Source organism: Paroedura picta, chromosome 5, assembly GCF_049243985.1.
Source record: "Paroedura picta isolate Pp20150507F chromosome 5, Ppicta_v3.0, whole genome shotgun sequence".
In the NCBI taxonomy this organism is placed as follows: Eukaryota; Metazoa; Chordata; class Lepidosauria; order Squamata; family Gekkonidae; genus Paroedura; species Paroedura picta.
The window spans coordinates 19,756,249-19,828,044 of NC_135373.1; the positions used below are offsets into that span (position 1 = coordinate 19,756,249).

At 44.4% G+C, this 71,796-nt stretch overlaps 2 protein-coding genes across 2 annotated transcripts; both read left to right on the top strand.

The window, feature by feature from the left end:
• Positions 1–28,736: 28,736 nt before the first annotated feature.
• Positions 28,737–44,424, top strand: LOC143837244 (phospholipase A2 inhibitor and Ly6/PLAUR domain-containing protein-like). Its single transcript, XM_077336853.1, has 6 exons — positions 28,737–28,817; positions 33,463–33,578; positions 35,481–35,597; positions 37,298–37,450; positions 39,870–40,010; positions 42,143–44,424. The coding sequence occupies exons 2-6, from the start codon at positions 33,524–33,526 to the stop codon at positions 42,352–42,354; spliced, it is 678 nt and encodes a 225-aa protein (XP_077192968.1). The 5' UTR covers positions 28,737–28,817; positions 33,463–33,523; the 3' UTR covers positions 42,355–44,424.
• A 3,450-nt stretch (positions 44,425–47,874) lies between these two features.
• Positions 47,875–57,879, top strand: LOC143837237 (phospholipase A2 inhibitor gamma subunit B-like). The gene is made up of 5 exons (XM_077336845.1): positions 47,875–48,031; positions 49,957–50,073; positions 54,400–54,549; positions 55,586–55,726; positions 56,445–57,879. The coding sequence occupies exons 1-5, from the start codon at positions 47,968–47,970 to the stop codon at positions 56,591–56,593; spliced, it is 621 nt and encodes a 206-aa protein (XP_077192960.1). The 5' UTR covers positions 47,875–47,967; the 3' UTR covers positions 56,594–57,879.
• The last annotated feature ends 13,917 nt before the right edge of the window (positions 57,880–71,796 follow it).

Consider the following 71,796-nt stretch of genomic DNA (forward strand, 5'->3'; position numbering starts at 1 on the left):
CTGCTTTTTGCAGGAAGAAGAGATCAGGGGTTTCTCCCCACGAAAAGTGGCAGGGAGCCCTGAGTTACTTAACCTCCTGCTTTCTTATCTTCAAATTGGTAGAAATTCATGACTGTTCTTCAGTTCATGAACCACAAACTGGCCAAAATTAATCATAAACATACATTTGGGAGCTGGTTTGTGCCCATCCTCAGTCTTTACAGTAGACACAAAGATGGACATTTGTTCTGATCTATGTTGAGGAGCGAATTATTTGTCATGAAAATCAAAATGGCTGTTTGATTTTATATTCTTATATATATGAGATTATATTCCAACTGAACAAGGAAGTCAACATGCTAACTTTTACTCAGCAATTCAGAGTGAACAGGAATGAAAGTTATCTTAAAAGAAGATCCTGGAACTATCGCAAGGTCTGGGCTGGAAGGTATTAATCCAATGTCCACACCAATCGGATTGGGCTTCTACAAAGAAAAGGTACCCGATGAATCACTACTAGACAAATACAACTCCATAGCTGTCATAGGCAAGTTCTTAGTGATACTTATTGATCACAGCTATTAATATATTATCCAGGTGGGTTAGCACACCTACCACAAAAACTTGGGCTGTGGTTAAAAGAGTGATGAGGTACTTAAAGGATACTGCACACTTTAAACTGAGACTGCCAGCAACTAAGAAGGCTGCACTGCTGAAATATGCAGATGCAGACTGGGCTGGAGAAAGATGAGACCTAAGATCCATTAGTGGCTATGTTGTGGTGCAGAGTGAGCCTCTTGTGGCGCAGAGTGGTAAGGCAGCCGTCTGAAAGCTTTGCCCATAAGGCTGGGAGTTCAATCCCAGCAGCCGGCTCAAGGTTGACTCAGCCTTCCATCCTTCCGAGGTCGGTAAAATGAGTACCCAGCTTGCTGGGGGGTAAACGGTCATGACTGGGGAAGGCACTGGCAAACCACCCCGTATTGAGTCTGCCATGAAAACGCTAGAGGGCGTCACCCCAAGGGTCAGACATGACTCGGTGCTTGCACAGGGGATACCTTTACCTTTACCTTTACCTGTGGTGCAGAGTGGTAAGGCAGCAGACATGCAGTCTGAAGCTTTGCCCATGAGGCTGGGAGTTCGATCCCAGCAGCTGGCTCAAGGGTGACTCAGCCTTCCATCCTTCTGAGGTCAGTAAAATGAGTACCCAGCTTGCTGGGGGGTAAATGGTAATGACTGGGGAAGGCACTGGCAAACCACCCCGTATTGAGTCTGCCATGAAAACGCTAGAGGGTGTCACCCCAAGGGTCAGACATGACCCGGTGCTTGCACAGGGGATACCTTTACCTTTACTTATTTTTCTTTGGGGTGGTGTTATAAACTGGGCAAATGGTAAACAAGTAATTGTTGCCTGCTCATCTATTGAAGGAGAATTTATATCTTCTTCTGAAGTTTGCAGAGAACTAGCATGCCTGATGTTACTAGGGGTATGCATTTGTCTAATCCAAAATAAGAAATACCTGAAAAAATACCTTATACGTATTTTTGGTTATTAATTCAGCAGGACAATTTTTGTTATTTTCATGGCTACCGAAATGGCTAAGCCTGAAAAATCCTGATTCATGATTTTTCAAGATTGTTGGATGGCTAATTTTAAGTCATTTAAAGTGACCAAGATCCCCTTAAATGCCTCGGGATTCAGGTCAACTCTATGGCTTGGAGTGTAGAAGGCATTTAAAAGGATCTCAATCCCTTTACATGCCTCATAGTCAGAGCTCGATCCAAGCAGTGAACTTACAGCTTAGAGTGAAGCATGGGGCATTTAAAGGGACTGAGATCATGGACAAAGTTCAAATCCTCACTCTAACATGGAAACTTGCCGGATGACCTTGGGTAAGTCACAGATTCTTAGTGTAATCCAGTGGTTCCCAAAATTATCTGGCCTACCGCCCCCTTTCCAGAAAAAATATTATTCAGCACCCCCTGGAAATTAATTTTTTTAAATCTTCTCTTCTTTCTTTTATGCTTTCACCGCCCCCTTCCAGTTATTCATCAGCCCCAAATGCACCTGTGGCCCATCACCGCCCCCCTGGATCACTGCAGCACCCACCAGGGGGCGGTAGCGCCCACTTTGGGAATCACTAATCGATTCACAGGGTTGTTGTGAAGACATACTGAAAGAAAAGGGAACAATGTAAGAAGAATGAGAAGAAGACTTGTTTTGTATATACCCCTTTTCCAGATCAGGTTGAAAGTTTTGGTTTCAAAGAAACTAGGAGGAAGGATTCAAGTTGTGGCACAATCCACACTGAAAAACTGGAGGGTGGTACCAAGCTGCCAAAGATCAGAGCAGTTAGCAGAAAGATCCTTTGCTCGGTTAGGAATGTAAATGTTGTCCATTTGGTTCTTATCTTTGCAGTAATTTTTTTCAAAGCGCTTGCTAATTGGATCCCAAGTTTTACAGGCAACTGCAGGATATGAGTAAGCTTCAGGGACACTAGAGGCCTGGGTACTTTTGATTCTAACTCTTTGGCCTATTTGTCTTTCGTAGCATTAATTGTGTTACATGCTGGGAGTTTCTGGGATGGCTACTTTCAGGATTTGGCATGCTACCTCTGCTTTGGCGTGACAGAAGGAAAGTGTGTTGACAGGGTGCCACACCTGTTCATCTACCGAAGGAGAATTTGCTTCCACTTCTGAAACATGCAGCTAATTAGACTGGCTTGGAATGTTACTAGGGGATTTTCATTGTGTGACAGAAGAGAAGCTGCAGCAGCCATTTTGTAATTGGCTCTGCCTCCTGCAGCAGCCATTTTGAGGCTGGGCTGGCCATACTATCTCAGTGTTGTGAAGGATCCTGCAGGCTCAAAAAGAATGAGGACCCTTGCCCTGGAGTCTAAACAGATCTTTCACACTACCACAAATGCCATATTTATCAGTGGAGGCAGATCACATGTTCAGTGCCTTCCCTTGAATGCTGATGAGATAGAGAAGGTTTTCACATTAGTGTTCTAAACTAGATGTTATTTGTTGCTGGCCCAATTTCGAGTAAAGTCATAGGGGGGGGGGTTTCATACAGAGAATTTCCTTCTATTAATGAGCTGTTTCTGAAGCATTACAGGTTTCAAATAGTGCTGCTTCTCCCTCCCCTTTTCATCAGTCTTCCCCAGAGTTTTCTTTAAAGTTGAGCTCTATAGTGTTAAACCAACATAGCACTTCAGCGCTATAGCAGCACCAATGAGATGCCTTGACTCCATTGACTCCACTAACAAAGGGGTAGAAAAGCGGGCCAACTATGTTTTGCTAACCCAAAGCAAGCGTGTTTCTAAAGTATCAAAAGTCAAAATACCTTTAATGGCATCCTAAAAACAAATTAAAGGGAGTGATTTCCAACAAGGCAAATACGATTAATCCATGTTATAAGAGTAAAAAGCTTTACATATCAAGTAAGCTACAGTGGCTAAATTTAGGCCGATTCTGCATGAGTGGAAAAGGCCCCGTTTCCTTTTTCGACATGGGGGACAACGGAGCTTGTCCAGCCACAGGTCCATGTGGATGTGGAAGAAAACTGGAGTGGACAGAAAATGCCCCACTCAGCTCCACAACGCTTCACGGCACTGTAGGACTGAATAGGGATTTATTAATTTTTTTTGCAGGAAGGTAGGATTGTGTTGTCACACAATCTCACCCCACCCCCTGACCCCCACAAACACAGCGGAATCTTTCCACCCCAGCTGCGTCTGTCAGAGTGAAGAAATCTGGGGCAGACTGGGTCCGTCATGCTAAAAGGTCCCCCATGGGGACAAGAAAGTGGTGGCGCATGCAGCTTTGCCACAATGCACCAGCGGCAGCCTGGAGTTGTGTCACTGGTGCAGAAAAGGCCTTTTAAAGTCTTTACCACCCAGCGAATAGCCAGTGAGAGTCTTATCAGAGTGCCAAGAATTTGTCTTTAGTAACAGAGTAAGATATTACTCACAAGCGACTGAGAGTTTAGAACAGCAGAGAAGGACATGAATTGTAGATTCGATTGAATTAGCTTGACAAGAGTAAAGTCGTTTGTTGTAAGGAGGGTGACTATGTCTACCTCTTAACCCGGCTGTTGGCGATAAATCCGTCCAAGGCAACATAAACCAGTCCTTCAAAGTTGGGTCAGTGAGTGTATAGAAAATGGAATAGTGTAGAATAATGGTGAACAAGGTCTTTGGACAGCCGCAAAGAAGTCTTGGAAATCCAGGACTCAAATGCGCATGTTCTGTATAAAGAAGTCAATAAATACTTCTAACAGCTGGCTACTAAAACAAGTCAATCTAAAATGACAGGGGAAAAAACGTTAGTAACCAGTTACTAAAACAGAATAAAAAGGAGGTTTGAAAATTACCAGAGTGAGGAACATGCAGGAGTGAATCATCAACTTCACTGTGTATGTATGTGGGGATCCACTTAGACCAATTTCACACGTGCAAGATGGAACTGGTCCTTGGGAAGGGTCACACATGTGTTTGTTGCTCGATTTCTTCACAGCACCACTGGTCACTTCATGAGAATCAGTGTGGTGTAGAAGAAGTCGAGTTGGTTCTTATATGCCGCTTGTCTCTACCCGAAGGAGTCTTAAAGTGGCTTACAGTCGCCTTCCCTTTTCTCTCCCCACAACAGACACTCAGTGAGGGAGGTGAGGTTCAGGGAGCCCTGATATCACTGAAGAAGAAGAGCTGGTTCTTATATGTTGCTTTTCTCTACCAGAAGGAGTCTCAATGTGGCTTACAGTTGCCTTCCCTTCCTCTCCTCACAATAGTCACCCTGTGAAATAGGTGTGGCTGGGAGAGTCCTGATATTACTGCTTGGTCAGAACAGCACTAATAGGATTATGATGAGCTCAAGGTCACCCAGCAGGCTACATGTGATGAAGTGGGGAATCAAACCCGGCTCATCAGATTAGATGTCCATGCTCCTAACCACCACACCAAGCTGGTGTAGTGGTTAACAGTGGTGGTTTCTAATCTGGCGATCCAGGTTTGATGCCCCACTCCTCCAAATGCAGCCAGCTGGGTGACTTTGAGCTCTTTATAATCCTGTTAGTGCTGTTCTGACTAAGCAGTCCTGTCAAGGCTCTCTCAGCCCCACCTACCTCACAGGGTGTCTGTTGTGGGGAGAGGAAGGGAAGGCAATTGTAAGCCGCTTTGAGACCCCTTTGAGCAATGAAAAGTGGGATATTAAAACCAAGTCTTCCTCTTCTTGATTGGGTGAGGAATGTATGAAGTGATTCCACTCTAAAGTTCTACATTTTTGAGGCAGACGGAGACAAAGCAAAATCTTTTGGGTGGTTATGCATGCAGGGATGTCAACTCTTGGTGTCAACATTATCCAGCGAGAGGATCCAGCTCAAAGGTTTGGCTCTACTTGCAATCAGTTACATGCCATCAACTGAGTTGTTGGCAGCCAAGGTGAATTTATGAGATGTTATGGGCAACACACTGAAGTCACAGCTAGTTCTAGTAATAAAATATCCCCAAGAAGGACTCTGTGACCTTGACAGTATCCTTATAGTCTCCAGAGATGGGGGTTCTCTCAAGGAAGGATGCTCTGGAAGGAGAGAATTTTACAAATCTCAGAATTGTCTCACCTCATATCTAATCTTCATAGATGCTCCATTAACATGGAGAATGTCAGCATTGTTTGGAGTTACATTCTTGGTGGGCCAGAGGTTATGGAAAATGCCCAGCCTTGCCACTTCCTGGAGCCGCCTTGCCATGTGTAATACAGTAGTTATGATGGCTGGTTAATGAAAAGCCATTATGACTTTCCCATTATGGCAAACGTTCCTAAATACAAACCTTCATAGGCTGTAGGACTGCCCTTTCAATATGTAGGAGAGAGTAGTCTCTATATAAAAGAGGAAAAGAGGTAATTTAGTGCCCTAGATAGCAGATACTCCTCTATCGACCAAGCAACAACAGAAGACCAAGGCAACAATACTTCTTTTTTCTTGGATAACACTCAAGCTAACTAGAGCAGAGGTAAGATATTATTTTTATTTTTTGTTATTTAGAAAGAACCACTAATGTAAAAAGGTGGCCAGCTGAGAGAAAAAACCTGCTTATGAAAAATTAATAATGGGTGATATAAAACACTTGTTAGGTAAAATTTACAAAATGTTATTGCAGTAGGACTCTGAAAGATAAAAAATTAAAGATTCTTTGATAAAATGGGCTCAAAATATTGGAGACAACACTGGCAGGGGCTCATGGGAATTGTTGTCCGTGGACATCTGGAGAGCCACAGTTTGGCCACCACTATAGGTCAGTGGGAGGGATTGTGGGTTAATAACTTGAAATTTACTGAAAGTCAGATGTTAAAAGAAAATTGTTATAAAATGTGTTAGATGGTATATTGCCCCCCCTCCCAAGATATTCCAAGAATCTCTAAGTTTTAAAATGGTAATTGTTGGAAATGTAAGAATATAAAGGCACCATTATATTTTATGTGGTGGACTTGCCAGAAGGCAAGGAAATACTGGATTATGATTCATGATGAAATACAAAAGTTATTGAGAGTTAAATTTATGCTGGATCCAAAATGCATGTTATTGAATATGGTACCATTATATTAAAATGTATAGTGAATTTTTAAAATATTAAAATGTATAGTGAATTTTTAAAATATATGGCAACAGCTGCTAGATTTGTCTATGCTTCAAGATGGAAAAAAGAAATTGAGACAAGAAAAAGCAAAAAGAAGAATAAAACTAAAAGATGGGCAAGCAGTATTAACAGGAGAGAAAAATATTCAAGAAAGTTTTGTACAATTTTTTTCAAATTTGTATAGGGATAAGAAAATAGATGAAAAAATAACTGAAGGCTATTTAAGTCAACACAATGTAATGTCTATTACAGATGACCAAAGAAGACTTTTAAATGGACCTGTTACAGTAAATGAGATTATAGAGAGTGTAAGAAGAAGTAAATTGAATAAAGTTCCTGGACCTGATCGGATCTCAAATATTTTTTTTATAAAACATGTTTAGATAGTTACTATGATAACTATGAATGACATATTGGAAGGAATGGAAGTCCCTGGTTCATGGAAACAGTCATATATAACTCTAATTCCCAAAGAGGTATTGGATGTTAAAAGCTACAGACCTATTGATTTGTTAAATAATGATTATCAAATCTTCTCAGACATATTAGCACAACGGTTGAAAAATGTTTTAAAAGACTATATTAAAAAAGAACAATCAGGTTTTCTTCCTAAAAGACAAATTAAAGATAATGTAAGAATTGTGATAAATGTGATAGAATATTTGAATTTACATATAGACAAACCAGCAGTCTTAATTTTCTTAGATATAGAATAGGCGTTTGACAACGCTAATTGGAAGTTCATGCAAAAATGCTTAGAAAAGATGGGATTAGGAGAGAGATTGATGAAAGGCATAAGAGTGATATATTCGGAACAAGTAACAAATATTAAGATTAATAGACAGTTTTCACAGATGTATCATATACAAAAAGGTACATGTCAGGGATGCCCTCTTTCACCATTGTTATTTATTTTGGTTTTGGAAATATTAATGAATAAAATAAGGGTAGATAATGAGGTTAAGGGGATAAACATTAAGGGAGAAGAATTTAAAATCGGGGCTTTTGCAGATGATATAGTTCTGTTATTAGAAGATCCAATATCATCTTCTCAAAAAGTTTTGTCAACATTTCAGAAGTTTAGCTTAGTATCAGGGCTTAAAATAAATAATCAGAAATCTAAAATTTTGCCACTTAATATGCAAAAGAAGGATCAAATGACTTTAGAGGCTAAACAAACTTTTAAATAAAGAAGCAAATTAGGTATCTAGGAGTAGTAATTTCTGGCAAAAATACATTGTTTGACAATAATTATAGGAAAACTTGGTGTGATATAAAACGAGATTTGGATAAATGGAGGAATTTACCACTGTCTCTGTTAGGTAGAATTGCAGCTATCAAAATGAATATTTTAGCCAGGTTGTTATTTTTATTTCAGGTAATTTCTATAATATCCTGTGAGAAACCATTTAGAGATTGGCAAAAGGAACTATCAAATTTTATTTGGCAGGGAAGGAAACCACAGATAAAGTTAATAAATTTGTTTGATAGTAAAGAAAGAAGGGGATTGAATTTGCCAAATTTAGAATTGTATTATCATGCTGCAAGTTTTATTTGGATCAAGGACTTGTTAACGTTAAGAAATGATTATATATTGAAGTTAGAAGGTCATGATTTAAAATTTGGTTGGCATGCATACCTTTGGTTTGGGAAAGCAGGAACACACACCAAACATTTAAAAATCATTGTATAAGGCAAGCACTGTTTAGAGTTTGGTCTAAATATAAGAATCGATTGTGGCCAAAACTTCGAAAGGTGTCACCACATGGTGTCGCTACCATTATATGGTAGGGAAAAATGACACTCAAAGGAATATCTAAAATATAAAGAATTGTTAGATTACTCTGAACAGCAAATAAAATTTAAACAGAGGGAAGATATAACAGGAGAAAGTGGTGCCTGCAATTGGTTTCTATATAGACAATTATATGACAAATTTAAAACTGATAGATTTATCAGTTTGAAAATTTAAAAAATGAGGCTGATCTGTGTATATATGAACAAGAAGAGAAATTAATTGCAAAGAACTACAATATGTTACTTAAAAAAGACACTGAGAAGGAAGTGATAAAAGAATCAATGATTCGCTGGGCACAAAATATAGGGCACACTATTAATCTTCAGCAATGGGAAATGGTATGGAAAAGAGATATAAAATTTACATTAGCAACTAATATAAGGGAAAATTATTATAAAAGGCTTTATAGATGCTATTTGACTCCAATATTACTGTCCAAAATATACAAAAATGGCTTAACAAAATGTTGGAAATATAAATTGGTTGATGGTACTTTTTACCATGTTTGGTGGACATGTCCAGAGGCAAAAAAATTTTGGGTACAGATCCATCAATGTACTCAGAAAATAACGAAGCTAGACTTGACACTTAAACCAGAATTATATTTATTAAATATTTTAGATCCTGAAATAGTAAAAGCAAGGAGAATATTATTACTTTACATGATCTCAGCAGTGAGAATAATTTATGCTCAGTACTGGAAAAATGAAAAAATACCAAGTGTAAATGAATGGTTGGATAAGGTTAAGGAGTATGCAGAATTAGATAAGTTAACAATATTAATGAGAAACCAAATGCTAGATAGTTCACAAATGGCTTCCCATTTATTATAAAACTATCTTAAAAATAATAAAGTAAATGAGAGTATTACTATTGGTTATGTTGAATAAATTAGTTAAGACAAGGATGAAATGTATTCTAAAGTGAAGATTTATTAGATGTAAATATGTATTTCATCATATTAGTATTTTAATTAAGGATATATATTTTAATTATGCATGGTTAATTAAAGATTTAATTGTGAAATTTTGATTTCAAATCATATTTTTGTGCATGTGATATTCGAGAACTAAAAAAACCTGATTTGTAGATGGTCGGAGGTCTTTCCTAAATGTTTGTTGTTGTATGTTTTGGTTATTGGGGGAGGTGTCTTTATTATTATTTGTTATTGGAGGTTATAGCAGTGGTGTTGGTGGTAGTATTTTATAGGTTTTGTGTCTTTTTTATGGTTGTGTAAAATTTTCAATAAAATAAAAAAAGATGGAAAAAAGAATCATTACCAGATATTATGGATTGATTAAATAAATTGATGGAATAATGGACAATGGAGAAACATACATTTAATACACAACAAATCATCAGAATTCAAAAGAAGGTGGATTCCAATACTAGGCCAAATTGAACAGATGAAAAGAAACAAGTGATCTCCAATCTGTATATGGTAACTATGGGGAAAATGCAGTTTGTGGTCTGTAACATTAATGTGAAATAAAAGAACAAGGTATGTATAGTTAAATGCAAACTCTGTATATCCTTTATCTAAATAGCATTGTATTATATAATATGTTTTTTTTTGTATCCCTCTAAATAAATAACTAAAAGAGATGTTTGGATAGGCACATATAAACAAAGAGATGGTTTTCTAATTTGCATCCCCTTGGTGTTGACTTCATGCTGATTCAGGCTATTATGCATGGATGTTTTCTGTTGCTTTCACTGTGTGTGTCTGTCATATTTTCTTTGTCAATCTGCATTGATTTCCCTCCCTTAAGCACACAGAGAGGATGCAAACAGCAGCATCCTCAGTGCAAAAAAGAAAAGAGGATTTCAGTGCTGCAGGCAAACAAAAGAAATGGGGTGATAGTCACCAGGGATGGGTGATTTGGCTGAGATATGCTGGTTTGAGGACTTGCAGCTTATTTGAGCCAAATCAACCACCCCATCAGTTTAACCTAGCCGAATCACAGAAGTCCAAATCAAATTGGACTTGATTCAGCTAGCTTGAAAATAGGGCATTGAAAAGGACCCACCAAACAGTTGATCTGTAGGATCAGCTGTTTGGCAAGGTCCTTAAATGCCTCCCAGACCTTCCCCCAGCTGCAGATAAGAAAGGGATCAGTTGTTTGGTGACCCTTTAAATGGCTCCCTCCCCCCAGATCCTTTCCAGACTCTCTGTTGCTTGGGAAGGGTTTTGAGGAAGATTAATCAGTGTATCCTAAGGGCTCTTTAAATGCCTCTTGCCACTTGACCCTTCCATTCCTGGGGAGACTTTTCTCCCCAGATCATCTGTTTGTTAGACTGTGGGGGGCTGTTTGAACCAGCCCTTCCCTCCACAGCCCTCCCAGCAGCTGTCAATGAAGAAGCTGAATCAAGCTGAACCCAAATCCCACTACAGAAACCGAGATTTGAGTGATTCTGTTTAAGCCAAATTGAGTGCAGGTTGATTCAACCCAAAGCTGAAATAACCCGATTTTTTTTTTTTTGCACATGCCTACATCCACATACTAGCCAAGGTTGGCTCTGCTGAGCTACTGAGATCTGATGGGATTAGATTTGCCTCAGCTATCCAGGCCACAAAGAGAAAACCAGGCCAATTTGTAAAGAAGGCCAGGAAATTAGGGTTCCTTACAGCTATGCTAGGGCATCAGCGAAAATTCCCTTTTATTTTCAATTTAGTGACTCTTGACTAAAAAGGCTCTCTAGTACTTCTGCCTGAGGACTCCTCCACTAGAGAAATGGCAGCCCAATGCAAAGTGTGGCTGAGTTGCAGCCGACTTTGCACAGAGATATGTCCAATCACAGTTTGCATTGCCAGTGACAGTGAGCTCTGCCATGCATTCTGTACACTCAACATGCCCCCCCCATTTTGAGATCATGTGACTCTTTCTTAGTTTTCACAAGGGCTGATAACACGGCAGAGATTCCCCTAGTGCTTGCCAGTATGGAAGGCGAGGCTTCACAGCGGCGTGTCATTAAAAAAAAAAGTCTTGTCAATTTCAACCTTGTCTCCCTGCCTTCCTTTGCCTACCTTCCCTTTTGTTCCCTTTCATTCAACTAACTGATGCTAAAATGCATGAGCCATACCTGAGCCACAAGGAATGTAATGGAAAATAGATGCTATTGAGCAGCAGTGGCAGGGCAACTGCATTTTTTTTTAAGTGACATATCCCTCCCTCTCACGAGTCACAAGTGAACCACCCTGATTTTGAAAAGTATGTTTTTTTTTAAATTGTAGTTTCAGAATAAGAACACAAGAGGGGGGAAATGGTGCATAAAATGGACCAGAAGTCAAGAACCATCATGATGTAGTGGTTAAGAGCAGTGGCTTCTAATATGGCAAGCCAGGGTTGATTCCCCGCTCTTCCACATGCAGCCAGCTGAGTGACCTCTCAGCTGGGAAGCTCTCCCAGCTCCACCTACCTCACAGGGTATCTGTTGTGGGGAGAGGAAGGGAAGTTGATTGTCAGCCTTTTTGAGATTCCTTTGGGCAGTGAAAATCGGGGTACAAAACCCAACTCTTCTTCTAAAAAAAACAAATTTTCTTTTTCTACAACAAACCAACCATTCTGCAAACAAATTCTTTCTTTGCAGTGCTTCTGAGAACCAAGCTAGACATTATGGTTGCCCTGGGTTGCATGGTATTGGTGGCCAAGGGCTGGACCCCGGCCATGACCCGCAGTCAGAATCAAGTTTGAATGTTGGAATGCAAAGATGGCAACAATCACAGCTTCCCCATCCACTGAAGGGTCATGTACACAATATGTTTGCTCACGTTCTCCAGACGACAGTCATACATCAGCTCCAAGAATGTGACTTCAAAAGCCCCAGATGGTGATTTGCTGTTGGTTGATGGCGTCAGTGGAGAAGGGGGCTCCTGCTTCCACCCACCTGCCTTTTCCCTGAGTCTAAAGAAACCCTGCCCTGCCCTGGTTGCCCCAGGCTGGCCTGACCTCATTAGATCTCAGAAATGAAGCAGGGTTGACCCTAGCTAGTCCTTGGATGGAAGACCACCAGAGAAGTCCATGATTGCTATGCAAAGGCAGGCAGTATAGTAATATACAGTATAGACGTATAATACACAGCTATACTTCTGGTATAAAAATGGTAAAAAAGCTGAGAAAGGCTGGGCTAGAGGCAACTCCATTCATGTCCCTGTCATTCAATGGGCAAGTTGGTAGTTAATTTTATAGCTAAAGGAGGACACTGTTAGTCTTCCTTATCTTAGCAATTGTAAACTAATTTCAGTTCTTTTCACATTTCAGGACATTCCATAAGAGGAAATGGAGCCTCCTTCAATTATGAAGACTCTTTATATCTTCTGCCTACTATGGAGTGCCTTACATCTGGCAGTTGTTACAGAGGAGACCACAGTTTCAGGTATATTCGTTATATTTCCTTCCATCTTTTGATGAATAGCTTTTGGCTTTCTGTGGCTGCCTCCCTATCTCAATACACACACAACCCTTGGGGTCAGGCATTCTCTAGAGCAGGGGTGGACAAACTATAACTCTCCAGATGCCTGTGGACTACATTTCCCATGTATCCTTGCCAGCACAGTTGGCAGGGGCTTATGGGAATTGTAGTTTATGGACATCTGGAGAGCTAAAGTTTGGCCACTCTTGCTCTAGACTAATAGGGATAATACAATCGATTTCTCTGACGGTAGGGCATAACATTTTGCAGAATTCTGTAAAAGGACAGAGTACCTCCTGGCTGTCAACAGAGAACCAATCTTTTCTTTCATTTATATTCAAAATAATTTACATTCTTCCTCCATGGCTTTGGTCGCCAATGGTTTGCTGTTGATTTGGTAGATTTGTTTGTGTTGTATATGCAGAAGAAATAGTCTTGGCAACCCATTTCAACCATCTTTGTACTACAAAGGGATGTTGTTTACATGCCTAGTGCATGTTGCTAATTTATTAATGATTGTAAACTGAGAAAAAATTCAGTGCAGGAACACAGAAAATAGATCCATAATCCCAGGTTCCTGGGCTTTCCCACATTCTCATTTTTCTCCCTTGTGTGTTCCTGTTGTTTTGAGAGGATTTTCTGCTCTGCATATGTTTTGCAAGATCTGTAGTGTTACCATGGCCAGGCGCTCTGAGGACAGGTAGGGCGCTAGTAGCCTCAAATGGTGTAGCTGATAGTATGCCTGGTGGGCTACCCTCATGACCTGTGCCTCCACAAAAAGGGTGGTGTCAAGGATCACTCCCTGATTCCTGGCAAGGAGCGTGATGTTAAGTTGTGTCCCAGCCATGGTGGGTAGATGCGCTTCCTGACCTGCCCCCTTCCTTCCTAGCCCCAGGACCTCCATCTTAGAGGGGCTGAATTTCAGGCAACTCTGGTTGAGCCACCCAGCTAAGGCTTCCAAGCATCTGGTGAATGGTGCCAGGGGAGAGTTTGGGTGGCCGTCCATGAGGAGATACAGTTGGGTGTCATCTGCATATTGATGACAGCTAAGCCTGAAGCTCCGGATCAGCTGGGCCAGAGGGCACATGAAGATATTAAAAAGTGTAGGGGAGAGAATAGCCCCATGTGGGACCCTACAAGGGAGCCTAAAGGGGCGCGACAACTCATCCCCTACAGCAACCCTCTGTGTCCGATTCTGCAGTAAGGAGAGCAGCTACTAGAGAGCTGTCCTCTCCTCCTGAGTCCTAGTTGGCTTTTTGGAGACTTTCTGCTCCTCTGAGCACATTTCCTCCCTGCTTGCCTCCAGACCAGACCGAATGAACAGAACAGAACAGAACAGTTAGGCGGTTGGGAATATCTCCTCTTTCTATTCAAAGCTTCTTTCTCTTCTTAATAAAACTGTTTTATTATTTTAAGCAGTTTGGTACTGTGCCCCTCTTTGCATATTTAAACTCTGCCAACATATATTATAGGTTGTGGCCAGACTGTGGCTCTCCAAATGTCCAAGTCCACGGACATCTGGAGACTCACAGTCTGTTCACCCCTGATATATTACATCATTTTATAACCAGCACAAAGAGCTGCAATTTAAATCTGTGGGGAGATGTACCAGACATAAATCATTGCAGTATCAAACAGACCACCAGAGGGAGCAAAACACATGCAGAATGGGAAAAAGAGGGCAGGGGAACTGCAAAAAACACCTTGCCTTTGGTGTTACTTAGAAGAAGAAGAGCTGGTTTTTATATTCTGCTTTTCACTACCTGAAGGAGTCCCAAAGGGTCTTACAAACACTTTCCCCTCTTCTTCCCACAACAGACACCCTGTGGGATAGGTAGGGATGAGAGAGCTCTAAGAGATTTGCAAGATCAGTTCTAAAAGAATTGTGAATGACCCAAGGTCACCCATCTGGCTTCATGTGGAAGAGTGGGGAATCTACCCCAGTTCTCCAAATTGGAGTCCACCACTCTTAACCACGACACAGTGCTGGCTCTCATATGAATGGAGAGTCTGCATATTCCCTGGGCTCTTTCTCTGACAAGGCAAGTTAGCAAAGAAAGAGGTTGTCAGGACCCCAGTGGTCGAGAGCCAGCAAATTCACACAACAGACATCACTCTCCAGCTTCAGGATGAAGCTTTAAGTAAAAGTCTTTATTTGGAGAATCGGGACAAGGATCAGCACATCGCATAAGACAGGGACCATGGCAGAGATGCTGGGGAAGGGGGCTGCATAGCATATATACCTTGGCTTGGGAAGGGGGGCACAGGAGCAGCATTTGGTGGGAACATCAATTCACACAGAAGGGGCAATATGGTTCCCTCGGACCTACAAGGTGCCAAAACAACCCATCCGGCCATCTGGTATTTAGACTGAGTTCCCAGTGAGGCTAGTCTTGTGAGAGAAGATAAAGGAAGGAATGTGAGCGGAGGCCTTGAAATACAAGAGGGAGTTGGGAGGGGCACTCTCGAGCAGGACCAGAAAGGTGCCACAACTCCGCGGGAGATTTGGGAGCATAAAGAAATAAACCTCAAAGAGGACGGAAATCACAGGTCAGGAACTGGGAGTTCATGACAGAGGTGTTCCCCTGTCGCCTAATCTGGGAAGGCTGTCGCAGAATGTAGGCAATGGCTTGGGGAGCCTTCCTTTGGAACTCAAGTCCAAGTGGAGAAGTTTGTTGCCGTCCTTAGGGGAAGACTGCGGGGGGGGGGCAGGGGGGTTCTGTCTTGCAATCCTAATCATCCGTTGCTTTGCAATTTCAGAGGCCGTCACTTCGAATGGACTTCAGTGCCCCACTTGTCAGAATCTGACAAGCGACTCCTGTACACCTGAGCTGGCCCCTTGTCAGGGAGCCGAAACCTTTTGCACTAGCTCTACTGGAACAACAACGAATGAAGGTAATTGGGTTGAACTCACAATGGACTATCCCAGGGGTTGCAGAACTGTGGCTCTCTAGAAGTCCGTGGACTGCAACTACCATGAGCCCCTGCCAGCGCTGGCAGGGGCTCATGGTAATTGTAGCTTGTGGACATCTGGAGAGCCAGTTTGGCCAGCCCTGGACTATCAGGTATCTTTAGATGGAAAGGTACTTGGGGATGCAGAATGGCCGTCGATTTGTCGCATGGGCCTTCCTGTTACCTTGTTATCAACGACAAGATACAGAGGCGTTCATTCCAGGACATATTTACTTTCCACCCTTCTGGTTGCTGAGGGAGTCATCTGCCATGATTTAGACAAATATATACCAAGCAGCCCAATCCCCTCTCCTAGGGTGGACCCAGCCACCCCATGACACAATACAGCTGGTATAAAATCTATCGTAGGCCATAATATACATCAACAGAATAAAAATCAGGCAATGTATTAGAAGTCTAAAAAGTCTACGTATTAGACTTTTGCTTTTCCAACAGTAAGTTACTGTCACTTAACTACAGTGACCAAAAAGTAGTACCAAGAAAGAAGGCAAAGTTTTCATGAATATAAATTCTGTCAAGTCACAGCTGATTTATGGTGACCCAGGCAGGGGGGACCAAACTGTGGCTCTCCAGAGAAGGAAATAAAATACCCAGCAACTGTTCACACACTTCACCCTTGGCAGGAAGAGATTTCCATCTTGCTGTGTCCTACCTCTGATGAAGCCAGCCACAGTTACTGGCAAAATGTTAGTGACCAAAGCTATGAGACCACAGCCTGGAAAACCCACAAAAGCCAACAGATTTTAATTCCAGGTGTGAGTTTTCATGTTCATGCACACTTCTCCAGATGCAATGAAACAGAATATCCTCAATCACTACATTGTGAAAAAATGGGCGGTATAGAAATCTAAATAAATAAATTAATCAATTAATTTAGGTAGAGAACGTGTGTGTCTGTGTAGATGTGTGTGTGTGCGTGCAAGGGGTGTGTGTATTAATTGCCAAGAAGGGCAAGAGAGGATCAAGACACATAAATAATGGGTTGGCAGTAGCTGAGCTGGATTAAGGCAATAATCGGGAACTGTGAGCAGCCGTAAATCAGTATAGAGCAGGCATGAGAACAAGGTTTGACTCCAGTGGCAGCCCCAAGGTCAACAAAGTTCAAACAACTTCTCGCATTTTCATGAACAAATGCATTTGTATGCTGGTTTACGGCTGCTCACAGTTCCTGGTTATGGCCTTAATCCAACTCAGCTATCATCAACCCCTTACCTATGCATTTTGACTCTAGCCAGCCCTCCCTGGAAATTAAACCCTCCCATGCTATTCTGATTCCTGTATCTGAAGAAGTGTGCTTGCACATGAAAGCTTCAGACCTAGAATCAAACCTTGTTCGTCTTAAAAGTACCCCTGGCCTCAAACTTTGTTCTGCTGTTTTGGATCAAGATTATTTTATTTATTTAATTTATATAGAGCCCTCCCTAAAGAGCCTCTTGTGGCGCAGGGTGGTAAAGCAGCCAACATGCCGTCTGAAGCTCTGACCATGAGTCTGGGAGTTCAATCACAGCAGCCGGCTCAAGGTTGACTCAGCCTTCCATCCTTCCGAGGTCGGTAAAATGAGTACCCAGCTTGCTGTGGGGTAAAATGGCAATGACTGGGGAAGGCACTGTCAAACCACCCTGTATTGAGTCTGCCAAGAAAATCCTAGAGGGCATCACCCCAAGGGTCAGACATGACTTGGTGCTTACGTAGGGGATACCTTTACCTTTACAGCCCTCCCTAGTGGCTCAGGGCGATGTAGGAAAGCAATAACAACAAGAAGAAAAAACATTCTTTAAATAAACATCAATAAAACTGTAAGACAGGGGTAGTCAACCTGTGGTCCTCCAGATATCCATGGACTACAATTCCCATGAGCCCCTGCCAGCAAACGCTGGCAGGGGCTCATAGGAATTGTAGTCCATGGACATCTGGAAGACCACAGGCTGACTACCCCTGCTGTAAGACATTAAACAATGACCATCTCAATAAGAACATTAACAGCATTAACCCATATCAGGGCAGATTCCAGTGGGTATCTGTGTTGGTCTGAAGTAGCACAATAAAATCAGAGTCCAGTAGCACCTTTAAGACCAACAAAGATTGGTCTCAGGGCACCAGTGTAATCTCGGTGTGGTCTGGCTGTAGCATTTGTCCTGGTGTTTTTCCCAGGCGAAACTACTCACCTGAATCTATCTTCAGGGGAAAGAGTGGCAGAGGGATGGACTCATGGCAGGGTAGGCCCTAAAGCCTAGATTTTCCTCTCAGTTTTTACAAAACCATCCACTGAGGAATCATGGGAAATTTAGTCTTCATGCTTTCCGCCATGAACAGACACTACTGCGAGCCCAAGGGCTATTTGACCTCTCCTGTGACCCTTTGCTGGCATCAGATGGGGGTGGTTGTGGTGGTGCATGGAAAGCTTCACTCCAGTATTCACCAAATGTGTGGTCTTGAGCAGGCAGGGGAGCTTCTCATTGGCTCAGGCCCTTTGAGGGCTGCCTTTGGCCGTGGGCATCCCTCGTGAGTACCCAGCTCTACCAATGGCCCAAAACTTCCTAAGGCTGAATGACTCTCCCCCTCTTTCCTCTTCCTCACCCCTTTGCAGATAGCACTGTCACCTCATTTGTGACCAAAGGCTGCATCACAGAACTTGTCCTAAACGCTCTGTTGGGGATGAAAAATGTTAAACCTGGCAACGTTTATAACGTGAAAATGAAGGTAACAAACAGTGAACGTATCGAGCCATCTACAACGATGAATGATAATATGGAGTCATCTCCTACTATGAATACTGATGCTGAGATATCCAAGGAGCCCTCTAAAGAGCCTGATGTACCCACCAGTGCACCTACCAAGTCCCCCACCACCAGCGGCAATCCCCACACTGCAAGCCATCTTTGCCTTGCCCTTTGGCTTCCTAGCGTGTTTTGGGTGCTGTTGATGATGCTTCTTTCCTAAGACAGGGGCTTGCCTTTAATCTGTGCCTATTCCTGTCAATCCTCTGCTCTAAATGCGCCTGCCTTGTCCCACCCTCAAATCTGCCTTCCTCTCCCTTGTTCCCAGGAATGGGAATTTCTTTTTAGAAATGACTAACATCCTGGAGCAATGAATAGGTGGACAAGCATGCAGGCAATGCCAGAAATAAAATAATTTTTTTCCAAAGTTGTAGCACAAAGCATGCCTCTCTAAAGTTTTCTCCCCCTCCAATCAGGAACGAGATTAATTTTTAAAAGTATCTAAAGACTTGTGATCCCAAAAGGGGTGGCATTCAAAAAGCACGATGCATCTATGATTCTATGCATAGGCGTTTCAATGGAGAAGTATGATTTTTTTTAAAATTGCGAGACCTTTAAAACATGGGAAAAGGGGATTGGTTGCCTAGATTGATTGACAGGGAGAAGAGAGTCGCGTATAAAGCGTGTTGCTCTCTCCTGCCATTTCCATCATCAGATGTGGAGGGTGAGAAGCACGAAAAAAAAAGGTGGCAGACTAAAGTGAGACAGCAAAAAGGTGAGGAGGGTCTGGGAGGCTCAATATGATTTAGCGCTTTGCCATTCAGCTGGCGTAATGCTATTTTTACTGATGTGCGGAAATTGACTAATTGTCCTTTTGCTATCCTTTGCATACCAGCCATGGCCTTTTCCAAGGGTTTGGAGGCAGTTTGCCATTTCCTGCCTGTGTGTCATGGCTCCCTAGTGTTTATTGGAAGAACTTCCACCCAACTCCCTGGAGGTCTCCCATCCAAATACTAGCCAGGGTTGGCCCTGCTTAGCTATTGAGATCTGATGGGATCAGACTTGCCCAGGCAATCCAGGTCAGCTCACCCAAATACTAACAGTAGCCCATGCATCCAAGCTTTGACAAGATTCAACCTGCTTAGGTTAATCTGAACAGGTGTTTAAAACCAGCTCTACAACCGAAGCAGGAATGTTCACACAACACCCAATTCCATATTAACTAATGGAAGGTGCTGCCCCCATCAAAGTTAAATGTTTAGGAGCCCCACTGAGTTCAATGCAAATGATTTGTTGTTGTTGTTGTTGTTGTTGTTAGTTGTGAAGTCTTGTCCGACCTATCGCAACCCCATGAACAAGGACAGGCCTTCCTGTCCTCTACCATTCCCTGGAGTCCATTTAAGTTTGCAGCAACTGCTTCAGTGACTCCATCCAGCCATCTAATTCTCTGTCGTCCCCTTCTTCTTTTGCCCTCCATTGCTCCCAGCATTAGGCTCTTCTCCAGGGAGTCCTTCCTTCTCATGAGGTGGCCGAAGGATTTTTTATATGTGCTGAATTTCCCCATTGGAATCAATGATTTGACCTCAGTGGGATCCAGCATTCAATCTGTGTTGCTTTAGTTAGCAGGTATTTGGAAATTTCAAATAAGAATATGATGTTAAAGGCTATGACGCATATCCTGTTTAAAAGCAGGAGCATGAAAATGGGGCAGACAGACATAAACAGCTTGATCACTGCCCAGGTCCAATACCAGCTCTCTTCCAAAGGCATGTTGGGATTGCATGCTCCCCTTGAACCTCCTGATGCCGTCTGAAAAGAGCCATGCGTGAATTTTTCAGTGTCTTCTATGCATCCTCTGTTTGCACTGTACGAAATGGTGATTTCCTGGGTTTCGACTTGCAAAGCTCCTTTCAGGCAACACGCTACTCACAACTGCTTGATTCCCAGTTGGCATAACCAGAATCTCCCAAGTGTAAATGTACTGGTTTCATGATACTGATAGAGATTTTATTCCTGTCCACACCATGGAGAAACCAGGGATCTTTCTTTCTTTCGACATTTATTTATTTGTTGATATGTACTCAGTGACTGTTTCCACACCGGAAAAAGCAGTGCAACGGCCATCTTATGGTTATGTGGAATTAAAAGTATCTCACTCCAAAATCTTGTGATTCAGGAACTTTTCCAATGCACTCCCTGGGTGTGCAGCAGTTTGCAAATGCTGGTAATGATGGGGATTCCGCCCCATCCCCTGGGAGGGATTTTGCAGTTACCAAAAGTGGAAGCTCTATGGAGCGGAGTTGGCTTCCTCTTCTGTTTCTCACCTCAAAGGACGACCTTTAGACTCCCATCGAAGGTTTGTCTCACCTCCCGCTCCACCTCCTCTCCCCTCCCTGCCATATATTTTTTATTTTGAGCATGATTGCATTGCAATGCGAATCTGCAGTACCATAAGCATCACACACACCCCACCTCCCCACTTCCCCCTCCAGCATCTAAATGCACCTTATGACTGAAAGTGCAAGGGGGCATTGTACATTTCATGCCAGAAAACATTTGCGTAATGGTGGCCAAGTTTCTTTGTGTTCCTTCATGCATATAAATACAGGGACCCCCCCCCCCTTCCCCTTGCTAGAGAGATTTGAGTGCCATGGGAATTGAGAGATGGGGTGTTTTTTAAAAAAAATTCCCCTTATTTTGACTGCATTACAATAAATGTTTGTTATGGGAACTACACTCACTTTTCTCCCCCATTCTTCACCGCCCTTGCCTGGGCCTAGGCACCTGCTTGCCCTTTCGCCTGGCAGCACCAGCTAGGAGACATGAGAATAAGCTGGGGTATGTGAAAAAGGGGTGTTTCAATCACGTTAGGATATGATTGCGTTATTGAATATGCTCAGTTTTTTTTAAAAAAGGGAGAGGAGGCAAGGTGGGAGGTGGGAACACCCACTCTCCTGGTGGAAGTGCAAAATGCAAGCCAATAATAGATTCCTGGCCAGCGCCAGGAGAAAACCACAAATGCAGAATGCCAGGCGCTAATTCCGGGTCTGCATGCAGAATTCAATGCACTGAGAACATGCCAGCTTAGCACTACTGCAGAAAGGGCCAAGGTCCATCCCCCTCTTTATGTTTGATCAGCCTTTCAGGGCAGCTTACTGCCCAGTGAGAAAACCACAACCGCTGAAAGTACTAATATCCAAAAGACCTCAAAAGCCTTCAGTCCCCTGCCATGCAGGAAGGCTGAAAGACTGCAGAAATACTTCACCTCACAAGCTCAGCCAAATGTGAGAAGAGCCGGAAGGTCAAGCTAACACTACAGGGGAATATGGTGGCAAGCACCAAAAAGGCCTAGCTCCTTGAAGAAGTCGATTTCCTCATTACGACAAGCAAGGCCTTATCTGTAGTGGTTAAGAGTGTGTAGCGTAGTGGTTCAGAGTGGCAGATTCTAAACTGGCAAGCTGGGTTTGAATCTCCCCTTCTCCTCCACATGCAGCCAGCTGGGTGACCTTGAGCCAGTCCAGTTCTCTTAGAGCTTTTCTTTCAGAGCAGTTCTCTCAGAGCTCCCTCAGCATCGTCTACCTCACTGAGTGTCTGCTGTGGGGAGAGGAAGGGAAAGGTGTTTGTCAGTTGCTTTGGGTCTCCTCCAAGTGGTGCAAAACAGGGTATAAAAAACAGTTCTTTTTAAAGCAGACATTCCCTCTGGTGACTAACAGCCCATGACTAGAACCAGAGGAGATCAAAATCCTTCTGAGATGGGGAACTTCAAGGGCTAGAATCCTTTTCCATGTTTCAGAGGCAGAAGACCTCTGGATACAGGATTCGTTAAAAACAACAACCATGTATACAGGAAACAGACCAAAAGAGGAATAATAGTCAGGTAACCATCCATCCATCCTTCATCACCTATCCCTTTCTCTTCTCTCTACTCTACTCTGTTGTTGGTCCTATTGTTATCCCCTCTCTTCACCATCTAAAGCAGGGGTAGTCAAACTGCGTTCCTCCAGATGTCCATGGACTACAATTCCCAGGAGCCCCCTGCCAGCGAACGCTGGCAGGGTCTCCTGGGAATTGTAGTCCATGAACATCTGGAGGGCCGCAGTTTGACTACCCCTGATCTAAAGTCTTAAATTGTAAGCACCTTGGGAGCAGAGGTTTGTTTTTTTTTGAGGGGGGGGGAAGGCCAAGGGCCATTTCGCACGGCTTCAAAATAGCACAATGGTTGCTAATTGAAAACGCTACTAATTTGCCTTAACGCACGACGTCGCAGACAATCTGCAACACTCCTGAAACCAATCAGCAAAAAGCGCTTCGTTGTAGCGCTTTCAGGGGAATCCAGAAAAGTGGATTCACCCTCCGGATAGCGATACACTCCTGCAACCAATCTGCAACACTAGCGCTAAAGACCTGTGTGTTACCATTGTTGCGGGTTCTTCAAAGTCCCTCCTCCTGAGCCTGTCCTCCAAACTTCCGGCGAAGCGATCGCCATTTTTTTTTCTCCGAGCGAGCGGGGATAAACGCACCAGCGAGCCTCTTTCTGTTTAGAGGCTTCCCTGGCTTCAGTCCTTCACCTTTAGTCACTAAGCACAAACCACATAAAAGTCCGTTTGCTGAAATAAAGTCCCTTTATTTTTTACACATTAATTCAGCCGAAAATCGGGCCCGTGAGAGGGGGGGGGGGATTTTTTTTTTATCACTCGAGGCAGCGTGCCAACGATCATACAATCAAACGACAGCTCACATTAGGCAGCTGGATGGGTCTCTCCGTTGCAACGAATCTACCTAGATTCGTTGCTATGGGTCTGTTTTTTTTTTTAAAAAAAACCTTTCTTAAAGGGAAAGGAGCTGTTTGGGAGCATGCTAACGGCTGCCCATTGGCTGCTTGACGGCCAGGGGCGGGACGAGCTTGGCAATAGCGCTTCCTTTCTAGCGATTTCTGCCGAGACCGGAAGCCTGTGGGAAACACTAAAAAACGCAAATGATTCCACTACAAAGGCAGGTATGCATAATGACGAATTCCACTATTTTAAATGGCGATTTTTCATTCCGCAAACAATTTGCAACAAAGATCCCCGTGCGAAAAGGCCCCAAATGTGACTCTATGAAGCATCACAGCCTTTGTTTATTGAATGAACTGTTTACTGGGGATCATTTTTAACTTGCTTCCCAATGCAAGGAGGGGAGTTTGTTTATTTATTTATTTGATTTCTATACCGCCCTTCCATACGGCTCAGGGCGGTTTACATACAACATGGGGGATACATGGAACGAATTAATATATAACAAATACAACAACAACAATAATCTAAGTAACAGAATTTAAGTGATCTTAAACAATATAATAGGAACGGAACTTAGCTAGGGCCCTTAAAGAGGACAGACTAGTTCAGGCCATGGAGAGGATGTCTGAGGGGGGACTGGTTGTCGGTCTCAGGCAAATGCCTGGTGGAAGAGCTCCTTTTTGCAGGCCCTGCGAAACTGTTCAAGTTCCGCCTGGGCCCTGATTCCTTCAGGGAGCTCGTTCCACCAGGTGGGGGCCGGGACTGAAAAAGCTCTGGCCCTCTTCACCTTGTCATCTTCATGGAAAAATTCTGTCATAAAGCTCAGTACTGATCCAAATAAAGTCATTGTGACATCACTGATGGTTACAGAGAAAAGGCCTCTGGAACATCTATTTCACGGGACCACAAGAATGTGAAATACCCACAACAGCAAAAAGGATAGGATGACAATGGAAAGGAATTCTGTGCAGTAGAGAAAGTCCCAAATGAAAGGTGCAGAGATGGATATCGAGTCTAGAAAACAAGCTATGCAGGCGAATCATTGTTGGATCTGTGGGTCAAGTAACATGGAGGCACTGGAATTGTTTCAGCTCCTTATTGGTGACAGCACATGATATAAAGTAGTACCAAGATGTCAATGAAATTCCTCCCCCCCCCCAACAAACCCTACAATATATACATGCAATGAACAATAGATCTACCTGCAGCTGCTGGTGATTGGCTGCACGGTAGCTGGAACGGGTTGGATCCGTGGAGGATCCTGCCACAAGCTGCCCAGTCACGTTGTAGCTATCAGATACAAATCTGCTGGCTTCTGCAGGGAAACCACCCTGCCAAGAGCCAATCGGTGGTGCCAAATCTTGATCCTGCTTTAGGCCTCAATGTCGGTCCTTGTCAGGATTGCATACACAAGTGTCATGCTGAAGAAGGATCCCCTTCACAGCCCTTACAGACTAGAGTAAAAGCAATACGGCACTGGGAGGCTGAAAGAGAAAAAGTGGTTGGAGCAGTTTTCCTTAAGGCAGAAAACAAGAAAAGATCAAATATGCAATTATTATAGAATCATAGAATAATAGAGTTGGAAGGGACCTCATGGGTCATCTAGTCCAACCCCCTGCACTGTGCAGGACACTCACAACACTATCGCTCATCCACTGTAACCTGCCACCCCCTTAAGTCTTCAAAGAATCAGCCTCTCCAGCCTCTGTTTAAAAATTTCCAAAGATGGAGAACCCACCACCTCCCGAGGAAGCCTGGTCCACTGAGGAACTCCACTAACTGTCAGGAACTTCTTCCGGATGTTTAGAAGGAATTTATTTTGAATTAATTTCATCCCATTGGTTCTGGTCTGTCCCTCCGGGGCAAGAGAGAACAACTCTGCTCCATCCTCTATATGGCAGTGAAAACATTTTTTAAAAAAAACATGCAATCTCAATGCATCAGTGTGCAAGAGATGCAAAGACTTGAAAAATAATTTCAGGCATGCTACCCCCATGGCAAGAGGGGCAAATGTGACAAAATGCCAGAAAGATCCACAAAGGGATCTCCAAGTAGGTTTTAATTGCTAAACAGGAGCTCGGGGCATCTCTGATGTGAATCAAGACTAGGGTAGGAGTGCAAATCCTTTTCCACCTGGAACTGATTTCTCCCCAACTGGGGAAAAAAACAGGAGACACAGCTGGCCGCACCCTGATTGGCCTGTATTGGCGCTCGGACACCCCGGTATATGTGAGCCTAGTAAATAAATACATAAATAAACTCTGCCAATATCGGTCTCCACTTATGGGCCTTCCCAGCATCATGTGGGCTTTGAGAAGCAGAGCTTGAAGCTGTCCGACCTTCTTCTGCTGTTTGTCCTCAAGGCCTGCGTAACTTGGGAGGCTGTCGCACAGGCCTGTCGATATCAGGAAGGCTATAAAAGCATCGTCTGAGTTCCCCAATTTCTGTTTACTGATCCCAGAGTACAGTAGCCTACAGCTGGGCTCCTTTGAGGCCTCCTGCCTTCCCGGTGATTTATGACTATATTATTTTCACCCTAATGAGAGCAAAGGGGAAGTTCCCAGCAAATGGGGAGAAAAAAGGCTTCAGTTATCTAGAGCAGGGGTAGTCAAACTGCGGCCCTCCAGATGTCCATGGACTACAATTCCCAGAAGCTCCTGCCAGCATTCGCTGGCAGAGGCTTCTGGGAATTGTAGTCCATGGACATCTGGAGGGCCGCAGTTTGACTACCCCTGATCTAGAGAGATCCTGGAAGTGGGGGAAGAGGGCAGAGGTGGAGAATCTTGAACTTGCTTCTAACCACAGAGTTTTGCCCCAAACTCAGTGTAATATCCTCAAAGATCGTGATGTGCTGACATCACTTGTGGGTGACATCAGCATGCTGCATTTTAATGTGACATTCTTCTGGGTTGGGGTAAGTTTGGGAAGGGACTGGGGGGGCAAAGTACGTTCTGAAAGCAGGAGACCCCCCCCCCGGACTAGTGGACTTGACAACCCTAGGCTCAGGCTAGCTTGGTATCTGGGGTTGACATCATCAATGTCAGCCTTTCTCAACTTTTTGCCATTAAGAAATCCCTGATACATTCTCCAGGTTTTGAGAAACCCCAGAAGTTGTGCGATTGTGCAGAAGAGAGTTGGGAAGCAGAGCTGTGGACACGCCCACCCGAGGCCCCACCCCTTCCCACCCCCTCCAGGTTTATCATTGGCCATTGGAGGGGATGAAATGACCATATATGGTCATGACACCCAATAAACGTTTCACAAATTTTAAAAAATATATAAAATTATTATCTCCCACCCATTTGGAAAACTCTTCCAGGGCTGTTAAGGAACCCCAAGGTTTTATGAAACCCTGGTTGAGAAAGCCTGATCTAGGTAGTTCTTCGGGATCCTCTGGTATTAGAAGAAGAAGAAGAAGAAGAAGAAGAAGAAGAAGAAGAAGAAGAAGAAGAAGAAGAAGAGTTGGTCCTTATATGCCGCTTTTCTCTATGTGAAGGAGTCTCAAAGCGGCTTACAGTTGCCTTCCCTTTCCTCTCCCCACAAGGTAGGTGAGGCTGAGAGAGCCCTCATATCACTGCTCAGTCAGAACAGCTTTATCAGTGCTGTGGTAAGCCCAGCTGGCTGCATGTGGGGGAGTGCAGAATTGAACCCAGCTCACCAGATTAGAAGTCCACATTCCTAACTACTATACAAACCGGCTGTTATGTCCAGACAACCAAGATCTGCCCCTCTAAATTTAATGGCCACTTTCCCTGTGCGCTTGGTCTCCAAGTGAAGCACGGGATAATGCCGGCTTATTTCCATAACTTGGCAAATCCCCTCCATCACAGAGCATTTTCGCTTGCTTGGCTTAACGCCTTTCCATCTAAAGTATTACAAGGGAGATTTGCCAAGATCCCTTTCGAAAACAGACTATGCACCTGTGAATCAAGTTCTCCTGATACCATCCAACATATCTTACTGGATTGTTCACTGAACAGAGAAGGCATATCATACCTCTCATACCAAAATGGAGAAACCATTCAAGAGACCTGATTTGCCAATTTTTACTGAGTGATAAGGATGCCGACGTCACTTTTATTACGGCTGAATTTCTGTCCTCAGTTTTTAAATTTAAACTGTCTGACGTATCCTGACTAACTTATCTGCTTTATGCCAATAAAGGTATTGTATTGTATCGTATTGTATTGTATTGTATTGTATTGTATTGTATTGTATTGTATTGTACATGAGCAGACCTCTTTATGTCCTATAAGTTCTCCACGGCCTCCCTCCCCTTTTACAGCTACTACCATGAAGTTCCTAGTTGCTCGATGGCTTCCATTATTGTTACGGAGAAGGAGGCGGGAAATGAGAATGCCAGAAGTTGGTGAGGAGGAAAAGAAGAGAAGGATGGAAAAGGGAGGAGCTGCTTTGTGGGAGAGTTGAGCTGCGACCCACTTTCAGAGGCCTTGCGACCTATAGGCTGAAAACACTGTTCCAGTGTACCTCTTGGCTCCGCAAGGGACTGGAGCTGAAAGGAACTAGACCCAGAGGACAAGATGGAATAAAATCAGAGCCAGCATAGTGTAAGGCTTAAGAGCAGCGGCTTCTAATCTGGCAAACTGGGTTTTATTCCCCACTCCTCTACATGGAGCCAGTTGGGTGACCTTGGACTAGTCACAGTCCTGATAGTGCTGTTCTGACTGAGCAGTTCTCTCAAGAGCTCTCTCACAGGGTGTCTGATGTGGGGAGAGGAAGGCAATTGTAAGCCACTTTGAGACTCCTACATGCAGTAAGAAGCGAGGTATAAGAACAAACTCTTCTTGTTCTTGAAGATATCGTTTTAAGGTCTCCCTGGATCTCCTAAAATGTTTGCAAACCAATTGTTCCCAGTAGTATCTCACATGGTATCTCCTGTTCCTGTAACACCATATATAAAAAACCCCTGACTTCGAATGAGATTTGCCATCTTTTCAAAATATGAAAATGCATTTCTCTTGATCCATGATAAGATGATTTCTTTATCTGAAATCATTACTATAAAAAGATGGCTAGTAAGAGAGGACGAGACACTCGGTGGCAGAAATGTGCCCCCCTCCCCAAAATCTATCTGTAGGCCATTAAGCAACTGCCACCATCGAAAGGGGTCACAGTGTTTTAGATTATATGAATACAAAAAGACACTGGGGGAAAAGTTTCACCACTCCTATAACCCTTATGTTAAAACATAGACTCATTAGAAGTAACAGGAAGATATTGCATAATAATTTATATTTAAAGCACAAGTGTATGTTTCCACGTGTGGTTTGTAGGAGTGGCGAAACTGTGTTTTCAGGGTCTTTTTCTAGGCATTAAGGAACTGCCAGCTGTTATCAGCTATTTCCTAGTCTATGTGAATCATCTATCAGCTCTATATAAAGACAACAGGAAGACGGGGGAACTGATCAGATTGTGCCTTTCGTTTGAAGGAAAAGCACAATCTGATCAGTTCCCCCGTCTTCCTGTTGTCTTTGCGATCGGCTTTGGGGAACTTAACAAGAAGGTAAGTCAGCACCAAGTTTCTGTTATATGGCTCTTCTTAGTATCCATTTTTATGTTTCCAAATGGCAACCTCTAATGCTTAAAGGTAAAGGTAAAGGTATCCCCTGTGCAAGCACCGAGTCATGTCTGACCCTTGGGGTGACGCCCTCCAGCGTTTTCTTGGCAGACTCAATACGGGGTGGTTTGCTCAGGAAACAAAGTTAATATAGAATTTGCAAAATTCTACTGTGAGGTTAGACTCAGTTATGTACTTAGGGAGGTACTGCAAAATCTTTGAATGTCAGAAACCAAATTGGTACTGATATTCACAAAATCCAAGAATTCACCGTGAATGCTTGACATAGATGATAACTTGATGGGGGCAGATTTGTTTCTGGCCTGGAACTGTATTTTTGGTACAGAAGTGAGGATTCATTCTGACACTTAACTTGTGGGAAACCTTTTCCTTTTTCTATTTTTCTGATTTCACCCAAGTGACATTTTCTTGAAATTTTTGCATGAGACAGATTTCAGAACTGTCTGACAGTCTGAAGTTCTGATCTGCTCAAAATGTCTTTTTGGGTAAAGATTAAAGTCCTGCTGGTTGTTTCCTGATTCTCAGTATACCAATTAAGAGGAGACAAGGAAGAAGAAGAAGAAGAGCTGGTACTTATATGCCGCTTACAATCGCCTTCCCTTTCCTCTCCCCACAACAGACACCCTGGGAGGGAGCTGGGGCTGAGAGAGCCCTGATATTACTGTTCAGTCAGCTTCATCAGTGCTGTGGCAAGCCCAAGGTCACCCAGCTGGTTGCATGTGGGGGAGGAGCGGGGAATCAAACCCAGCTCACCAGATTAGAAGTCTGCACTCCTAACCACTGCTTTTCTCTACCTGAAGTTGTCCCAAGTGAGTTTACAAACACCTTTTCATTTCCTCTCCCCACAACAGACACCCTGTGAGTCAGGGGGGCAGAATGATCTCTAAGAGAACCGCACTATAAGAACAGTGACTAGCCTAAGGTCACCCAGCTGGCTGCATGTGGAGGAGTGGGGAAATCGAACCCTGTCCTCTGAATTGGAGTCCACCGCGCTTAACTATGGCATGTGTAGTATAGTCAGAAGTTCCAAAGATTGTCTGGCAGCCAGGCAAGGGACATTCAGAGCTGGTTTGTCATTGGCTGCCTCCATATCATGACCCCTAGTGGTCCTTAGAAGAACTACCACCCGAATCCTTGGAAGTCTCCCATCCAATTACAATCCAAGGTTGGCCCTCCTTATGTGATATCCCATAATCTCTGGCACAATTCTGGAATACTGAGGTTGCTCAATCTTGCCCAAGTTAAGACTCTAGACAGGAGTATAGTCTACTCTCAAGAGAAACTAAGTTTAGAAATCTGGAGGAGAGGCTCTTGAATATTCTTCAGGCAGGCACAAAGCCCTTGAGTTTGGACCTGAATGGCACTGGTAGAATAACAAAACAACATAAGGCAGTTTTCGCAAATTTGAAATACAAATCGTTTTGAGGACTACACAGGAGCAGGAAGCTTGTAAATAGTGTCTTGGTGGGCATGTACTGATTTTTGATCCTGGGCAAAGCAAATGGTCCAAATTCTGCTACTTCTGAGCTGCTTGCTTGTGGGCAATAACGGTGAGTGGAAATATGCCCACTATGGGATCGACACACCCAGCATGGATGGGCAAATACAATGAAGCAGCAGCGTGGGAACTGGCCTGCATCCTGTACGCCAGGCACCCAGGTGGCAGAATGACAGTCCAACCCAGCCCTCCCCGCAAGCCATACAATGGATGAACGCGGACATGTCGACATTACACGGTCAAGATGGCACAGCCTCTTTATCACACGCTGCACAATGGAGGAAATCGAGTCGCAAAGTCAGTTTGGAAGATCTCTCTTTCTAGGGGCATTAGTGAGAGAACCAGAAACATGTTGGGGGAGCTTGGTCTGTTTAGCCAGGAGAGGAGACGACTGAGAGGGGATCTGATCACCATCTTCAAGTATTTAAAAGGCTGCCGATGGAGCAGAGTTGTTCTCTCTTGCCCCGGAGGGATGGACCAGAACCAGTGGGATGAAATTAATTTAAAAGAAATCCTGTTTAAACATCAGGAAGAAGTTCCTGACAGAGTGGTTTCTCAGTGGAACAGGCTTCCTCAGGAGGTGGTGGGTTCCTCATCTTTGGCTGATTCTGTGACGGCTTAAGGGGATGGCAGGTCACAGTAGATGAGCGATTGGGATGTGAGTGTCCTGCATAGTGCAGGAGGTTGGACTAGATGACCCATGAGGTTCCTTCCAGCTCTATGATTCTATGATTCTATGTCCTTAAGTGCTGAAAGAAAAAACAATTCAATGTTATTCATAAGAAATCAACAGGGAAATAGACACATGGAACCATGATGCACTATTGCTCTATATTTTTGGTTAACCGTTAGGGGCTTACGTGGCTTCTTTTACAAAATACTTAGATGTGTACGTATGACAAGGAAGATCATGGTCCCCCACCCCCACGAGTGGCGGTAGTGATTTATGTCAATGCCCTTGGTTCACCCTCTCCATGCTAGTGTGTGTTTTATGGGAGTGTTAGATTGGGTATGTATTTTCTGCTGCAGCATCTTTTCTGGGTTTTTCATGGGCTTTTGCCTGAAACTCAACCCCTCCAAGACGGAGGTCCTGTGCCTGGGTGGTAGGGGGGCAGATTAGGAAGCACGCCTTCCCACCTTGGCAGGGACGCAACTGGTCATTGTGTCCCAGGCCAGGAATTTGGGAGTGACCTTCGATTCCTCATTAATGCTGGAGGCTCAGGTGAAGAAGGTAGCCAGCCAGGCATTTCTCCATCTTTGCCAAGCTCAGCTACTAGTGCCCCACCTATCTCCTGAACATCTGGCCACAGTGATCCATGCGATGGTCACCTCCAGAATAGATTTCTGTAACTCACCCCTCCTGGGCTACTCTATTGGCGGTTTAAGATAAGCAACCCCGGGGTTAATATTGGGTGGGATTTAGTTGTTGGTTTTTTGCCGCTGTATATCTTGGACTAGTAATCAAGCCCATTGCAGTTCTAAATGCAATGGACGCTAGCAGTGAGAGTGGGTTTGGGGGGGGGGACTACCTGCAGTCTTTGGGCGGGGTTTGAAAGGCGAGAAGGGGGAAGGGTAAGGGACATGCTCCCACCCCCCCACCCACCCACCCCCTCTCTCAGACCCCCCCCCCGAAAAGCGGCGCCGCGGTCCTCCCTCCCAAGGCCGTGGTCCTCCCTCCCTCCAACCCCAGGTCCACTCACCGCCCTCGCGCTGGTCCTGGCTGGTCTCTGCCATCGCACTTCCTGGTGCGTTGGGCTCCGTTGGGTGGCCATTGATTTCCCAGTCCCTGGTCTGCCAAGTTCCATTTAAGGTTGCCAGCCCTGGGAGCAATGGAGAAAATGACATGGCATGGTGTTCTAGGAATCCCCCAAATCTCTATGGTTTTTTACCTAGAGTGTCAGATAATGGTGATTCTGTCCCTCATTTTTTCCTTACTGCTCCACTGAGCAGTGGTGGGATTTTTCAGGCCGAGGGGAGAAGAGGGATCCATAGCGGCCAGCAGGACAACCCTACTCAACATAATGGAAATTGCTATCAAGTTGCAGCCAACTTATACTTACCCCACAGGGTTTTCAAGACAAGAGACCTTCAGAGGTGGTTTGCTATCACCTGTCTCTGCCCTGCAACCCTGGACTTCCTTGGTGGTCTCCCATCTAAATGCTAACCAAGGCTGGTCCAACTTAATTTCCAAGATCTGAAGAAATCAGGCTAGCCTGGGCCATTTAGGGCAGGACACTAATCTTCATAGAAAAGGCTTCATATCATAGATCCATTATTATTTATTTATTATTATTTATTATTTTATTATTATATTATTATTTTATTACTATTCCATTTATTTCCTGCTACTCCCGAGACTGGCTTGTGGAGGGTTATAAATGTCCAGTAAACCCCCAGACAAAACCCCATTAAAACACACAACAAAATCACAGTGAAACAGAACAACATGACTTTAATCCCTCCAAACTGTCCATCCCATCCTCTGGAGCAGGGATAGTCAAACTGTGGCCCTCCAGATGTCCATGGACTACAATTCCCACAAGCCCCTGCCAGCATTCACAGTTTGACTACCCCTGCTCTGGAGAGATGGGAAGAGGGGTCAAGATGACAGGAACTGACTGCTGCCTAGCACCGGGGGGTGCCGATTTTTCTCACTACCCCTTACTCAACCATAGACCTGGCGGAAGAGCTCCATTTTGCAGGCCCTGCGGAATGCCGAAAGCTCCCACAGGGCCCGCAGCACACCCGGGTTCATCATCGTAGAAAAGGCTTATCTAGACAGCTCATGAAGGACCTGTGGTTTGGTGATCCAGCATCTGCTTCACATGCAGAAGGCCCCAGGTCCCAGTCTAAAGTGTCAGGCTGGAGCTGACCTGCAGTGTCTTTTACCATGGAACTGCTGCCAGCCTGAGCAGGCGATACTGACCTTGATAGACCCAGAGTCTGACGGAGGATAAGGCAGCTTTGTGTGTTGCATGTCATGGATGGGCAACACAGGGGAGGGAGGGCAGATTTGGAGCAAGAACTATCCATTTGCATGCCATGCAAATGTAACAAGTTCTCTTTTTGCAGTGTGATAATTTCCTGCTCCAGAGAGTCTGTCCCGAGAGACTCGTGTATCCTCTCAAGCGCCATGAAGACAACTGTACTTCTAATTCTGGCCTTTCGTCTCCTATTCTGCGTTCACGGTGAGTGTTCTTCACCTGGTGTTGGAGGCTTGGCTTCAGATATTGGTATGGGCTCCCAGGACATAGGGCGGTCGAAATCAGCCATGCTATTGGGGGGAGGGCAGGGGGGCACTCCCCAAGAGGTCTCCCTCCGCACTTGAACCCAGAAGAGTGTCTGGTGTGCTGGCATCACCCAGAAGTGATGTAGAGATGTCAGGGGTAACACTGGCTTCTGTGAAAACTCTATGGTAAAAAATCAGCCTCAAACCAGTGTTTTGTCCAAACCCCAGCGCATCATGCGCTGACAAGCCCAGTGGACTGATATCACTTCTGGGTAATATCAGCAGGTTGGGAATTTCTTCCTAGTCTCGGTTAGTGTGGAGGTCCAGGTGGGCGAGGATCACTGCAAGAACAGCTGTTTGGAAGTGGGGATTTATTTGTTTACTAGTATCAAAGCCCATTTTAAAAATGGGCTTTGAAAGGGGTTCAAGGGTTAAGGGAAAGGCCCCCCCTGTTCCCCCCGCTGCCAGCTCCCTGTTGGGCCACGAAGCCATCACGCCGCATCTGCAAGGAGGCAAGAGAGCTTCGTGGGACAATGGACAATGAAAAGCCCTCCCGGCTCTGCCATCACGCCAGCATCCCGTTGGGCTGTGAAGCCCTCTTGCTGCGGCCAATGGGCAACAGAAAGCCCCCCCCCCCGGCTCCACCATAGCAAGGCCCAATGAGAAAGGGAAAGCCCCACCTTCCCCCCAGGGCACTTACATGTGTCCTGGGGAGCTGGGTGGGCGGGAGTGGGCATGGCCTGTGCAAGGGAGGGCCCAATCGGGACGCGCTTTGTGAGTCCCGATTGGGCCCCACCTTGGACAGGCCATGCCCACTCTCCGCCCACTTAGCCCTTAGCTAGTTATTATAACAGCGAGCTCCTGTTACAGACTAGGGGCCAAGCCCATTGCATTCAGGAATACAATGGGCACTAGATTGGGGGGTGGGGTGAGGTGGAAGAACTCTGTGGATGGCCTCTTCCTCCCCCCAAGACCTGAAAAGCTGCAGGCTGGAGAAGGGAAGACCTGGGAAGGGAACTCACCGGCAGGGGCAGTTCTCACGCAGCAGGGATCTGGAGCCTTGGAGGGAAATGGAAGGAGGAGGGGGTGGTCAGCGGTGGGGGATGGAAGGCAATTGGCTGGCTGCTGGACAGACAGGCATGCCAGTTGGAGGTGGAGGTGCTCAGGGGTGGGACAGCTACACTTAGTGGGTGTTAAGCGCTGAGTGGCATTTAAGCCATGAGTCACGCTCCGTCTTCAAGGTCTTACCAGAAATATATTTTGTGGAACAGATTAGATTTCTAAACTGCCCTCCCAGCAAGCCAGCTCAGGGCAGTGTACAAAGTGATATATAAATACCATGTTTAAAACAAATTAAATTTAAGTTTCAAATTAGCTTAAAACTAGGTAACAGTTTATAATTAATATCAACAGCTACTCCACAGCAGCTTCTAAGGTGATTCCAAAATGGTCAGACTAGTCTGGGGATGCATAGACAGATAGAATGGGTGGGGCTATAGATAGGCAAGTAGGAAGATGTTAATTCTGGCCCAAACCAAAAGCCTGGCAGAAGAGCTCTGTTTTATAGGCCTGGCACAATTTCCCCTAACTTTCTGAAACCACCAAAGTGTGTGTGCATGCGTGTGCATGAGCAATGCCAAAGCGAGGTTCCCTCCGGCCCCAGCAGGAGTCTGGCATCCCTAACTGGCCAGTACATGAGAAGTGTAGTTTCAAGGGTTCCTTCCCAGTGGACTTTTGGCCATTGCTGTTACCAAGGCCTGACCAGCTAACTATGGGGATGAATCTTGACCTGTGCACCCCATTAAAGCCACAATGCTAAGAATGATTAATGTACTCTCCCTTTCCTTCTCCTTCTTTCCAGGAGAAAACAGTACCATGGCGTGTGCTCAGTGCAACCTTGGGGAGCTTTGCAATCTTAATATGAATTGTTCAAATGCAGGAATGATATGTGTCCATCTAGAAGTGGCCAACACATTTGGTAGGTACAAAGGATTATCAGCTCCCCAGCATTCCTGGTATGGTATACAGCAGAGGTTCTCTCCAGGTTTGAGCCTGGAGGCACTTTAGGAGTTCTGACACAGTACAGTGGGCACAGTCACAAAATGGCTGCCAAAAATAGCTGCTGCAGGTGGCAAAGCCAGCCACAAAATGGCTGCCATGATTTACCTTCAGTCACACAGTGAAGATCCTTGTGCTATGCTGGCAGTTACTGCCAAAAACCCGGCCGAGACTTACCTTGGCCAAACATTGATGCAGCGGAGGGATTGCTGTGAGGGAGAGGCGACCACCCAGAGGCCCTCTAGTGTGCATGCTGCTGGCACACAGCACACACAGCATCTAGAGACAGGGCAGGACCTGTGGCGATTAAGTCTCCACATGCGTGGGTCTCGCCCTCTTAGCCAGAGACACTGTGGGAGCTGCTTCCCTCCCACCCACCCTATGTTGTTATACACAGCATTGTTCAGGGTTTCGAGGTGAATGCTTTGTTCAATCATTGCCATAGCTGCGGGTTTGCATGAGATGGAGACTTTTGGTAGGGAGGCTGGTGTGCGATCAAATCCCCAATGGCCAACCAGAAGCCTTGCAGGGCAAAAGACCAACCTGGTCTCACCCTTTGTCTAAAACCACCACTTTGGGGCACCAGTATATAGACTGTTCATCCTGGGACAGGTGCAAATCTCTGTTTAGCCTTAAAACTCACTGGGTGGATCGGGTCAATTCATATTTCTAAGCCTAACGCATCACAGAATTGTTGTGGATCTAAAATGGGATGCATCAACAATGATAGTGAACAGCTCCTGGGCCATAAACAAAAGACCCAAAGACATCAAATACCTGTTCTCAGGGAAGATTGTATGAGCTGCTGATGGGGACTCACAGAGCAACACAGAGGTTGGGCACCTCTGAACAGTGATTCCTTTCCACATGGTAAAGTGTCATATATACTCGCATATAAGCCGACCCACATATAAGCCGAGGCACCCAATTTCACCGAGGCTGGTGTTTGGATAGTGGCCTTTTCTCCTTTCTCCCCCCCTCATTTTAGGGAGGATCTTTTCCCCCCTTTTCTTCCCACCTCCCTCCTCCCTCTGATCCCTCATGCCTTTTTATATCCAATAATGAGCTCCTTCCCTTCTTCTTAGCCTGGTGTTCTGTTCCCTTCCCTTTTCATTTCTTCCTCTAGGGGCATTTCCTCCTTCTGCTCTCTGTTCTCCCTCTGATACAGAGGCTTAGCAACATGTGCTAGCCTCGTTAAGGAAGTGAGGGGGGGAGGTGGAGACTGCTTTTCCCTTCCCCTTCTGCTGTAACTCCCTGGCTTTCTGTGTCTCTACTTCATTCCTGCCTCTGCTTCTTCAGGTTGTCTCCCACCCCTGCCCTCCTGTCTTGTCTGGAAGCCGGATTTTTTAATACCTGCATATAAGCGTAGGGGGACTTTTTCTGCTTTAAAAAACGGCTTATATGAGAGTATATATGATAAACCTTTCAAGGACTAGATGCATCCAATTTTGATTCTCAAATAGAAAAAGATACCTTCTCTTTCTGCCCTGGCCTGGATGACCCAGGCTAACTCAGTCTTCAATTGAAATGTGGAAGAGTAGACAACAGACATTGGTTAGTGATTGAAAATATGTTCCACATCTCAGGAAGGAGATGATACTTGGTTTTTCTCATCTTCAGAAGGAAGTGTCAGCCGAGCCTACAAGGGATGCATTGCCCCAACCTCCTGTACGCCATTAATCCTCACTGTGAGCACCATAGCCGGAAGGCAAGTTCGGAGCAATCTGGCCTGCTGTGCAACCAGTGGCTGTAATGACCAGCTGGCTCTAAGTGGTAGGTACTGGTAGCACTGGTTCTCAGGATGAGGCTGGGACAAGATACTATCTCTTGTTCTGAGTTCACAAGATGAGTTGATTTCGGTCCCTACGTCCACAACAAGCCTTAAAATTGTAACCCAAAGGATGCCAGGCGGGAACTGAGTCTGTGCACCACCATCTGCCTATGGTCAAACTCTAGAACAGCAGGGAGATCTGGGCTGGTTCTGCACTTACATTTTTTCCACTGTAAATTCTTGCTGAATCCTGGTCAATTTGAACCCATATCTATAGCCTTCCTCCCCCCCACCCCGATTTTAAACATATTGCACTTCTGCATTTGCATTGTCCCAATTTTCAGTCTCCTTCCTGCTTGTTTTTTTTTTTGGGGGGGGGTCAGGTGAAGTTCTAGCCAGCACTGAAGGAGCACAAAGCTGGAGTGTGCTTTATTTCCTGGCTTTTGACTAGTCCTGAGTCTACAGCCAGAGCAAGCTGAGGAAGGGGCAAGTGGAGCACAAGCCTGCTTGTTTATCTTTCTTTTCCTGCAGAAGCGGGGGGGGGGCAGCAGCCTCACATTGAAAGAGGAGGGGACAATAAATCCAAGAGGCAAATGTCTGCTCAGATAAGTGTGGGCTTTTGGAGTACATTCACTTTAAAATAGATCCCAAAATGAGTGCAAACATAAGTCTTGTGAGGGAATGACAACTGGAAACCAGGAAGTCTTTGAATTGACGCCCTGACCATTCAGCGACAGACTGCTTAGCTACATCAGCATTGGAGGCACAGGGCAGGAAGTCAATCTGGCAAAACACAGAACATCTACACTTAATACTGGGACTCTCAGCGTCGTTTCCTCAAATGTAGAAAGCTATATCCACTCCTGGATATCACAGGGGGAAAGGTAGTGTTACGGTGGATCAATCATAGATGTGGCAGAGGAAAAATTTAAAGTGCTAAATAGCAGAATGGAAATCAAATAACGTGTAGATGGCTTTCTCTAATTTGGGGTCACTGGGGATAAAAAGCCCAGTGCAGATTCACCCCTTGTCAAAGATAGCTCCTTGTACCAAGTGACCAGACTAATCAAAATTAACATGGCAAGTCTGCATATCGGTTTGCCATACCGAGAAAGAAATTGGAATAGGCTAAAGACTTTTTCTTCTTTTATTCAAATTGAGCCAAAATAGAGTCTGGATACAAAAGCCATTTCCAAACCGAATTTTTCATCAGTGGCTCACAAATTAATTCTTAACATATATTCAAATGTTCTTATTTTCTAGAAGACTCTCTGATGTGTATTTTTTAGATTTGTTTGCTGAATTTCCAAATATCAAAGTGGCCATCGGCCCTCAAACTATCTGTCCATTTCTGCTCATTCTATTCTATTAAGAATTCATTTGTGAGCCACTGGTGAAAATTTTGGTTTGAAAACAGCTTGTGGATCCAGACCCTGTTCTGGCTCAACTTGAATAAACGAAGAAAAAGTTCTTAGCCTATGCCATTTTTTTCTAGGTTTGGCTTCACGCATATGATTGGTTTTCTGCATATTGGTTTGAGCAACCATGGCAGGAAATAAAGGTGTAAGTATTCTAGGGCCAAATCTACTCCTCTGGCTCCAGATTCTTGGGGCAAGCAGGTTTCCCCTCCAATGATTTTGTTGGAATTGCAATCAGCAAGTGATTTGGTGAAATCAGCCTTGAAGAGATGCTGTTAAGTATTTAACCAGCTGCACTTGTGTGCTCACTAGTGGTGCCAGGTGGCCATGGCTGGAAACTGCAGTCATGAGCAGTGGAAAACCACCAGCACATGGTCTGAGACTCCTTTGTTCAAAGTGGGCTCCCAACCACTTCCTGCTTCTTCAGGAAGAAGCAGTTCAGTGTGTGTGCTTTGCAAAAACAAGGAGTAGTGTTCTCCATTAAAGCTCTCTGCCGATATGTAGGCATGTAGTCTGCTTGCAGCCTAGCCACAAGAGGCTTGCAATGTGTTTTCTTTGTAATTAAGTTTTTGTACTCTGCTTCAGTAAAGAGACTGAAGCAGATGAATATGATATATTTCTGTAAATAATATTTCCTAGTAAAGATTCTCTCTTTTAAAACTCAAAGTGCTGTAGGTCTGAATCTGTGCATCATACAAAAAGATAAGTAATACCGGCAGACTTTCAAACACTCTGTTACTCTGAAGCTCTATTTCTCTGGAGAGACTCAGGATCCAGCCAAATCTGAAAGTCCCAACACATTAGCTTTCTCACTTAAAACATATTAAGAACCATCAAGTTTGCTTTTATTGCAGTCTCCTAGCCATTTTTATTGTTCTAAATAGACAGGGCATGGAAACCAGCCAATCCGGGGACAAGTGGGAAGTATTTTGCTTGCCTCCAATTATGTGAGGCCTGTTCTTGGCACTTACACACACGAGAACTGCCTCTGATTGTCCTGCAGTGCCTCCAGCCAGTTCCTTGAAGAATGGGGTGTATTGTCCAGCCTGTGAGAACCAGAACAAGAGCCTATGCGAAGGCCAAGCTGTCATCCCCTGCACAGGAGCTGAAGAGACGTGCATCAGCCTCGAGGGAGTATCTATTGGTATTTATCAAGACCCTATTTATGGAGTCAAGGATCACATCTAGGGTCAGGATAAGAGCCCTTGTTACTTGTACAGTGACCTACACTGTTATTAATTACTTGGGGCAGGGGGATTACAGATGGGGGATGAACTGGGGCAGCTGGGAGAATCTCTTCTTTGCAGTCTCCAATAAAGGGCAGAAGGGACTAGAGCAACCTTTTTCAACCTTTTGACCATGGAGGAGCCCTGGAAAATTTTTTGAAGCTTTGAGAAGCTTCCACACCTCACTGCCATGCTCCAAGAAGTGACATACCTGCCCATGTTAACAGGCAGGCTCAAGGAGGACTTGGAGGAAGAGACAGGAGGCAATTTATGGTGGGAGTAGTAGTAGTAGTAGTAGCAGCAGCAGCAGCAGCAGCAGCAGCAGCAGCAGCAGAAGAAGAAGAAGAAGAAGAGTTGGTTCTTATATGATGCTTTTCTCTACTCGAAAGAGTCTCATAGCAGCTTACAAGTGAGGCTGAGAGAGCCCTGATATTATTGCTCGGTCAGAACAGCTTTATCAGTCCTGTGGCAAGCCCAAGGTCACCCAGCTGGCTGCATGTGGGGGAGTGCAGAATTGAACCTGGGTCACCAGATTAGAAGTCCGCACTCCTAACCACTACACCAAACTGGCTCTTCATGCAGTAGGCATGCAGGCTCTGCCCATTCCCAGGAGCAGAAAGCATGAGATATCTCACCCATGCTCAGGAGGCAGGCAGGAGGAGCAATGGAAGTGGCTGGTTCCCTAGCTTGTGGCCAAGTTCATTAAGGCAGAAAGGGAAAGGCCACGAACGCTCTGCAGATCTCCCCTGGAGCTCTTGGCATCCATGGTTGGGAATTGCTGGATTAGAGGAAAGCAGAACTGATCCCATAACCAGCTTTGGACTGTTTGGTGCAAGATCTCTGCTGTTCTGCTGTACCGTTATCTTCATTTGTTTACATAATTTATATTCTGCCTTCCTGCCTAGTCAGGGCCACTAAAGAGGCTAACAATTTAAAGTTGAACATGCTCCCACTTTCTGCAGCAGCCTAGGGTTGCTAGCTTCCAAGAGTGGGGCTATCTCCTGTAATGACAGCTGATCTCCAGACTACAGAGATCAGTTCCCCTGAAAATAATGGCTACTTTGTGAGGATGGACTTAATGGCATTGAGCCCTACTGAGGTCCTGCCCCTCCCCAAGATTCACCTCCAAATTTCAAAGAATTTCTCAACCAGGATTTGACAATTTTGCTTCTACCCTCTTCTTCCAAGAGGTAGAGAACAAGCAGGACTACAGTTCTAGAGCAGGGGCAGCCAAACTGTGGCCCAGAGGCCAATGTAGTGGTTAGGAGTGTGGTTTGATTCTGTGCTCCTCCACATGCAGCCAGCTGGGTGACCTTGGGCTCGCCACAGCACTGATAAAGCTGTTCTGACCCTCCCTCACAGGGTGTCTGTTGTGGGGAGAGGAAAGGGAACAGGAATGTAAGCTGCTTTGAGACTCCTTTGGGTAGAGAAAAGTGGAATATAAGACCCAACTCTTCTTCTTCTTCTTCTTCTTCTTCTTCTTCTTCTTCTTCTTCTTCTTCTTCTATGAACTACAATTCCCATGAGCATGTGCTGCCAAGGGCTCATGGGAATTATAGTCCTTGGATATCTGACAAGTCATGGTTTGGCCACCCCTCCCAAGAGGACGTTTCATCCAATAGTCAATGTTCATTTGATGCTTTTATTGGGGTGGGGAGAGGAATTATGGGAATTTCTAGAGAATTACCTCTGAAGTAATTTCTGCTTCTCCCCCCACCCCCAGAAGTGACATTGCATGCTGGTGCCCTTCCCCATTTCCCCCATGCCGACTTCGGCAGTGCCAGAAGGAAATGGGGGCGAACATCACTAAGTCTCCAGCTACAGCAGGGGTAGTCAAACTGCGGCCCTCCAGATGTCCATGGACTACAACTCCCAGAAGCCCCTGCCAGCATTTCCTGGCAGGGGCTCCTGGGAATTGTAGTCCATGGACATCTGGAGGGCGGCAGTTTGACTACCCCTGAGCTACAGTCTTCCTAAATGATGCACAAGCCCCAAGTGAGGTTTTGTTCTTTCTCTTTGATTTGCTCCTCTGCATAATTTTTCTCCACAGGGAAGCTGCCTCACAACTTCTCTATGAGGGGCTGTGCCACGCCCAGCGCCTGCACCCTGAAGGAGAATGACCTCATGTCCTTTGGAGGCGACATCTACAAGCTGACACGGAAAGCGACATGCACAAACAGGGGGAGCCTGGGTCCCCTCCCCTCTCCAGCCACCCTCGTCTTTCAGGTCATGGCCGGGCTTCTCTTAGCAAACGTCTTCTGAGGGCGTAGCTTCATCAAAGACGCCTCCTTATCCTTGTAATCGTCTCAACGAAAGCTGTAGTATCTATGAAGTCTCCAGAATTTTAAGCTTTCCCTCCTTAATTATAAGGGTTACTAGCTTTATTTTAAAAAGGAAGGGGAGGATTCAATATGTAGATCTGGACCTAGGTTTATCATTTGCCTACATACAGCTGGAGAATTTCAGAAGATTCCTGCCACTGCCCATTGACACTCAGCTGATCAGGGGGTAAAAATGGCCAGCCAATCGGGATGTGTAGTATCCGTGTCTGCAGTAGTCTCTGTTTCCTATCTCTGCTTCATTGTATAGCTTTTGGCACAACCTGGATATGTTGGCTTTGTGAGTGAGGTGGGTACTCAGGCCAAAAGTCTATGGAATCCATCATGTTTTGGGGCAAGGGCTAGACTGTGAACCTATTGTAATGCCATGGCTCCTGGATCATGCTGGAATTTGTGTAATCAAGCAGGGATGATGAACACACCCACGACCCACCTTGGGAAGTTCTCACATTTTCCCCAATCTCCCACGGTTGCTAGGCCTAGCAAGCCTATGTGTTTGTCCATATTTTTTAACATACACCTTGAAAACTCCCCTTGTTAGCTTAGCATAGTCTGTATCCCACATAGATGCCTTTCTTCTTTTCCCCTATATACCTGGTAAGTCTCAAGATCCAGATTTTCCACCACAGATTACAGTCCGTGAGACTCAGGTCAAAACATTTCTGAAGAGCTGGGTTTGATTCCCCGCTCCCCCGCATGCAGTCAGCTGGGTGGCCTTGGGCTCACCACAGCACTGATAAAGCTGTTCTGACCAAGCAGTAACATCAGGGCTCTCTCAACCTCACCCAACTCACAGGGTGCCTGTTGTGGGGAGAGGAAAGGGAAGGCAACTGTAAGCTGCTTTGAGACTCCTCCGGGTAGAGAAAAGCGGCATATAAGAACCAGCTCTTCTTCTTCTTCCGAAGTCTAGATTTGAACCTTGTTGTCCACAGTCTTGGCCTAGCCCATACAACAGAGTGTACTTCATAAATATAACTTTCCTAATACAAGTGTTTGTATTTTCAAAGGCACAATGGGAAAGGAAGGTGTTACATAAACCTCTGATGTAATGCCAACTCTGAAGCTAAATTCATCTGGTGGTGTATGTGCCAACAAGGCACAGCTAAATTATGGTGTTCCCATAGGGCTATTTATTTATTAATTACACACACACAATACCTTTATTGGCATAAAGCAGATTAGCAAGATAAACAGAGATAGTCAAGATACATCAATCAGTTTGAATTTAAAAACTGAAGACAGAAATTCAGCCACAATAAAAGTGACATCGGCATCCTTATCACTCAGTAAAAATTGGCAGATCAGGTCTTTTGAATGGTTTTTCCATTTTGGTATAAAAAGTATAACATGCCTTCACTGGACAGTAAACAAGGGACAATCCAGTAAGATATGTTGAATAGCGTCAGGATTTATTAATTATTCAATTTATATACCGTCCTTTTCAGGGTTGCCAAACCAGGGCGGTGCACAACCACATATAAGATAAGAGACAAACAGAAATGATTTTGCCATTGCCTGTCTCCATGTCATGATCCTGGTATTCCTTGAAGGTCTCCTGTCTGAATACTTGCTTAGCTTCTGAGATCTGATGAGATTGGCCTGTCCAGATTAGGGCTAAATTTATCTGCTCTTCATCAATACCTGACCCGGAGATTACATCTTGTCTGTGTACAAGCCAGCTTGGTGTAGTGGTTAAGAGCGGCAGCTTCTAATCTGGCCAGCCAGGTTTGATTCTCCGTTCCTCCTCCATATGCAACCAGCTGGGTGACCTTGGACTTGCCACAGCTCTGTTAGAAGCTATTCCCACACAGCAGTCTTATCAAGGCTCTCTCAACCTCACCTACCTCACAGGGTGTCTCTTGTGGGGAGAGGAAAGGGATGGTAAGACAATTTGATTCTCTTTTGGGTAATGAAAAGTAGAGTATAAAAACCAGCTCTTCTTCTTCTGTGTGTCTGAGAGAGGGCAGGATGCAAATAAAACAAGTTAAAACAACATGCCCATTTGTGTGTCTTGTAATAATGGGGGGTCACTAACATCAATTTGTCATGGATCTGCTTGATCCTGAGAAGGAACATGCCACATAATACACAAGGTAATTTATAATTATTAATTCTCCTCCCTAAGGTTCCACATTGATCAAATGAAAAATAAGGTTGATTCTTTCTGGGTTTGTCAAAAATCAGCATATATATATGTGGGCTCCATATATGAGAACCAGTTATTCATATGTTCAAATGCTGGAGAAGAATGGTGGATTGGCTAGATATAGGGGTTGCACATGGTTGTTGTTAGGATAACTATTAAGGCAGATATCCAGTTTTTAAATGATGACCTGAAATCACAACACATATTCATCATGCATCCTGAACCTAGCAGATCTCTACTTCTTGGTTCCTACTTTCCCCGAAGCTGTCTTAGAAGGGAGTGAATAAATGAGGGATGGACAAACTGTGGCTTTCTAAACATCCACGGACTACAATTCCCATGAGCCCCTGCCAGATGTATGGCACATCTCCATTCCTCCAAGAGGCCCTACAGATTATGGGCAAGGGTTCTACAAACTCTCTAGAAAGTTGAGCATTCTTAGGTGCTTGCTATCTGGCCCAGGGGATTTAAACTCATCCAGTGCAGGCAGCTGCCTCTCAACAACCTCTCTGTCCATGTCAACCTGCCACTGACACATGATATCTTGCCTACTACCATCCCTAGATGTGTCCAGAAGTAAAACAGGTCCTGAGCCTTCCTGCTTTCTCTCTGTCAGAATCTCTCCATCTAGATCCAACAGCCTATTGCAGGGGTAGTCAAACTGCGGCCCTCCAGATGTCCATGGACTACAATTCCCAGGAACCCCTGCCAGCAAACGCTGGCAGGGGCTCCTGGGAATTGTAGTCCATGGACATCTGGAGGGCTGCAGTTTGACTATCCCTGGCCTATTGCCTCATTTACCATACATTTGCTCTTCACATATCTGAAGTTTTTCTTGTTCTAGTGGGCTTCCCTGGCCAGTCTCAGCTCACTCCCAGCTTTGGCCTCTCAGATGGCTGACCTACAGTACCTTGGAACCTGTAGACACACTTCTTTAGAGCGTTGTCCTTCCCTCCATTTCTTGAAAATTTTCCCTTTTCTTCCTTAGCTCCTCCTGAAGTTCTCTGTTCATCAAAATAGGCTTCATGGCTTCCCTAGCATGTTTCCATCTTGCTGGAATAGTCATGGCTTGAGCATGCAGTAGCTCTTGTTTGAGCCCACACATCACTTGCACCTTTCTCTTCCAGCATTCTTGTCCACTGGATGACTCTCTTCACAATGTTTAAAGTCTGTCCCGTCAAAGTTTAACATACACATCTGACTATGAACTTCCTTGGATCCCTATCTCATCCTAGGAGGACATGGTCACTCCCCTCCCCCCAGGTCCCTACCTCCTTCACCTAATCCACCAGCTCTTGCCTGTTGGTCAGTATTAAGTTGAGAATGGCCAAGCCTCTCATAGGTTCTTCCACCATTCGATAAATGAAATTGTTTTCTAGGCAGATCAGAAAGTTAATGAAATCATTGGCCAGACAAGTCATAGAATCTTGTCCCAGTTCCTCCAAGCTGAGGTACAAATCCAGCCAACGCTTCAAGACCTCCTGAAGCATTCCAAATTCTGGAGGTTTCCCCAATAAGCCCATCATAATTTCTTTGTCAGAGTCCAGTCCACCCATTAATGCCCTATTGATTATTTGGACTATTCTCCCCTTAATCATGTCAACCATTGTATCTGGTCTTCTGTGTCCTGTACCATGCTCTCCAGAAACCAAATCTGCTATAAAGATAGATCAGAAACCCACCATCTTTGGTCTCATGTTCTGCCAGTGCTCCTACCCTGAGCAGCCCTAGTTGTGGCTTTGCTAGGCTTTTGGGATTTGGCCCCCATTGATTTGGCCAAATCCAAATCACCTGAATCAATGGTTTCATATAAGGATTTGGATTTGAACAATTTGAATATAGCTGAATCAATTCAGGCTCTAAGGCATTTAGACCTATATTTCCCTTAAAATATTTCTAAACCGATCAAACAAAAGTCTCTCAGAGAAATCAGCTGTTTGTCAGGCTGTGTGTGTGTGTGTGTGTGTGTGGTGGGGGGGGGGAGTGATTAAAACTGCCTGACAGCCAGCTGATCTTGGGAGAGACTCCTCTTGTTGGATTGGCTTGATTCAGGAGGGTTGGGGGCTGACATATTAGTCTCGTGCCCACCCTGCCCGATACAAGCTGGCAGTCTGCTTGAGAAGGCTCACAGAGGGCAGTTGTGCCTCCCTTCCCTGATCCAAGCTGGCAGCCAGCATTTAAAGAACTGGGAAGGACAGGTGCAGGATGGACATATCCACCCTGCACCTCCCATTCCAGATTCCAGCTGGGAACCAGATCGGGGAGGCTTGGGGGAGGCAAGCACAGGGTGGACATGTCCACGCTATGTCTCCCCTCTCCAATCCCAGCAGCCAGCTGGCTCCAGGAGGCCTTTAAAGGACAGCAAGCATTTAAAGGATCAGGGCGGGCCTGACCCTTGGGGCCATTTTATTGTTGATCCCTTTAAAAATAATCCTTAACGTAGAGTTTGTCTTTTTCTCTAGTGCACCACCTGGGTTGACACTTCCACTGCGGTATGAATGAATTAAATAGATTTTTTAAAAAATTGTATATGGGTTTTCAAAACCTGGGGGGAAAAAACATAAAATGCACTTGCATTCACAATCCTTAGGATGTGAGGGTGATCTGGCTGGGACATTTGTCACCCCGTTGATTGCAAGGGTTGATTCACAACCCTTATGCTAAGATACCCTCTTCCCAACCTGAGCTGAGAGCATCAGCCCTGCCTTTGAGAATTCCACCTAATGAAAACAAGTGACTGGACAATTCCATGAGGATTGTATTCCTGTGCAAAGGCCTGTTTTCAAAGGTAATGGCAGTCAAAGAGCCTGGATTGTGCCTTGCTTGCAGTAGCTTGAAGAATGACTTATTATGCTTGCCCTGATGATGTAAAAGGACATCTAAAGGATGTCTGGGAATTGCTGTTTTATCAGCTGACTAATTTGTATGTTATCCAAGGCAAACAAACACTAAGAGGTGTTTTGCCATGATATATATTTGACGTATCATTTTTCAGTCGCTGTCAATTTGATTGCCAGCCTTCACCAATTAAACTTTCACCAACAGATTTCACAAATTTTCAAAATGCAAAATGTACTACTTATAATAAACCAGCACAAAGGATGGTTATACATTCCCTCCTTGCTAGGCTTTCTGGCTTCTGTCCCAGAGGCCTGAGCCAGCATGTCCGCGTCCTGTTCCGTGTCGTTATGGTCAGCTCCCTTGGGACAGACATCAGTTCCACTCCATGTCAACCTCCCCGGAGTCAGAAGGAACTATTTCACACACCCCATCCTTCTCCTCCACCCTCCTGCTTTTTCCCCTAGTCCAAAAGCTATAAATTCCACTCAGCTTAAGTCTAGACATACCTCTGGTAGCTCCCCAACCTCAGTCTTGCTCTTCTCCTCTCTCATGTTTCCTGAGACCATGCAAGTACCCCTGATCTTCTGCTTCTTCAGCATGCTACTTACAACTGGTAAGTTCACAGATCCTGATTCATTGTCCAGTCATTTAGTTGAGAGGGCCCAGTGGCAACCATTTTCATCCCTAATCAAGAATGTTGGTTGACACGGGAGAAGATAATCATTCTCACATCAAAATCACAAGATGTCATAGTCCCATTGTATACGGCACTGGTCAGACCACACCTGGAGTACTGTGTGCAGTTCTGGAGGCCTCACTTCAAGAAGGACGTAGATAAAATTGAAAGGGTACAGAGGAGAGCGACGAAGATGATCTGGGGCCAAGGGACCAAGCCCTATGAAGATAGGTTGAGGGACTTGGGAATGTTCAGCCTGGAGAAAAGGAGGCTGAGAGGGGACATGATAGCCCTCTTTAAGTATTTGAAAGGTTGTCACTTGGAGGAGGGCAGGATGCTGTTTCCGTTGGCTGCAGAGGAGAGGACATGCAGTAATGGGTTTAAACTTCAAGTACAACGATATAGGCTAGATATCAGGGAAAAAAATTTCACAGTCAGAGTAGTTCAGCAGTGGAATAGGCTGCCTAAGGAGGTGGTGAGCTCCCCCTCACTGGCAGTCTTCAAGCAAAGGTTGGATACACACTTTTCTTGGATGCTTTAGGATGCTTAGGGCTGATCCTGCGTTGAGGAGGGGGTTGGACTACATGGCCTGTATGGCCCCTTCCAACTCTATGATTCTATGATTCTATCCTTGCTTCTTTGCTGCCGTCACACTCTCTAAAAAGAGTGTGGCAAGCCGTGTGGGCCCTAGGGCAGGGGTCCCCATTGTGCTACCTGTCAAGTGTTTTCAGAAAGTGGGTGGGGGCAGGTGGAGCTATTGCCCAGCAAAATTCTGACCGACCACTGGATATTTCATTGGTTGTGCAGACTTTTTAAAAATGTTTCTTTGGCAACAGCTGCTATCACAGCACTTTGGTCTGGTTCGGCCTCACTTGGAGTACTGTGTTCAGTTTTGGGCACCAGAGTAGAAGGGGGATGTAGACAAACTGGAGCGTGTCCAGAGGAGGGCAACAAAAATGGTGAGGGGTTTGGAGACCAAAACGTATGAGGAAAAGTTGGGGGAGTTCAGTCTGTTTAGCCTGGAGAGGAGACGACTGAGAGGGGATCTGATAACTATCTTCAGGTACTTAAAAGGCTGCCTTGTAGAGGATGGAGCAGAGTTGTTCTCGCTTGCCCCGGAGAGATGGACCAGAATCAATGGGATGAAATTAATTCAAAAGAAGTTCCTGACAGAGCGGTTTCTCAGTGGACATGTTGGCTTCCTTGGGAGGTGGTGGGTTCTCGGTCTTTGGAAATTTTAAAACAGAGGCTGGAGAGCCATCTAACGGAGAGGCTGATTCTGTGAAGATTCAAGGGAGTGGCAGGTGACAGTGTCAGTGATAGGATTGTGAGTGTCCTCCATAGTGCAGGGGGTTGAACTAGATGACCGAGGAGGTCCCTTCCAACTCTACGATTCTAAGTATTTTCACTGTGTGACAGAATGTAAACTGTGGCAGCCATTTTGTGGCTGGCTCCAACTCTTGTGGCGGCCATTTTATGACTGCGCCGACTTCACAATGTCAGAATTCCAAAGGTGACTACAGGCTCAGAAAGGCTGGCGATTATCGCTTTAGAAGGCTTCCAGAACTCTAAAGAGATGCCTTAGAAACAACCCACCAGTATCTGTTCTTAGGGCTGTTTGGACTTCTTTTTTGTTCACTGTGTACTTTCACAAAGTTGGTGATGCACGTGGGCCTGGAAAAAGCCGGTAGAGGAGCAACAGGGAACAAAGTAAGCCCAAAAGATATGTGACAAAGTGTCTGTTACAGAGACTCAATCATACCATTACCAATAGATTAAAATCTCCACATCAGTAAAAGAAGAAAGACAGGGTCGGAACTGGCTCCAACTCTTTGGATTGTTCTTTTGTTTCTCCATTCCAGGAGTCTGCTTGCAGTGTGAATACTGCAAAAGTCACACGGACTCTTGCCAAGGGGTTGCACAAGTATGCGCACCACATAAAACAGCCTGCATCATCCTTACTGTGGAGATCAGAAAAGGTGAGTGGTTTGGGCATTTGTGGTGGTTGTTGTTAGGTGCAAAGTCGTGTCCGACTCATCGCGACCCCATAGACAATGATCCTCCAGGCCTTCCTGTCCTCTACCATTCCCCGGAGTCCATTTAAGCTCGCACCGACTGCTTCAGTGACTCCATCCAGCCACCTCATTCTCTGTCGTCCCCTTCTTCTTTTGCCCTCAATCGCTCCCAGCATTAGGCTCTTCTCCAGGGAGTCCTTCCTTCTCAAGAGATGGCCAAAATATTTGTTTCATCTTCAGGATCTGGCCTTCTAAGGAGCAGTCCGGACTGATCTCCTCTAGGACTGACCGGTTTGTTTGCCTTGCAGTCCAAGGGACTCGCAAGAGTCTTATCCAGCATCAGAGTTCAAAAGCCTCAATTCTTTGATGCTCGGCCTTCCTTATGGTCCAACTTTCGCAGCCATACATTGCAACAGGAAAGATCATAGCCTTGACTAAACGCACTTTTGTTGGCAGGGTGATGTCTCTGCTTTTTAGGATGCTGTCTAGATTTGCCATAGCTTTCCTCCCCAGGGGCTTTGGGCAGTAAAGTGTGTCCGCACTGTTGCCACCATAGGTGAGTGAATTGGTTATTTTAAGTGATTGTAAGGGGATTTTATTGTGGGTTTTATTTGGATGGTTACCCGCCATGACCAGGAGGCCCAATGTGGTGGCGACAGGGCTTCGGGGAAAATCCCCGATTATGCCCAACGTTGCTGCCATCCGAGGTCTGGCCCGACCCAGGCCATCGGAAGACTCACATTAAAGGAACGCAGATTCTTCCGCGGCCCAGGGAGCACAGTAGGTGCAGGCAAGGGATGGGTCAGGCCAGCCCTGTGCATAATTGGAGGAGCTGGGTCTTCACGCCCGGCTCCTCCCCCAGCCTACGGCGGCCCTGCAGGGACGCCACTCGCTCCTGCCAGCTCCGCGGCTCTGCAGAACTGACAGGGGCATCCCCCCACCCGCGCCATGGTGGGAGAGCAGCATGCTGCTCCCCACCATCCTGCATCAGTCCCCCTGGACCTTAATCCCCCCTCCTCAGCCACCGCCACAGCTTACCCGTGCTCCAGGTGCTTCCAGCTCCATGTTGTGTGTGTGGGGCTGTTGCGCCACGGTGGCCAGCGTGCGTACTCGGGAGACGGCGGGGCTTTTTACCCCAGCACACTTGAATAGGGGCAGCCTAATCGGTCCATGAGCTGCTATGGGGGAGTGGTGGGCTACAAATGAAATCAATCAATCAATCAATCAATTAATTAATTAAATTAGTCTGATGGATAAGACCAGTGATTCAACTAGTCCAGTATCCTATCTCATACAGTGGCCACCTTGTTCTTTGGGAGGGCCAATAACAGGTGCAGAAGCCAGGATCTTTCCCTGATGGTGCCTCTTAGCACTGGAATTCAGAGCTTGACTGAACATGAAGATTCCCAGTCCAGCCCTGGCAATGCCTGGAGATGCAAAGTGGTGGAGTCCTGTGATTGGCATCATGCCACTACAGTGACACTACTTCCAGAATGAGCCAAGAAGTAAGGACAAAGCAATGCACAAGGATTCACCTAAGCTCTAGATTTTTCTCTCTCTAGAATATTGTGGGTAGACCACAAAACATCACCACAATGCAGCAGCATCACTTCTGAATTTGTACCAGAAGTGACACCACAATGTTGACACAATACAAATTTTCTTCCATAATTTGTTCCTCACTGCTCCACTGAGTAGTGATGGGAATGGCATCTGGAAGGGCTATCGCTCAATGTTTGGCATGAGGAGAGTTGAGCCCTGGTATTCTCCCGGTCAAAGAATCTCATGTAGCAGGGCTGGGAAAGATGTATGCTGAGCTGCCATTACTGATGGATAGGGATGGGCATGACTTGCATTTCTATGGTTCAGTTTGTGGTTCATGGCTAAACCACTAACCCATAATGCTGGTTCACAAACTGAAATAAGTATGTGAGCCATTTAAAACTTAACTCCCTGCTTTCTGCTCTCTGCGAAAAGCAGCAGTGAGCAGAAAGCAGGGATTTAAAAGCCAAATCAGGGCTTTAAACGCTTTGTGAAAATTCACAGCCAGCAGAAAGCAGGCGGGTGAAACGCCTCCCCGCCATTTCACCCCTGCTTTTAGATTGCTGCCAAAAGCTGTGGCAAGCAGAAAATGGGGAGCCAGACCCACTTAAACCCCTGCTTTCTGCTCCTTGCAGCTTTTCACAGTGAGCAGAAAGCAGGGGGTTAAATGGTTCCAAGTCATTTAAACCAAGCAATTGAACAGTTTTGCATAAAAAGCAGAAATCAGGGTCTGCTTTCCACGAAGAAGAAAAAGAAGAAGAGTTGGTTCTTATATGCCGCTTTTCTCTATCCAAAGGAGGCTCAAAGCGGCTTACAGTCGGCTTCCCTTTCCTCTCCTCACAACAGATACCCTGTGAGCTGGGTGAGGCTGAGAGAGCCCTGATATTCCTCAGTCAGAGCAGTTTTCTCAGTGCTGTGGTGAGCCCAGCTGGATGCATATGGGGAACACAGATTCAACCCGGCTCAACAGTTTAGGGTCCATTCCGTACAACTTAAATGTAGCCGAAGTCTTACCTTTTGTAAACGCTATTAATTTAACGTTCCACATGACGTCGTAAACAAACTGCAAAACTCCCGCCAAAGTCCAGCAACAATCGGAATTTTATAGCGCTTAGGGGGAAACCTAGAAAAGTGGATTCCCCCTGAAAACAACCGCTACACTTCTGAACACAAACTGCAACACATCAGCGAAAGACATGTACATTCTCAAAATAGCGGTAGAAAGAATGTCCCTCTCTAGCTCTCATCCCCGAGCTTCCGGAGACACGATTGCCATCCCCCCCCCCTTAAACTGGCACAAGCAACGAATAATCCAGGCTTCTTCAGCTGAAGTCCTTCCACAGAAGTGCTTAACAGTATAATAAAGCTCCCTTCTGCAATTGTCTTTAAAGTTTCCGAGCACAATACAGCCCCCTGTTCGACACTGACCATAATTTCAGCCAGAAATTGCACCCATTGGGGGTAAAAATTTTTTTTACTTGAAGAGCGTGTAAACGATTAAGCGCCAGCTCATACACCAGCGAAAACGGTCTTTCTGAGACATTGAATGAACAAATATTCGTTGCTACTGGTGTTTTCAGGTTTAAAAAAAAACAGTTTTTAAAGGGAAAGGGCTTTTTGGTAGCACAAACACAACTGTTCATTGGCTGTTCTGTTTGATAGATTCATGTTTGAATGATTCACATATTAGACTCTTTTTAATCATGCTCATTCTGATATTTTTCATTATTTTTCAGGATCCCACACAGCTACACTTTATAATTAGTTCAGACTTTGTATATAGAGTGTATTGTTATAATTCTGACCACTGAAGAAGACCCAGTAGGGTCGAAATGCGTTTGGTCTTATGTGCAGTTAGTTCTGTATATTTTTAATGTAATTTTTATTCTCTTTTTAAATTGTGCACCACACTAAATAATTACTGTTTTTATAATATTTTATTGTATAGCTCAACTTATCCCACTTGTAAAGGTTTGGTTGTGTTCTTTTTTTGGTTTTGGTTTTACACTGTTTGATCGATGGCCAGGGGTGGGAAGAAGCACGGAAATATATCGCCTCCTTTGTTGCGATTCCCGCGAGATCGGAAACCTGTGGGGAATGAATAGGCCACTACTGGGACTTCAATATTCCACTAGAATTGAAGGTGTGCGGAATGATGAAATTCCACTATTAAATATAGCGTTTCTGCATACTGCAAACATTTAGCAACATTGGTCATTGTGTGGAATGGCCCTAGAAGTCCGCACTCCTAATCACTGCACCAAGCTGGCTCTCCACAAACTGGATCAAAATTTGTCAAGGTTTGTGGCAGATGTTCAGTTTGCAAGCATCACTTTATGAACCAGGAGCTGGCCAAAATTTCATGACAAACTGATGCACTAATGGACAGATATTTATGCTACCTACATGAAAGTCACTCTTTATTAAAGGTAAAGGTAAAGGTATCCCCTGTGCAAAGCACCGAGTCATGTCTGATCCTTGGGGTGACGCCCTCTAGCGTTTTCATGGCAGACTCAATACGAGGTGGTTTGCCAGTGCCTCCCCAGTCATTACCGTTTACCCCCCAGCAAGCTGGGTACTCATTTTACCGACCTCGGAAGGATGGAAGGCTGAGTCAATCTTGAGCCGGCTGCTGGGATTGAACTCCCAGCCTCGTGGGCAAAGTTTTCAGATGGCCGCCTTACCACTCTGCGCCACAAGAGGCTCTTATGCTGTTTATTATGCTGTTCCTTTTCTGCCTTTTTTCAGGGACGGAGGTGTCCCTGGCCACCTATAAAGGCTGCACCATGCCCAGCTACTGCACTCCTTCTCCCATAAGCATCAGAGTACCAACCTTCCATAAGCGGAGAGTCAACAAGTGCTGCAAGGAAGACCTTTGCAATTCAGGAGCGGTGGAATGTGAGTAGGGGAAGGCCTCTGCCTCAGTGGTAGGGCATCTGCTTGGCATGCAGAAGGTCCCAGGTTCAGTCCCTATTATCTTCAGTTGAATGGGTCAGGTAGGAGGTGATGTGAAAGATTTTTGCCTGAGACTCTAGAGAACTGTGGCAGTCAAGGTAGGCAGTACTGGCTATGATAGATCTGTCGTCTGATTCAGTATAGAACACTTAAGTTTATTTGATGGGGAGGAGCTGTGGCTCAGTGGTAGAGCATCTGCTTGGTATGGTCCCAGGTTCAATTCCCAGCATCTCCAACTACAATCAGTTAGGAGGTGGTATGGAAGGCCTGACCTGGAGAGCTGCTGCCAGTCTGAGTAAACAATACTGACTGTAATAGCCCCCTGGTTTGTTTCAGAATCCTGCAGCTCCATGCATTTATATGTGTCCAAGTGCCTCCTCCTAAATTCTTTGGTCCCTCCCCCAGATCATACTGTAAGTGTGCATCCATATATATGCTCTGTCACCTTTGATTAAACATACTGGGAATTCACTCATGGTTTTATGCACTCAGAGGAACAGCAATCTCCAGGTGAGACTTGGAGATCCCTGGAATTCCACCTCATCTCCAAACTATAGAGATCAATTCCCCTGAAAAAAGGGATGCTTTGGACTCTTTGGCACTGTAACCCCCTTGAAGTCCCTGTTTCCCCAAGATTCCATCTACAAACCTCCAGGAACTTATCCTCCATCCCCCAGTGGTGACTGCGAGACCTAGTAACTTTCCTTCTGGATAGTCCCTCAGTAATGGAGCTATTGCACTGTCCTTGAGCTAAAGCAACCATTCACCTCCTTATTGGTGTCACCTGCCCAAAAAAGTCAGATTGTTAATGATGGCTATTAAGGAAAAATAGTGCAACAGTTGGTGGTATAGGATTGCAGTTGGACTGTTTGCTTTACATATTGTTGATCAATGGAGACCACATTGGCACAGTGAAATCCAAGCTTTCCCCAAGCTCTTCTCTGTCCAAGCTCTTCTCTGTCTCTGTGCTTCTTCCCAGTTCCACCCCTGCGGCTCAACTTCAATGGAATGCAGTGTCCTGGATGCTTTTCATCGGATCCCAAATGTCCAATCACTGAAATCATCAACTGCCGAGGCTGGGAGGTCTTTTGTGTTCGCTATGATGTGTGGGCTGATGCAGGTGAGATCTATAAATTGTACTAATACTGTAGAGGAGGAAATGGGCAAGGCTGGCTGTGCAAAGCTGACCCAAGACATGATAGAAGTCATGATCGAGTCCACTTCCTCTGAAATGAGCCCAATTCACACCACATGAATCCTTGTTATGCTTCCACGTATTCAGAGATTTATACTGCACTGCTTCTAATGTTCCTGCTGTTTTCAGATTTTTCTTAAAAGATATAGTTAAAATAGGCACAGTTCATTAGTTTATCTCTGCACTGTCATAAATCTCTTGTTACTTAGTTCCCTGTACTTTGTAATCCATATATTTTCAGAAATTCTCTTATTGGTGAAGTCAAACACCACTGGGAATCCAAAAAGCACTCTATGAACCATCCCTGGTCCCTCACACAACTTGGTACCAGGACTTCTACAGTCAATTGTTGGTGAATGTTCATATAGCAAAGCAGGCAGCAGTTCTTTATATAGAGGAGAAAAGGGGACTGCAGTCTACAATATAGCACTAAGGCCAATTTCCCATAGCTGCACAACCATTTAGAAGGTCCCCACGACCCTATCACTTACACAGCAGAGAGGGGATTTGAACCAGGATTTCCAGCACTCTATCAGGTTCTCTGTTTTTTCCAGGCTGCATGAGTTTACAATTTGTAAAAAACAGCAATGACAGAAAATGCCAAATTAGCAAATAATCTAACCTTCCCCCACTCTTCCCACAGGTGGCAGCATCTCCACCTTTTCAAAGGGTGGCTGTGGAAATAAGGAAGCATGTATGAATGAGCCAGCCATCGTAGGGGTGCCCGGACTGCTTGTGGAAACCATCAGGATGGCTGAATGCACTCATGCTCCCAAGCTGCGGATCAAGTAGCTAGTTCCTCAGGAGGAAAACTTGTTGAAGCTCTGGCAAAACCCAAACCGCTGCTGAAGCATATCACAGTTTTCCAGCCTCTGCATCCAAAAAAACCTCAAGACTTCTTCCTTGGGAGGCGATTCTCCTGATCTCATTTTGTGGGACAAGCAGCTCCATTTCCTTTGTAACCTAGGCCTATTATGCATGCATTGCTTTCCTCTGCAGTCAATTCGCTGACCCTTTTAAATCATCCTTTCAAAATACGTTTTAAAAATATTTCCATTTATGCATGTGCTCTGATTCTATGCTATTGTTTATTTGGTTTTGTTTTTTGTTTTAGTTATTATGCATTCTAAGCCATTCTGACTAACTGTGGGGGGGGGGGAACTTCCTCCGTTGTGCTGCAAAGTCACCTGACCGCCACTCTGTCACATGCTGCTGGCGGAGCCTTATGGGAATTGTAGTTCATGGAGATGGAGAATTTTCTAGGGGAACACACAGACTTCTGAATGCCAAAACTACCACCTTTCCCCACCTGAGGTATACTGTTCTTTGTAGAGAGTGGGCAGGATGGACCACAGCAGATTGCAGGCTCCAATGCAAATTTAAAGCCCCCACCATACCATTGCTTCCCCTGTGAAGGTTTTTTTTAATCACTGGTGAGACAAAAACGGGAGCCTCTGCCCATAACCTGAAGCAGTTCTGCTTCCTCATTCTCCTACAACCCAGAACTGGCATTTCAGACCCCTCCACTTTGCTAGCCTGAGAAACTTTCAACCCCCCCCCCCCCACACACACACATGGTCACTGATCAGAAGTAGAGCTTTGTAGTCACAGAAGCATTTGTTGAAGGCTGTGGAGGAAATGCCATGCATACCACAGGATAATTTCTACTAATTTACATAGCAATAAAGTTGGCTGGGTTGCCAGCAAATGGCATGTTCATGTGATCACTGACAAATGCAGAATATCAGCAGTAGGCGTTCGAGCTCATATTCTTAGACGAAGGACTGTGAGCAGAAAAGGGGAGGAATACAAAAATATGCATTAAAAAAAGACCATCAGTGTTGTCACACAAGAAAAGAGGTGGCAAAGCTAGTTTCAGAAACCTCGCTAAAAAAATGCTGCCGGAACTGTGGGCAGCATTTGCAATGCAAAAACAGAAATAATATGATGGCTTTCGCACTGCGAAAATGGTACCACATTAAGAATTTAAAAATAAGATGTCTTTTTGTGAGTTTTCGGTGCTGCATAATACACCCCAGTCAAAGTGAATAAAATCCCCCCCAATCATGCCTCTTTAAGGCTTAAGTTTCTTAAGTTTCAAGTGGGTATTTGTACTTAAGTTTCAAGTGGGTATTCTTCACAAGATTTTCATTGATTTTATTTTACATGATTTATCATCCACCTTGCTCACTAAAGCTCAAGACACATTATATCAGATTACTGATTACAGATTACAGATATTACCTTTAATGGCACTGAGAAAAACACAAATACATTCAAATGAGCATAACACAAATAAATAAAAGAAAATATATGCAATAGCACCAATGCACAATTTATGATTTTAACATGGAGAGAGTATTAAATCTTAACACTGTACAGAGTACATGGGCAGCTTTGGACAGTGGAACATAATCCTTCATGCTAAGCATGGCTTTGATAATTTGTAGTTCATTACTGCAGTTCAAACTTAACCAGCTTGGTGTAGTGGTTAGGAGTGCAGACTTCTAATCTGGCAAGCCAGGTTTGATTCCCTGCTCCTTCACATGCAGCCAGCTTGGGTGACCTTGGGCTCTCCACAGCACTGATAGAGCTGTTCTGACCGATGGGGGCAGAAAGAAAGGAGCTTGTTTTGGATTGGCTCCCGTGCAATGATACACTCATTGCCATTCTGACCTTGAGATGGCAATAGAGTATTGCAAACAACTTAAGATCAGAGGACCTTGCCCAATACCCAACCATACAGAGGCACCTGTTTAGAAAAGACAGGAATTTCCATCTCAAAAGCAGCCAGAGAGACAGCTATGCAATATCACCGGTTGCCCTCCACAGCTCTCAGCTCAGCACTGCATCAATGATCTATGGTCCATCTTGAATAATTTCCCTCCACAAACATATTCATTCCTGGCCTACTGGCAGCTTCTTAATGTCAATAGTGGACATATAAGAACCTCCCTGTCAGAGATTGGATTCTGCAGTAAACAGTTAGACAACATGATTATGAGCAGGGCTGTCTTCTGACCTTCAGGTGAAATTCCTTCATAAGGAAAGAATCAATCTTGGCCTAATACAGGTGCCAACTTCTAGGTGGGCCTGGAGACCACCTGCTATTACAGTTGATATCCAGAAGACAGAGATTAGTTTTCCCACAGAAAATGCCTGATTTGGGTGGGCTCTATAGTGTCAAGTGCTGACAAAACTCACAACAAAACTTCTATGGAAGGAAAGCTTTAATGGAAGTTATCTCTAGTCACTATAACTCGAGAAGTCAAATCTGCCAAATAACAGAACTACAAGCACTTATCAATACAATTCTGCCGCCCAAAACTTGAGTGTTCCCAGGGGAGGGGTGCCCCCTCTCCCAGGTGCCATCCCAGGATTCCTGCCAGAGGTGTTGAAATTCGCGCGGCCTTGAGCCAGCCGGCGCCAGCGAGATGATAAAGCCTTTCGCAGGCACTGCAGGGTCCTTGTTACAATGTTTCTCAAAGGGGAGAAAATATGCAGAGCAAACAGCCAGAGATCAAAGCAAACAAATCAAAGCAGGCAACTACAAAGCATGTTTACATGGGAACAGTGAATAGACATGGGTTACAAGGATAAGACACAATATGCAAAAGGAAGGCACAGTAAGAAATAGGCAAGATGGAGTCACCCAGGCCCATTGAACAGATCATGGCAGAGAACAGGAACTGATCCTGACATATAGCAGTATATCTCATTGAATTATAGAGTTGGAAGGGGCCATACAAAGCCATTTAGTCCAACCCCCTGATCTATTCTCCCCTTGCCAAACCCTGCCCACTTCAGGTTATATACCCCAAATCTCCAGATATTTCTGATCCCACAGCTGGCAATGGTTATTATGCAACATTTAGCTGTAAAAGGCTTTTGATTATATTACCAGCTTTCTTGCCAAACATTCATGTTATTATTCTTTATTAAATTTCTATACCACCCTCCTAGCATAGCTCAGGGCAGTGAACTGATATAAGAACCAACTCTTCTTCTTCTATAAGAATATTATCAGAAGACTTGGATAAAGATAATTTAAGATATACAGCATTGGAAAAATTAAGAATGTCTTGTTTAGGATGAATTTCAATGGCTAAAATTAATATATTGCCAAATTCTTTTAATTTCAGTTGTTACCACTCTACTTTGAAGAGAAAATTATAAAATCATGGCAAAATGTAATAAACAAATTTATATGAAATGGGAAAAAATCAAGGATAAAATATAAGATCTTACAAGACAACAACAAATAGGGAGGCCTTGCTGTTCCAAATATTAATTTATACAGACAAGCAGCAGCATTGGTCAGACTCACAAACTGGATCATCCATCCTCAAGGAAGCAATTTCAAATTGGTGACAACAGATACCAAACAAAGGTATCTATTACCTATGCATTAAATATTTGCTGAAAATTATTCAGAAGCCAGATCGAAAACACACGAGACAGTTTGTTAAGAACATGGTTTAAATGCAAAGAAAGATTAAGCCTATCAAATTTCATTACTGATTTCCTTAACTAATGTTTGTGACATAAATTCAAGAAAGAAACTGGGCAATCTTACTTGTGAGAAAGTGATAGACAAACAAGGGAAAATAAAAGAATGGCAAACTATCAAGGAAGAAGGAAAAAGTATACCCTGGCTAAGCTGTTACCAAATAATTTCAAAAATGAAAGAGCAAATTATGAAAAAGAAATTAGCAAAGAAAAAAACCTCTGTCTTTGAAAAATTTATAATGGGTGATACAAAACATTTAATGACCAAATTTATGAATTGCTATTGCAATATGATTATAAAACAGAACAAGTCAAAGATTGTATAACAAAAAGGGCTCAAAACTTTGGATAGAATATAAGTATGGACCAATGGGAGGCATTGTGGATTAATGACTTGAAATTTAATGAGTGTCAAATATTAAAAGAAAATTGGGGTAAAATGTTTTATAGATGGTACAGCCCCAAAAGATATAACAGAGGTTAATAATAGTTATAATGAAAAATGTTGAAAATGTTATGAAATAAATGCATCATTGTATGATACGTGGTGGACCTACCAGAGAGTAAGAAAATACTGGATTATGATTCATGATGAAATGCAAAAGATATTGAAGATCAGATTTACAATGGACTCAAAATGTATATTAAGGTAAATTTAAAGGTATCCCCTGTGCAAGCATCGAGTCATGTCTGACGCTTGGGGTGACGCCCTCTAGTGTTTTCATGGCAGACTCAATACAGGGTGGTTTGCCAGTGCCTTCCCCAGTCATTACCGTTTACCCCCCAGCAAGCTGGGTACTCATTTTACTGATCTCGGAAGAATGGAAGGCTGAGTCAACCTTGAGCCGGCTGCTGGGATTGAACTCCCAGCCAGCCTCATGGGCAGACAGCTTCAGACAGCATGACTGCTGCCTTACCACTCTGCGCCACAAGAGGCTCTAAAATGTATATTAAATTATATTAAATGTAATAGTTCATAAAATTAAAATGTAATAACATTAAAATATATAGTGTACTTGTTAAATATATGTTTAACAGCTATCAGGATTTTATATGTGTCAAAATGGAAAAAAAAGAATCTTCACTAGATCTCACAGAATGGACAAATAAAATGATGGAATATTTGATGCAAAACAGATCAATATCAGAGGTTAATAGAAAATAGAGTCCAATATCAGAATCTATTGATTTATGAGGGAATGGAAAGAATTAATTGATTTATGTTATTTCTAAATGATGGAAATAAACAAGGGAAAATAGTAATTTTGAAAAATGTACAAGGTATATTGTGATATATCAGCATAATGTTCACATTCATAATTAGATAAAATAAATATATAGTAACTCTTTTCCTTTAATGTCTTCTTTTTTGAATAATTAAAATCTATTTTTAATAAATGAATTGCATAATGTTTTTCTTTTATCTTTGATAGCTAATTAAAACAGTTATAGATGTCATATATTTATGGCTGTCATAAATGTTGTCATACGCTCATGCCATGACAATGTGTTCTGTCTATGCCTCATAGATGTTCTATAGAGAAGTTTCATGAGATTTCCAAATAGCTTTCACTGTTTTGGTTGACCAGAGTCCCAAGAGTAGAGTTCTGGGTCCCTTTTAAATCTTAACTGATTTAAGGAGTTCTCTAGTCATCCATCTTGGCTCCTTTTAACATCTTCCATTCCTATTTCCATTTTCATGACATCGAAAAAGAAGGAAATCAACAAGAGGTAATGAAAAAAACATATCCAAGAAACTTAAAGCGAAGATTTTAAAAGCTAGGGTACAAAATGAGCTTATGATTGGCAGGGGCATTAAAATTAATAAGAAGTGTGTGTTTGTGGTAGGTTTGTTGTGTGGAGATGATCGTGTCATGATAACAGGAGATGATGACGAGGCAAAAGAGTATAATACCTTCTTTGTTTCAGTATTTTCACTAAAGGTGAAAGATATTAAACTGGGGGAAAATTAAGTAGAGAATATTGGAGAAGGAATAAAGTGTAGAATTAATACAGGATGTACAGACATATTTGGCTACTGTAAATGAAATTGGATGTCCAGGGTGTGATTAATTACATCCGAGCACTGAAAAAATTGGTAGAGGAAATCTCAGAAGCTTTAGCAAGTATCTTTAAGAAGTCCTTGAGAAAAGGGGAAGTTCCAATGGACTGGTGGAGGGCAAATGTGGTCCCCATTTTTTTTAAGGAGAAGAAAAGTCCCCAATTACTACCTCCCAGTCAATATTGGTACTAGGAAAGGTGTTGGAACAGATAATTAAAAGGCAGAGCGTAAATTCTTAGAGGGCCAGTAAATCTGAGCTGGTCTGCCAAGCCTACAGCTGAGGCCAGGCAATAACACCAAGAAATACTGTCTTCCAACATGAAACATCCAGCAATAGAGATCCCCTCCAAGCTCTGAGAGAACTATAGGAAATTTCTTATAGGAAATTCAATTAAAAGAGGCAGGTTTTAATTGTAAGATTGTATGATTTGATTATGTATGTATTTTATACAGTTGTTATCCACCCTGAGCTGATAGGATGGAGCAGTTCAGAAATAAAATATTTCTATACAAGTGAGGGTTCTGGGTATCATCCAGGGAAAACATGTTAGAAGACAGACCCAAAAGAGACAATAACAGAATACCACTAGTGGTCACCTAAAGCTCTCAACTCAAAACAGTTCAGCACATCATCAATGACTTATCTCTACTAGAAAATGACAGTTCTCTTTCCCAAGTACTGGGGGGCAAAACTTTTCTTGCCTACAGACAACCTCTCAGTCTCAAACAACTCCTCACCCACAACAGTGCAACTTCTAACTTGTACATGGACACTCTTACCAGAGCTTGCAACAAACCCAGATGCCAACTTTGCTCCCACATACACTCCAATAACATGATCACTGGACCTAACAACATCAACTACACCATCAAAGGCTTATTCACATGCTCATCTAATATTGTAAAGGTATCCCCTGTGCAAGCACCGAGTCATGTCACCCTTGGGGTGACGCCCTCTAGCGTTTTCTTGGCAGACTCAGTACAGGGTGGTTTGCCATTCCCTTCCCCAGTCATTACTGTTTTACCTCCCCAGCAAGCTGGGTACTCATTTTATCTACCTTGGAAGGATGGAAGGCTGAGTCAACCTTGAGCCGGCTGCTGGGGTCGAACTGCCAGCCTCATGGTCAGAGCTTCAGACAGCATGTCGGCTGCCTTACCACCCTGAGCTACAAGAGGCTCATTCTAATATGGTATATGCCATTGAATGCCAACAATGTCTTTCTACTCTCTACATTGGGCAAAGAGGTCAAACCTCCTGCCAAAGAATAAATGGACACAAGTCTGACATCAAAAATCACAGGACTGAGAAACCTGAAGGAGAACAGAACCTTCCAGGACAATCAGAGAGCCAGTTTGGTGTAGTGGTTAGGAGTGCGGACTTCTAATCTGGCATGCCAGGTTCGATTCTGCACACCCCCACATGCAGCCAGCTGGGTGACCTGGGGCTAGCCACAGCCCTGATCAAGCTGTTCTGACCAAGCAGACCATATCAGGTCTCTCTCAGCCTCACCCACCTCACAGGGTGTCTGTTGTGGGGAAAGGAAAGGGAAGGCGACTGTAAGCCGCTTTGAGCCTCCTTCAGGTAGAGAAAAGCGGCATATAAGAACCAACTCTTCTTCTTCTTCTTCTTCTTCATCAATGATAGACCTCAAAGTAGCTGTTTTATAACAAAGAAACTGAAAGAACAGACTGGAAAAGGAAATTGCTGAGACGCAAGTTATTACAAAACTCAAAACAATGAAATCCCCAGAAATCCTCAATAGGGATATTCGTTTCTTATCTCACTATGTAGGCTAATCTAATTCAGATCCTGTATCTGCATTCTTTACAATCAACTCTTCATTTTTGATCTGGAAATATCTACGGGCGTGGCCCCTCAACAGATGTAACTACGGCAGATCAGATCAGATCAGATCAGATTACTTATTTATGGTCATTGACCAGCATCAAAATATATACAAACCACATACATTGTTACAGAGTTTTAACAGTCAGGACACTCAGCATGGGGGAATAAACAAAACCACACACATTATTACAGCATTTTGACAGTCAGGTCACTCAGCATCAATAGTAACAAAAGATTTCTGCACTCTGCTGGCCATGTAACAAAACTTCGCCACCGTGTAAGAAATAGAGTTCTCTTTATCTGCAAGTAAAGTGACAATTAGATGATAATCTGTAAGTCCAGAGAACCTAGATAGCGAGGGCAAGATTAAACGGCTTCTGGCAACCCTATAAAAGTCACAGTATAATATAATGTGGGCAATCGAAGTAACTACGGCATGACGTCCATTGTCCTGTCCCCAGGGAATGTGCCAGTAGATGGTGTTTGCAGTAGGCATCAAAGAACAAGTGGTGATGGCAGCTGGCAAGGCTCAGAGCTGAGCCCCATTTGCTGTGCTGCCACTGCTTGTCCTCCAAGGCTTCCTGCATTTTCAGGAGAGTGTGGACAGCCTTGGAGGACAAACGATAGGTGTGAATGGGGTTCAGCTCTGGGCCTTGCCAGCTGCTGCTGCTTGTCCTCCAAGGCTGCCCCATGCACTCAGGAGAGTGCAAGCATGCGGGAACAGCCCAGCCCTGTTCACCGTGCCACTGCTGCCTGCCCTCTGAGCTCCCACCCCACCCTCAGGAGACTGTGGACAGGTGGAGGAGGCAGCAGGAGAGGCAGTACAGGGGGCAGGGCCTGGCACCTGGACTAGCTAGCCATCACTCCAGCCATTATGTGGGATGTTTCCACATAATGGCTGAGAATCTGGTTGCTGGCTCTTGTATATTTCCTTATGGACAATAGGACTGCAATGTTATGTTATGAAGTATGTATGTCATGTAACTTAGAATCTAACTCTCTGGATTTAGGAAAAGAGACTGAATTTGGCACAGCTAATCAGTTGTGGGGATGCTTGGGTGGAAAGATATGGGACTTTAATTACTGCAGTTCACAAATGGGAAAGCATTGGCCATTAATCAATGGTCAATGAAGCAGTCGGTGCAAGGTTAAATGGACTCCATGGAATGGTAGAGGACAGGAAAGCCTGGAGGACCTTTGTCCATGGGGTCATGATGGGTCGGACACGACTTCGCAACTAACAACAACAACAACATTTTCCTGCTAATTTATTCTGTCCTTATATCTGCACTGTGATGATCCCTATTTCATTGTTTGAGGAAGTGTGCATGCACACAAAATATCAGACCTAGAATAAAACTTTGTTGTGCTATTGGACTCAAATTTTGTTCTAATTCAATCTAAAGCATAACAATTTCGACTTATTTTTGAAGCTGACTTCAGGGGTGAAGTCAAGCAGCAGAATGCTTGTTGAATTATTGCCAGCTTGGTGTAGTGTTTAGGAGTGTGGATTTCTAATCTGGCAAGATGGGTTTGATTCTGCACTCCCCCACATGCAGCCAGCTGGGTGACCTTGGGCTTGCCAAGGATCTGATAAAGCTGTTCTGACCGAGCAGAAATATCAGGGCTCTCTCAGCCTCACCCACCTCGCAGGATTTCTGTTGTGGGGAGAGGAAAGGGAAGGCGACTGTAAGCCTCTTTGAGACTCCTTTGGGTAGAGAAAAGTAGCATATAAGAACCAACTCCTCTACTTCTCCTCCTCCTCCAAAACAAGGTCACTCATTTTAAAAAGCTCTATGATAACACTGCTCAAATTAACACTCTCAGTACAATTAAAGGGCTCCCAGAATGCCCCCACCCTTGTCTCCCATGGCAAAGTAAAATCACATTAAAAAGTCAGGGGTGGCAAAGCCCCAGGGCTTGATGGTATCCACCCCGAGCTCTTTAAAAACAATGAGGAATTGTGGATCCCATTATTGGCAGCCCTTTTCACATTTATCAACTCAATAGATCAAATCTCTAAGGCCTAAACAAATAATGGTTATAATACCCTTTTATAAATCTGGCAGCCGAAACAATCCAGGTATTTATCAGCACTTAGTTGAGCAAGATGCCTCAATAAAGTCTTCCTCCCTTTATGCTGTATTTGTCGATTTCAAGGCAGCTTTTGACTCAATTTCAAGGATGCGCCTCTGAGAAAAATTTGAGCATACCTCAATTGTTAGAAGGCTCCTAATCCTTATTAAAGTGCTTTATCAGGACACAATGCTAAGGTTTAGATGTAGCAACCAAGACCACCTCACTAATGCCATCAGTGCCTCCAAAGGTATTAGATAAGGTTGCATCCTAACACCAACCGTCTTCAATTTTTATATAAATGATATTTATGTAAAAGTTATTACATTTTGCTGTTCTCTGCCACAGTGATGCCCCCACCTCTGACTCAGTCTTGAACAGGATGTCAGCCTTTGCTTTTGGATAAGAACTAAAGCATTATTCCACATTTCACAAGGTTTTCTTTAAATTGTAAAATAATAAATAATAATAAATGTTGATGACCGTTCCATAGCCCTTTTAAACCTTACCAAGTAGAAGATGGTTTTCCTATTGGACATTAGCTTGCCAAAAGAGAAATAGGTTTAAGTAAACTGACAAAGGAAAAAAAGGAGTGTACATGGGGAAAAATGTATACTACTCCACCTTAAAAACAAGCAAGAGCATGCAATAAAGAGTCCTTCAATGGATGGGTGAATAATTAACCATCTTCAAAACCTTCATATAGTCAAATATCACCCACACCCATAAAGACTAAACTGGAAGATTATAATAGATTTTGTGTTCAAATTTGCTGGTTCCTTCTATTAGTGGGGAATAGAAGGTGGTTAGGAGCGGCAGTTTCTAATCTGGCAAGCTGGGTTTAATTCCTCGCTCCCTTACATGCAGCCAGCAGGGTGACCTTGGGCTCATCACACCACTATTAGAGCAGTTCTGACCAAGAAGTAATAACAGGGCTCTCTTAGCCTCACCTCCCTCACAGGGTGTCTGTTGTGGAGGGAGGAAAGGGAAGGCGATTGTAAGCCGCTTTGAGACTCCTTATGGTAAAGTGGAATATAAGAACCAACTCTTCTTCTGGTACAGAGGCAAGGCCTCAGTACTGGAGAAGGGAAGCTGAGAGTCTGATCCTCTCAGTGGGAAATCCTGCTTACCAGTTAGTGGTGACAGCAAGATACCCAGAAAGAAGAATAAATCTCTTCCAGAAGTTGGCAACCCCTAAAAGTTGGCAAGGTAGAATAGGACCTGCTTGGCCACAGCAACTTTTCAGGCAGAAGCTTGGCTTAACAAGATGGATTTTAATATTCACATGCTCTTTAAAAATAAGCCCTTGAGTACACAGCTTACCTTTGATCAACACTGAATATCCTTATGTACCAAATAATTTTTTTAATTTTATAGAACCAAACAGATCTCCAGTGACTGATTACAAGCCACAACTAATATAATAGTTGCCAAGAAAGGTATTGGTGGGTGGCGTGGTGCACATGGGTGCCACTTTAGGGCCCCCCAGCATACAGAGGACACCCTCTTTCAGAGGGCCATGCAGAACAGCATCATACTGAGGGTTCTGCTAGACTGAAACATTCCTGAGTATGTTCCAGGAGTGCCCCCCCCATATTATATAAAATATCTGAACAGGAAATCTGAGAGTGAGGATGTTAAATCCCCAGGGAAATTCCCCAAACTACTGTGCTTCGCATTCTGCACTTCCTCGATCCGTGGCAATCTGCTGGTTGGCTGAGGCAGGGTTTTGCCCAGTCCGAGAAACATAATACTGAGTGCAGAGCATACATCTCTCAAGAAGTATATTGCAAAAATCAAATCAAAACAAAAAGCCAAAACAGGACCCTGCTTGGCAGCAGCTCAACAAGCTGGCCATGCGGAGGAGAACACAATGCTCCTAAGTTAGCAGCGGTGATTTTTGGAGGTGGGGCAGGCTGAAATTTGGTCTCCAATCTTGCACCCCAAAGGGTAAAATATGAAGCAGGGATGAATTTGTGTGCAGTTGCTAGTGAGAATTGGGACCAACCTTCTAACTCAGGGGAAGTCAAACTGCGGCCCTCCAGATGTCCATGGACTACAATTCCCAGAAGCCCCTGCCAGCGATTGCTGGCAGGGGCTCCTGGGAATTGTAGTCCATGGACATCTGGAGGGCTGCGGTTTGACTACCCCTGTTCTAACTCTTACTAGACAGTCCTGCCTGGTTCCAAGGGCAGGAAGTGGGAGTGGGAAGAGGCATCCTGAGAGGGGAGCTTAGCCAATCATTGCAATGCATTTTTCATATGCAATTGCAATGAGTTCTGGAAGCTTGTAAAGTTTTTTGCAGGGTTAAGCAAGGTTAATAGACTGGAGGGAGGCTTGGGGGAGGTTTCAAACTAATAGTAAAAGCTGCTTTGGGGGGAAACTGCTCTTGGCTTTTTTGTTTAAAAAAAACTCTTTCTGTGCATGGTCAGAGGGATTAAAAGCAAGGGTCTGACTCCAGTGCTTTGCTGAACCCGGTGGAGAGGAATCTTCTGGCTGGGCAAAGCTTTGTCTTACTCACTGCTGCTCTGGCTGCTTGACTTTGCTGCCTGAAAGACCTTGTACCAAGCATGTGCAAAAAAACAGTATACCATTTTGGATTCAGTTGAAAACAATTCAGCTGAATCTGAAATGCATGAATGGCTCTTCATCTTTTTGGATTTGGCCCAATCTGAAAAGTTTCGGGTCTTCATCATCAGGTGATCAACTCACTAGCCACTCCAACTGCAGCCAGTGCACCTATCAGCTGTTAATGACAGGTGCCCTACCTGATCCATTTAAATACCTCCCCAGTTGGAAAGGCATTTAAATGGAGTGGCCAGGGCACCTGTCATAATCAGCTGATGGGCACGCTGGTTTCTCCCTTATAACTGTGGCCAGCGTGCTGATCAGCTGATGATCATAGGCACCCTGTCTGCTCCGTTAAAACCCCTTCCAGAATGATAGTTCTTCTCCAGCCCACAGAGTTCAGTTCCACTGAAGAAAATGGATGCTTTGAAGTACATTATTGCATTATAGCTTGCTGAGTTCAATTCAATTTAATAATATAGTTATGGACTAGCAATTTTCTAATGTACAAATTTAAAAACACATTTGACATTTAGTCCCAATGCTAAGCTGGCTGGGTTCTCTGCAAGTGAATGTTAAAACTGGTAAAGCATACATAAAACTCTAAAACCGTCTAATCTCGGAAGCTTGCTGAGTTCCTTTCCCAGCTCCCTCCAATATTTAGGAGTTTCGCAAACCATAGTTGGCAACCCAGCCATGCTCAGTGGCTTGAACATGTGCAAACAAGTGTTTTCCTTTGTACCTGGGTTGCAGATTCTCTCTGCAGAATTGCTGTCAGTGGGCTGAGGTTTGCCCTATAACAAAAATCATGTGTCAACAGTCATTAAATGCCTTCCGCAATACATATGCCCTTATGGACTCGAAGACTTCCCAAACAGGCCCTGTTCTGCCTATAAAGTTCCTGCATGAAAAATCATATCAACGTTAGAGCATCCAGCCTGGATTATCAACGGCATTGAGATGGCTCTTCTCACCCTCTTCACTGTTCTGCTTGCTGCAACGAGTCCAGGTATGCATGGGAGTGAAAACGTGAGGGCTTCATCAACTTCATTTTTGTTTCCAAAATGTCGTCTCCAACGTTAAAAGATGCGGTGACTTCATGGAAACAAGGGATTGGAAAGCTGCCCCTCCCCGGTCCCACTTGATAGGAGTAAGGCCAGTTCCAGGGGTGGTTGGGCAAGCAGAGATAGAAATGCCAACCTCCATGTAGGATCTGGAGATCCCCAGAATTACAAGTTATCTTCAGAGAGAGGTCAGTGTCCCTGGAGAAAATGGGAGCTTGGGGAGGAGAGACTCTATGGCATGGTACCCCTGCCCTTCCTAAGTTCCATCCCCAAATCTCCAGGAGTTTCTCATCTGAACTGGCAACCCTAATTGCCACCTGTGCTGGTAGCCAGGGGTCCCCTTTCCGTCTCTGACCATCTCCAAGACTGTCTTCCAATGCACCCGATCCCCATCTGCGTAGATGTTCTTCTGATTTTTCCTGTGCCTTTCCGCTGACTTTTCCGCAGTGGTCTTGGGGGCTGTGTTTGCAGATTGGATCATTCACACTGTGCCCATCAGCAGTGCTACAGGGGCACTGTTGTGGTGGGCCCTCCTAGAAACCTGTGGACCTGGCAGATGCCCATCTCACGGTATGCTGATGCTGGCCCTGTCCCAAGTGTGGACTTGCATCCTATGAGTATAGTCAGCTAACCTCAACTGCAGCTAGAATGCTGAAAGGTCTATATGGTTTTAGGACCTTCCGGATCCTCATCTAACATGCTAACAACTGCACCACACTGCCAAGTCAGTAGCATCCCTGCACAATATGACAAGACCTTCACTATACTTCATGGGGAAAATACTGTGATTTCAGCTCCTGCAGTCATGTCAACATTTACTAGGCTAGAATCATAGATCTACAAGTATCCATGAAGGCCATCTAGTCCATTTCAATGCAGGATCAGCCTAGAACATCCTTGACAAGTCCTAATCCATTCATATGAGTGTCAAAATCATGTTTGATTTTGCCATTTTTTTCTTTTACTGTTCTGCTGTATTTTGTGTCCATATAATTGATTACCTTTAGATATCTAGGTGTATTTACAGCAGTAGGGGGGAGTTGGCTAATGGGGAATATCCCATCCTGTCCTATTGCCTGGCATTGCTATTTCTACTGTAGCCTTGAAGGATGGTAGTGTCTCTCCAGCTAACTGAAGGCTGGCATCCTGGAATCTTCACATCCAAATGGATGGGCGACGGGAACAGGGGGGACTTGTAGGTTAAGGCAGGGCAGTGGACAGTGGAAGTGTAGTCTTAGCAAAGCTTCCAGGTAGCTAGCACGGTTGTTCTTTTCAATAAAGAGATTTCCCTGCAAATGAAGTTTTCTTAGTGAAGACAATCGGCTGAAACCTCACAACGGGTAGCCATGTTAGTCTGACGCAACAGAATAAAGTTTGAGTGAAGTGCCACCTATATATCTGTACACGAAAGCTTATATCTTGAATAAAATTCTGTTGGTCTTATAGGTGCTACTGGACTCAAACTTTGTTCAGGTGTCATCCTTCCCAGGACCCTAAATCCCAACAGGTGCCTTCACAAAGAGGCTGTTAGCTTCATGTCCAAACCATTTGGCACAAGGGGGGGGGGGCGAAGTTTGATTAGACTCTTTAGTCTTAGCAAAGTTCCCTTGATGTCTAGTTCATTATTCTTTCAATAAAGAGATTTTCCACAAATGAATAATAGAATCATAGAGTTGGAAGGGACCTCCAGGGTCATCTAGTCCTGCACAATGCAAGAACTCACAACTACTTGCCCACTGACAGTGACCTATTCAAGATGATTACATTTTGCATTTTACCTCTGCATCCAGAGTTCCTTCTTTGCAACCCCCTTCTCACCTTCTGACTGGAATATCCAGTTCAGGGAATCTCGATTTCTACTTGTATC

Excerpts from the sequence above, each read along its gene's own strand:
- LOC143837237 (XM_077336845.1), top strand. The coding sequence starts at position 47,968 with ATGTTTCCTGAGACCATGCAAGTACCCCTGATCTTCTGCTTCTTCAGC. Across the intron at positions 48,032-49,956 it reads CAGCATGCTACTTACAACTG|GAGTCTGCTTGCAGTGTGAA; the intron begins GTAAGTTCACAG and ends TCTCCATTCCAG. Across the intron at positions 54,550-55,585 it reads CAATTCAGGAGCGGTGGAAT|TTCCACCCCTGCGGCTCAAC; the intron begins GTGAGTAGGGGA and ends GCTTCTTCCCAG.
- LOC143837244 (XM_077336853.1), top strand. The coding sequence starts at position 33,524 with ATGAAGACAACTGTACTTCTAATTCTGGCCTTTCGTCTCCTATTCTGC. Across the intron at positions 35,598-37,297 it reads AGAAGTGGCCAACACATTTG|AAGGAAGTGTCAGCCGAGCC; the intron begins GTAGGTACAAAG and ends TCTCATCTTCAG. Across the intron at positions 37,451-39,869 it reads TGACCAGCTGGCTCTAAGTG|TGCCTCCAGCCAGTTCCTTG; the intron begins GTAGGTACTGGT and ends ATTGTCCTGCAG.